We start from the raw sequence: 72089 nt of genomic DNA, 5'->3' as shown, positions 1-72089 counted from the left end.
ACATCTATGATAACATAGTTATCAAGAAAATAAGTGGGCACTGGAGAGATCACACTAGATGTCGCCCAAACAGTAGAGAGGAAACATGACAAACAAACAGGATGGTAGGAGAGGAGTCCACTGCTGATTGTTGAGTCTATATGTAGACTTCCTAGCGGACAAAGAGTTTCCTGTGGGACAAGACAGTCAGAGAAGGGCATATCACTCTCCATTACAGAGACAGAGACCACGTGTCAAACTATTTCAAAGGTCTTAACTTCAAAGTAAACTAATAAATAGGATTGTAAGTTCATAGATCAAATGGAATTGTAAAAATAATGATTGTTTCAAAGAGTCTGCCCTGTTGTCCACCAGTCAAACAAACCTATTTTTTTGAACATTTTTAAAACTCATTCCACAGAATTATGTGGATTGGACAATTTCAAGGCTGCTCATAACTTTACATACAAAAAGTACAGTTTCTGCAAGAAAATAAAAAAAAGATAGCCTAACTGAGATATTTATATGTTTAAAATAAGTAGTCATACTTAAAAAAATAAAGTTGCATTTACATAATATAAAGCCACAATAGTCAAAATTATGAGAAAATGTGACTCTGGACCACAAAACCAGTTGTGAGTCACACAGGTATTGGTCAAAATTATCGATTTTTTTTATGCCAAAAATCATTAGGATATTAAGCAAAGATTATGTTCCATGAAGATATTTGGTAAACTTCCTACCACAAATATATCAAAACTTAATTTTTGATTAGTAATATGCATTGATAAGAACAACTTTAAAAAGCGATTTTCTCAATATTTAATTTTTTTGCACCCTCAGATTCCAGATTCTAAAATATTCTACAAATACTGTCCTGTTCTACGATTAATGGAAAGCTTATTTATTCAGCTTTCAAATTATGTATAAATCTCAATTTCAAAAAATGAAGCCTTATGACTTTTGTGGTCCAGGGTCACAAATAAAGTCTCAATTGCAAGATTTAAAGTGACGTCACGTTATGAGACAAAATGCTCCAGTTATGAAGTCAAAATGATGAGAAATACTTGTAACTGCAAGTCCCAATTGTGAGATATAAAGTCAAAATTACAATAAAATCTCTTTTTCTCTATCAATTCTACATCACTCTAAAATGTCAAAGGATAGTTCACCCAAAAATGAAAATTCTGTCATTAATTACTCACCCTCATGTGGTTCCAAACCCATAAGATCTTTGTTCATCTTTAGCAGACAAATTAAGATATTTTTGAAAAATCCGAGAGCTTTCTGACCCTGCATAGACAGCAACTGACACGTTCAAAGCCCAGAAAGGTAGTAAGAACATCGTTAAAATAGTCCATGTGACAGTAGTGGTTCAACCTTAATTTTATGAACCTACAAGAATTTTTTTTGTACGCAAAGAAAACAATTCCTTCTCTTGCGCTCACAAGAGTCTATTTTAATGATGTTCCAACTACCTTTCTGGGCCTTGAATGTCTATGAAGGGTCAGAAGGCTCTCGGATTTCATCAAAAATATCTAATTTGTGTTCTAAAGATGAACGAATGTCTTACAGGTTTGGAACGACATGAGGGTGAGTAACTAATGACAGAACTGTTATTTTTGGGTGAACTATCCCTTTAAGATATACATATAACGCAGCAATTCTAAAACGTGATGGCATAATTATTTTAGGCTTCCATAGGTTGAAATGTGTGTTTTTGTCAGCACGCTGACGTTCATCTGCAAATAACGCATCATCAGACTAATAATTTCCTGGCTTGAAGGCTACTATTGAGAGTGAGTCACTCTTTCTCTGGTGCTCCACAGTGAGGGGGCTGCACAGGGCAGGGGCTCAAGTGAACACAATATTCCAACAGGCACTTGCTCAAATGTTCCGTTGACTTTGGCTGTTTGTTTCCTAAAGACACTGAGCTCAACAGGCATTCCAGCGCGGCCGGCACAAAGAGCTCTTTTCACCGTGTTTAATCCCTGAAGAGGAGTGGCGAAGGGGCCTGGCTCTCCTCCACTGAAGACCACAGGACCCAAACTACAAATTTATAGACACAAGCACCCACACAGACCAAAACGCATGCAGAAAAAGCCCTGTTTAACATGTGTCGAGGTGTAGGGTCAGAGTTCAAGACTCACTTCTATATTTTCATACTCAAAGAATTGCTTTACCTTTGCACAGATGTTGGTTTTGATCTCGAGCGATGAAAACAGTACCTCATGGGGTCGTTACACACGCTTATATCCTCTTAACAGAAGCTCCAAAGCCATAACCAGTTCTTCCAAATCTCCAATGCTTGGTCCAAAGCTTGATGTCACCAAATCATGGATGAGAAAGAGATTCACATGAGGTCAGGCTTCGCTCAGGTGCACCAGGCATTGGCAATGCCCTCAGCGCCAGTATGTGACCCTCAGCGCCTTGGCAAAACTCCTCAGATCATCTCTTTAATCTCCATCCAAAAAAGTGAGCAGCTCAAAGCCAAGAATTTCACCTCAGCTGGAAAGTGGCAGAAAGTGGCTCACACGCAGGGTCTCGAAGCCTCAAGGCAGAAGGAGAACGACGTCAACACCTCCTTTCGCTGTGCTATTAAAAGCTGTTCTGATACAATGGGTTGCTGCCAGAACAAGCGTCCCAGACTCACCCCTCTCCTTCTGATTCTGGTTCCTGACTCCACACTCCTCCAGACATCAGATGAGCGGCATAAGAAGTATGCTTAGAAACCTTAATGACTACCAAATCTGGTCCATGGTGAGTATTCCCAGAGTTTTTTTTCCCAGAAAGTAACTGAAGAAGGGCAGGGAGTTTGTAAACGGGAGGAGGTGGATGCGAAGCAAAGGAAACAGCTTTGGAAAACTCTTGGTCTAATGGAAATATTGTCAACAGCCTCCTTCCTCCAACCGTTCTTTTGTCTCAGACTGACTCACTATATTTCAGTAAAGGCTGGAATACGCTACATGTCTTTTGCTCAGATTTCAACACCAATTTGCAGTCTTGACAAATTAACACTAGTCTTCAGATTTTGGGCAGTGGAATTGGACAGATTTCACAGAAATCATGTATTTTAGCTTCAGACTATGAATCTGTCAAGTCTATGGAAACCCATTTCCGCCACTGAATGCAGAATAAAAAAGGTAATTGCGACCTTTTTGTCTTGCAACTGCGAGTTTACATCTCACATTTTTTCTCAGAATTGTAAGATATAAACTCGCAGGTGCGAGTTACAAACTTAGAATTGTGTGATACAAACTCGCAATTCAGATTTTTTTTCTTAGAACTGCATGATATAAACTTGCAATTGTGAGAAAAAACTCAGAATTGCAAGTTATAATGTCTGATTCTGATGCGGAAAAAAGAGATTGATATTTTCACAGAGACAGATATTTCACAATTCTGACTGAATAACGCAATTCTGAGCCAAAAAAAGTCAGAATTGCGAGTTTGTATCACAATTCTGAGCAAAAAAGTCAGAATTGCGAGTTTGTATCACAATTCTGAGAAAAAAGTAGAATTGCGAGTTTGTATCACAATTCTGAGAAAAAAGTAGAATTGTGAGTTTATATCACACAGTTCTGAGTAAAAATGTCAGAATGTGAGTTTGTATCACAATTCTGAGGAAAAAAGTCAGAATTGCGAGTTTGTATCACAATTCTGAGAAAAAAGTAGAATTGTGAGTTTATATCACACAGTTCTGAGTAAAAATGTCAGAATGTGAGTTTGTATCACAATTCTGAGGAAAAAAGTCAGAATTGCGAGTTTGTATCACAATTCTGAGAAAAAAGTAGAATTGTGAGTTTATATCACACAGTTCTGAGTAAAAATGTCAGAATGTGAGTTTGTATCACAATTCTGAGGAAAAAAGTCAGAATTGCAAGTTTGTATTATGCAATTCTGAGGAAAAAAAAGTCAGAATTGCGAGTTTGTATCACAATTCTGAGAAAAAAGTAGAATTGTGAGTTTATATTATGCAACTCTGAGGAAAAAGTATTGTGAGTTTATATCATGCAACTCTGAGAAAAAAGACCGAAGTGCGAGTTTGTATCACACAATTCTGAGAAAAAAGTAGAATTGTGACTTTATATCATGCAACTCTGAGGAAAAAGACTGAAGTGCGAGTTTGTATCACACAATTCTGAGGAAAAAAGTCAGAATTGCAAGTTTGTATTATGCAATTCTGAGAAAAAAAGTCTAGTTTATATCACAATCTTATTTATGAATGACAACATTTCTGATTTTTCACTCACAACTGCGAGTTTATATCACGCAATTCTGAGAAAAAAAAAGTCAGAATTGTGAGTTTGTATCACAATCTTATTTATAAATAACAACATTTCTGGTTTTTAACTCGCAATTGCGAGTTTGTATCATGCAATTTTGAGGGAAAAAGTCAGATTTGTGAGTTTATATCATGCAGTTCTGAGAAATAAAGTCAGATTTGCGAGTTTCTAACACACCATTTTTAACTCGCAATTGTAAGTTTGTTTCACATAATTTTAAGAAAAAAGTCAGAATTGCGAGTTTGTATCACAATTCTTCACAATTCAAATTCTTAAAAAAAAATTTGAATTGCGAGTTTGTATCACGGAATTGAGTGTATATCATTGTGAGAAAAAGTCGCAATTATCTTTTTATTGTTTATTTAAGGGCAGAAATGGGTTTGATGTAACTAATGTAACAATGTCTAATGTAACATTTTAAGCCATTTTTATGTAAACATTTTGTATGTGATGCCAAGTGTTTAGTTTAGTGTGAAGTATTATTCCAGCTGAAAGACTTTCTTTTGCCCTTTTGGTGTAAAAGCATGACGCAGACAGTGTGAAAACAGGATGACATCATCACTTACACAAATTACACAGCATTTCCTGCCACCACCTTTCGACCACAGCTGGAGCCATTCTCACTCCGAGTCTGACCTGACATTAAGCTAGTCCAATAACAAATCCATTTCCATGAGAGCTCTTTCAAATCCCAAATGAAATTCGGCACAGTGCTGCCGAGCACTGGAGTGTTAGCGGTGAATAATGATGCTCAGGAAAATGTGTTTTAGTGTCTGGAGGATATCGCAGACAGAGAGAGGAAGAGCCAGCGCAGAAGGTGGGAGAGATCAGCTTGGAAAAATGTTCTCGTGAAGTGCAGATGTTGCCATAAGGCCACACACACACATCCTTGTTACGTTTTCAGAAGAAAAAAAAAACATTCGAAGTTACTTCCATGATGCCAGGAAGTTGTTGCTACATTGTAGCTAGGGAGTTCCATGAGATTTGGAGATTGTTATGTAGTTGTTAGGTTTCTCTAAGAGCTTTTAGAACATTGCTATGTAGTGTTTGCATACTTTGCAAGAATGTTGGTAACCAAACAGTTGTCGGTAGCCATTCTGCCCTCCAAAGGCAAAGTGCAGTAACTACGCCAACACTGAAACTGAGAAAAATGCCTTTAAAGTTTTTACGCCAGCTAGTCAAACATGTTGACGCAATTGAACCAGGAGACTTTGCCACAAGACAAAACGGTTGTCACAAAGTCCATTTTAAGCCTTAACTCAATTTTGACCAAATGTGTAGTTACTGCGCTTTGCCTTTGGAGGGCAGCATTGACTTCAATAGTATGAGAAAAAAAATGCAAACATTCTTCAAAATACCTTCTTTCATGTTCATCAGAAGATGAAACCAATACAGGTTTGGAACAACATGAGGGTGAGTAAATCATGACAGAATATTTCATATCTGAACTATCCTAAACACTAACGAATGTGTCTGTATTCCAGCAATCACCTCGTTCTGAAAGGTCCCAACGAAACACATGGTCATTAGAAGGGCCTGTGATTTCAGCCCATTCTCATGTCTTTTGGAAGCACAGATGATCTGGACAACAGAGGCTTGATTATCAAAACCAAAACCAGTGGAGCATTTTTCACTCACCACTGACCCTCTAAAGTTCTCCAAAGTGATCATGGAAAGGCCCCACACTTCCCCTCGGCCTGTTTCTCTGTACTCGCTCAATGGACTGCTCTGTTCTGGGTGGGAGATCAGGAGGAGAGAGACCTAACGTGGCACTTACAGTATAGTGCCTCTGGTCTTTTTCTATCCATCCTCTGCTAAGTAAACGAAAGGTGAGGCATAGACCTTGTCACCTTGTTTTCTCACTATTTCTATCATTTCCCTGAGGCCAGTGGCTGTAGTCTGAGACTCACACAATGCTGCTTAATGTTGTGTCTTGAGCGCTGGTAAAAACAAGGACAAACTTCATTCATGTTGCCTGTATTTGGCAGCGAGAAACTTTCAGGACCTTGTACCATGTCTGCCAAGCAAAACATCATTCCACAGAAAGTGATAGTGTAACAGTCTATGTTTGGATGATCACAGCTGATATGACTGGATCAGATTTTTGGAACTGAATCTCACAAATCTTGCCAAGACAATTTCCAGGTCATTTCACCTCAGAATGAGTAATTAAATATTGAATTCATAGAACAAAGCCTATTTTAAGTTTTTGTTTGTATTATAACATTACTTTCATGACAATTATACTAGTTGCCCTTGAAATTCTAGTCACAAAATTGCAAAACAAACTATGTGTATGTGTATATATATATATATATATATATATATATATAGTATACTCATTACTATAAAGCAAATATGTGCATATACAATTACATATACAATATATATGTAATTTAAATTGAGAATATTTATATTTATGGTAGCATTTGTTGTATAGAATTCAGTATTTCTTATTGCAATACATGTAAAAACAAACAAACAAACAAACAAACAAACAAAAATTAAAAAACGACAACATAAAACAATATCATAAATGCATAAATGAGAATTACTTTAAAACCTCCACTAAAATAACGTATACAACAAAAAAGTTGAAAAGTAAAACATCTGGATGCAAAAACTAAAATTAAAAATGTAATACATTTTAAAATTTGCATAATTGCCAAAAAAATATATATATTTAGGTTTCTTTTTTCCATAATAATATATATTGGAGAATTTGTATAATTGCCACAATGCAAAAAATTAAAAAAATAAATAAACACTTTTTAATATTTAGATATCTTTTTTTTCCCATAATAATATATTTTTGTAATAAAAAGTAAAACATCCTGATGCATAACAATAATAAAACAATTTGATAAATTTAAGAATTTGCATAATTGCCACAATGCCAAAAATAAATAAATAAATATTTAGGTTTCTTTTTTCCCATCATAATATATTTTTTATAATGAAAAAAATTTAACATCCGGATGCATAAAAATAATTAAAGAAACTGAAAAAAAAAAAAAAAACTAAATATTTAGGTTTCTTTTTTCCATTTTGTAATGAAAAAGTAAAATATTCAGATGCACAGCAATAATAAAAATGTGATACATTTGAGAATTTGCATAATTGCCACAATGCAAAAAACAAAATAAAAAATTAAAAATATTAAGGTTTCTTTTTTTCATAATAATATATTTTTTATAATAAAAAAACATCCAGATCCATAACAATAATAAAAATTTGAGAATTCCATTATTGCCATAATGCAAAAAAACTCACTAAATATTAGATTTTTTTCCATAATAAAATTTTTGTATAATAAAAAGTACAACATCTGCATATATAAACATAATAATTAAAAAAGAGAGAATTTTCCACAATGCAAAAAAAGTAATATATAAATAATAAATAAATATGTAGGTTTCTTTTTTCCATAAAAATATATTTGTATTATAAAAAAGTAAAACATCCGCATGTATAACAATAATAAAAAAAATTGAGAATTTGCATAATTGCCACAATGCAAAAAATAAAATAAATAAAATCAACACTTTTTAATAATTAGATATCTTTTTTCCACAATAATATATTTTTATAATACAAAGTAAAACATCCTGATGCATAACAATACTAAACAATCTGATAAATTTGAGAATTTGCATAATTGCCACAATGCAAAAAACAAACAAATATTTAGGTTTCTTTTTTTCCATGATAATATATTTTCTTTGCAATGAAAAAGTAAAACATTTAGATGCATAGCAATAATAAAAATGTGATATATTTGAGAATTTGCATAATTTGCACAATGCAAAAAAAAAAAAAATAAAATAAAAAATTAAGGTTTCTTTTTTCCATAATAATATATTTTTTATAATAAAAAAAGTAAAACATCCAGATCCATAACAATAATAAAAACTTGAGAGTTTGCATAACTGCCACAATGCAAATAAATAAATAAAATAAATAAATAAATAATTAAAAACATAAATAGTTTTTTTTCCATAATAATATATTTTTATATAATAAAAAAGTAAAACATCTGGATGCATAACAATAACATTTTTTTTTTTATAAATTTGAGATATTGCATAATTGCCACAATGCAAAAAAGAAAACCTATAATTCTATATATTTTATAATGTATTATTTCAATTTTTAAGCTTCTTTATGAAAGTATTTACATATGTATATAATTTATTTTTCCTTTCATTGTGATGACATTGTGATGAATCTCATGTTTCATGAGATTCAAACATTTTTAGTATCTTAAAAAAAGTAGATAAGATAAGATTTGAATTTAAAAAAGTTTTAACCAATATAACCAGTCAAAATAACTATATAGCTATCGTCCACCAGGTAAAACTTTTTAAAACAGCCAAAAAAGCGAAGTTTCCGACAAACCATACCTGTACAAACTTTCTGGCAGCCTATGAAACAAGACCCTCTGTAGGCAAACACATGGCTCATCATGAAGAAGACATTATGAAGAGGAATAGAGTCTTGAGGATGGTAGCGAGATGCTGTGAGTTTCTTCCTGGCACACGTTGGAATCCAACCATCACAGACAGAAAGCAGATTCTCCTGCCCAGCACAGGACACAAGTCGTCTCCCTCTGTGACTGTCTCTCTCCCCCTCTCACTCGTTCTGCCTTCCTGTTCTGTCAACCACTCCTAGCCTGACACAAGGCTCTCATTCTTTCAGTCAAAGAACTCCTCACTTGTTCACTAACCTTGCAGAGAGACCCCTGCTGCAGAAATAAGTCCATTTCAGGAAAGGCTGAAACTCACTTTTCTGAAGGTGCACAAAACACACTGGCATCCACAGTGCTGTTCCTCTCTTTGAGGCTTTCTTGGGAAGCTGTCAGAGAATTGGAGACCTGAGGTCAGTCGGCTTTGTCACTGTTTGTATAGTCCTGTGTCAGTCCTGACTCTTACTGGCACCACACCAAAGAAAAGCTGCTGTTGTGGGATCAGGTGCTTCTCTCCAATGAGACACACTAGTCATCTTCCAGCTGATGTCTTTAACTGAGTGTGCTGTGTTTCTCACTAGTTTGACTCGTTTTCCTTCTCTGTTTTGATTCTCAGCATAATTCATCTTCTTACCAACAGGAGGGGCACGTCGAGTGTTTTGGAGTGGTCTGCTGGCTCTAAGCCAGCTAAAAAGAGCTTGATGTTTCATGATTATGAGGAATTCTTTTAGAAGAGGGTTTTTTTTTCATCTCACTTGTTTATTTGTCACTTTAGATGAAGATTATGGAATAATAATTTATGGGTTTTCAGATCTCATGTGAATTTACACAGAACTTCTGAAGAGATCATCAAAATTACTTGATTGGTCTTGTGCTTTTCTGCATCCTAATAAGCTCATTTCTGCCACATAAAAAAATAATGAAAAATAATTGTCTATCAGCTTTGGTAAATCATAATTATGAATTTGAGATAAAAAAAAAAAAAAAACTTTATGAGATACTAAGTCATAAGCTGAAAGTATGACAAAAACTATTGGCATAAAAAGTCGAAATTATTAACATTAAATGAATTTATGTGATTCTGTGACACAATTATAAGACAAAAAGGAGAAAGTATGACACATGTCAAAAAAGTTGATTAAATGATTAAAGGTCAATTATATAGAAAATGAGACAAAGTCATAATATGGCCTTTTACGTCATACTTCTATATCTATTCATCTCTGCTTTGGTAAATCATAATTATGACTTTGAGATAAAAAAAAATGTGACATTATGAGATATAAGTCATAATCATGAGCTGAAAAGTATGACTAAAACTATTGTCATAAAAAGTCAAAATTATTAACATAAGACGAATTTATGAGATTCTGTGACATAATTATGAGACAATAAATAAAAATTATGACATATGAGATAAAAAACAAACAAAATGATGATTAAAGGACAATTATATAGAAAGTAAGACAAAAAGTCATAATATAGCCTTTTATGTCATAAATTATAAATAAACTATATTTTTTCATTTATGACAATTATTTGTTTTGGTAAATCATAATTATGACATGACATTATGTCTTGGCATTATGAGATTCTAAGTGATAAATATAAGATAAGCTGATATAACAAAAACAATTTTCATTAAAAGTCAAATGTAAGTTGACAAAATGAGATGAGATTCTGTCATTATAATGAGACAAAATGTACAAAATTATGACAGATTTAGTCACGATTATGAGATGAAAATCAGAAATCATAATCTACTTTGGTACAGTATGAGATACTACGTCATAATTATGAGATAAGCTTTAAAGTATGACAAAAACATACAAACATAACAAATAGTCATATAAAGTCAAAATTATTAACATGAAGTGACAAGATTATTTTTTTTAGATTTTGTGTCATAATTATTACACAAGAAGTAACAATTACAATTTACTAAGTCATGATTATGAGATATATCTGCTTTGGTAAATTATAATTATGACTTTGTGATAAAAAAAACTTTACATTTACATTATGAGACAGTCATAATTATGAGATAATTATGCTAAAAGTAGCCTATGATAAAAACAATTGTTAAAAAAGTTTAGCATAAACATTTCAGTAAAAAATGTAATAAAAGCTAAGCTATTAACATGAGTTGACAAAATTAAATGATAAGATTCTGTGCCATAATTATTAGACAAAAAGTAATTATGACATACTAAGTCATGATTATAAGATGAAAATCAGAAAATACAACATTAACAGTCAATTATGATATGATATAGTCAATATGGCCCTTATGCAACGATATGATTTTTTTTTAAATATACTTATGACTGAATATATGATCTTTTTTCTACTTTTTTATCTCATAATTAATCTTTTTTTCTTCTTTTTCTTTTTATGTGGCAGAAATGGCTTTTGTAGGCTACACAACAGCATCGTTCACAAGTGAAGAAGTACTGTATCTCTGGGTCCCTGGGAAAACATGTTTCTATCAAAATTATTCGCAAAGAAAGCCTGTTTGCATATCCACCTTCGCCTATGGGTGAGATTTCCGGTTCATTATCCACTATAGGGTAATAAGATCTAACAACGTGCAGTAAATGGTAAAACTGTCTTCACTACAAACCAATGTGTTTATAAAGATAATACATTAAATAATATGGTAAGACACACCAATTTGCAATATCAAGCTACAAAACGGTTTGTTTTGTTCAGCTAAAAATAGCTGGACAGATAAGACCAGAAGCCAGACCTATGAAATTTACAAATCGTCGCACCCGCTTGAAAAACAATGTTTGGACATTAAATTAACGTTACAGATCAGTCTGTGAGGAGGAAGATTCATCGACGCTCTTCAGAAATGGAAAGTCTTTTTTCTTAAAGTGTATAGCTATTTTAAAAGCATTTTTTTTTTTTCAAGTCTTTCAACAACCACTAAAGTAAGACTATAAAAAGACTTGTGAAGATGTGTTTGCCTGCGGAGATTACTATGGTAAACAGTTCGTGTCAGTATCGGACAGACCGTACATAACCCGTTGTTACTGTAGAAACAGAAAACCTGAACAAGAGATCAACTGCAACGCAGGAAAGTATATTCCAGTGTTTATGGCGTTCAGTTATATTTTCCCCTGAGTCTAAAATTTGTTTTTAATTAGTGGAGACGAAGTGGAATAATATGGAACAGCTGCTGATGATCAATTCAAAATACACATTTTCACAATCGAAAGCGATACAAACCGTGCCAGCTTATATAGTCGTGAATGGTGTGGCAACAGTGCCCTCTAGTGACTGAACAACACTTTATTAAACAATATCATGAGATGGACCCCAGGTAAGCAACCTTTTCTCAAATCTCAGTGTTGTCTTAATGTAAATAATCTAGAAAGATACAATTATACTAAACCTTAAAATAAAGCTGAGACCTGGCCAACTGTTTACTCTTCCCCCTTTCCTAACATAACATATAAGTGTGAATTAAACTTGTGCTAGAAGCGCTTAACCTTTAGGCCAGTAAGACTGCTGTTTGTTCTGTTTCTCCATAAGGAAATTCCTCATGCTCACTCAGAATGCATCTCATTTCCTCCTGTGTGTCTCACATGTTAAAGGTCCACCTCAAAGGCTTGTCACTATAGTGGGGGGAAAGCAGGGCAGCTGGAGGGTCAGCGACAGGTGTGGAAGAATTTAACTCTCACTTTTACTGCGGGAAAATGCCCCTGCGATGGCCTCTGGAAGAAGGTGATTATTTAGTCTGCACCTAAAGCCCTAAAATCTGGAAACCAGTGTATGACTTTTATGTTCAGCATGCAGAAAAAAACACATACATTGACTTCACTATTGTGAATAGATAGATAGATAGATAGATAGATAGATAGATAGATAGATAGATAGATAGATAGATAGATAGATAGATAGATAGATAGATAGATAGATAGATAGATAGATAGATAGATAGATAGATAGATAGATAGATGTTCCTATTACATATAAGTTATGCGTATGACAAAAAGTTACAGTTATGACAATAACATAAAAACATAAATTGAGATATTAAATCATTGAGATAAAAAGCTGAAATTATAAAAAAAGTAAATTTGGTGAAGTTCAAATTTTGACAAACTGATTGTGAAAATATGAAAGACAATTTTTAATTGTCATAATTGTGTCAGTACTTTGTGATTTGCATTTTTTTTTATTTGCCTGTTCTGAAAAATAAATAAATAAAGCCAAAAAGTAAGGTATAACATTGAGATGAAAAGCTAAAATTATAACATAGAAAGTCAATTACATAAAATAACAAATTCTGAGATTAAAATTAAATTATGATACAAAGTTAAATTTTTGGCGAACAAATTGTGAACTTTTCTTGGGAATGTTTTAGTCATAATTGTGTCAGTATTTGTGATTTGCACATTTTATTTTATTTGTCTGTTCTGCAAAATAATAAAATACATTTAAAAAAAAGTGTAACACTGAGATAAAAAGCTGAAATTATAACAAAAAGTGAATTATATTAAACAGAAATTCTGAGATAAAAAGTAAATAAATTATATATAATGAAATATATGTACGGAGAAATTATGAAAAACAATTTTAGTCATAATTGTGTCAGTACTTGTGACTTGCAAGTTTTAAATAAATAAAAAATAATAATGCAAAAAAAGTATAACACTGAGATAAAAAGCTGAAATTATAACAAAAAGTAATAAGACAAAAATTCTGAGTTAAAAAGGTAAATTATGATAAAAAAAAAAGTTAAATGGCAAATTGTACAATTATAGATTTGTAATTTGTGTCAGTGCTTTGCAAGGTTTTTCTTTTTTTTTTTTTTGCCTGTTCTACAAATAAATAAATAAATCCAGCAAAAAAGTAAAATATAACATTGAGATAAAAGCTGAAATTATAACATTAAAAGTCATCTATAAAACACAAATTGTGAGATAAAAAAGTAAATTATGATACAAAGTTAAAATTATGACAAATTGTGAAATTATGAGAAACTATTTTGTCATAATTGTGTCAGTACTTGTTACTTGCCAGTTTTAAATAAATAAATAAAAATAATGCAAAAAAGTATAACACTGAGATAAAAAGCTGAAATTATAACAAAAAGTTAATTATATAAAACAAAGATTCTAAAATAAAAAGGTAAATTATGATAAAAAGTTAAATGGCAAATTGCACATATATTAAAAAAACTTTTTTTGTGATTTGTGTCAGTACTTGTGATTTGCAAGTTTTTTCTCTCTTTTTTTGCCTGTTCTACAAATAAATAAATAAATAAATAAATAAATAAATCCAGCAAAAAAGTAAAATATAACATTGAGATAAAAGCTGAAATTATAACATTAAAAGACATCTATAAAGCACAGATTGTGAGATAAAAAAGTAAATTATGATAAATTGTGAAATTATGAAAAACAATTTTAGTCATAATTGTGTCAGTACTTGCCAGTTTTAAATAAATAAATAAAAAATAATGCAAAGAAGTATAACACCGAGATAAAAAGCTGAAATTATAACAAAAGGCCAATCATATAAAAAATGTGAGATAAAAAATAAATTATGATAAAAAGCTAAAAGTATGAAACGTTGTAAAATTATGAAAAACTATTTTCTGTCATAATTGTGATTTGCCAGTTTTATTTGCCTGTTCTGCAAAAATAATTGTAAAAAAACCAATCAATTAAAAAGTAAAGTAAAACATTGAACTAAAAAGCTGAAATTCTAAGATAAAAAGTAAATTAGGATAAAAAAGTTGCAATTATGACAAAAAAAAAATGAAATTATGAACAATTCTGCAAAATAACTAACTAAATAAATGAATAAAGTGTGAAAAAAATTTAATTTGAAATATGTGAATTTAAATCATTTTTATATATTTTTTTATACATCAGAACCGGAAAATCACTCTGAAATTCCAGATACTTATCTATAAATGGCTGAAATCTAAAAAGGAAGTACAGAGAAAAGCATCAAATCATACAAACCCCCATGTGTCCAGTTATTGTCATCACTGTTAGGGTTTGTGGCTTGATTGCAGAACTAAAAGGCAACTAACCTGAAATCGGACCTTCTTGAGCATCATAGTAGAATCCAGGATGGTGGTCGCTTTCCTGTTGTATGCTGGGATCCTGAACGTTCAGCACATGTCGTATTCCTCATTAGCCAACCTGGACGAACGGCCTATTTCATACTGACAAACAGATCTGACCTCCTGCAAACTCGCAAATCATTAACTCCCAAAACTTAATCCGTCGTAAATAATTAAAAAGTTTTTAATGAATCTCAGACTGATCCTAAAAATCCCATGTGACCATGTAAGTTCCTAGTCCCTCTGCCCCCTCTCACTCTTTCATGTGACCCTTTAACAAAGCCTGGCTCAGTACTTATCTGTTTGTTCATTCATCCGAAAGAAAGACCCGCCCTCTTTTATGACCGGGATAGTGGTCATTAACACCCCTCCTCTTTTTCCTCAACCCCAAACAGGGATACACCCCCTCTCCTGCTCTCAAGGGAACCATATGGTCACCTACTGATTTGTCTGTTTATATCAGACGCTCTTGTGGTGTGTTATGAGCAACCTTACTTCCTTTCTATCACAATCACCGGCCACGCTTCACTCCCTCCAGACTTCACCTCATTATTCCTCCATTGCCGGCGATCAGATAGGAAATTAGGTCAGGACAGATACGGTCCCTATTCGTGCGGCCTACACCCTTCAGTCCCTTCATCAAACCCACAAATCGGATGCTAAATCTGCTTTCTCAGCCCCGCCCTAAAACTTTCCTCGTGGATTAGAGGCAACATCAAACAGCAAGGCAGATTCAAGCAGATAGGCTGTGTTTCACATACAGATCATCCCTGTAGATGTGGGTCACACACTTCACAGCCTTCACCTCTGCTCAGTCACCATGACGTTGAGATTTGGTCAAATATACAGCAACACAAATTCAAAAGAAGTCAAAAAGGAAAGACTGTATCAGGTTTTAACCATTTAAAGACACAATCATTATGAAAAGTAAATAGGGATTCACCAAAATTTAAACTGTTGTTGTAATGTTGACCAATAACCAATATATAGGCGATTTTAAAATTCTGTACTATTTTGTCTACTAAAACTAAAATCAAACTAATGATTTAAATGCATCACAGACAGTGCTATTTTAGTGTTACATATATACTGTTATTTATTGAATTATTTATTGAACATTTGAATTAACTTTTATTTTTAGTTTTCATTTGTGTTTTAGAAAAATTCTGCATTATATACAACAAATATGGTCAAACTCAACTGGGTTGTTTTGATGCAACCTTCTGGATAGTTTTAACTCAACTGTTATTTTTAAATGACTATATGGCTGACTTAAAATGAACCATAAAAAGGTGATTTTTTATTTATTAATAAGCGATTTAAAACGTGTTTATTACTTAATTATTTATTCAACTTATTCATAATATTAATTTATTGAACATATTCATAAACACTAATTTCCAACCTATTTTGGGTTCATTTTAAGCAAGAAATATAGTCATTGTAAGTAGTTGAGTTAAATAAAACAACCCAAACGTTGGGTCAAAACAAACTGATTGCTGGGCTTGTCCATATTACCCACAGCACTGGGTTATTTTTAACCTATATTTTAAAGTATAATTAGAAACTTTTGTCATTTTTAGTTTTTTTTAAAAATTCTATTTGTCTTTCATGTAAATTAATTTTAGTTTTAGTAATTTTAGTACTTAAATGTGGAAGAAAACATTTAAAATTTTCAAAAATTTCAGCTAAATTTCAATTAATAGGATGATTTTTAATTATTTATGAATAACAACACTGATTGCAACATTGTAAGATAATAATAATAATAATAAAAACAATGCTGTGCACAACAAACGCAAAGGGAATATTCGAAATCGTGTTATCGCTTTGGATTTCATGTGAATTTTCTGCTTGAGTTAAAATGTTTTCAACTTGCAGGGAAGATGCGACTGAGGCGTTCATGGCAATCGTGTCACCTGGCTCTTTCTCATCTGTCTGAAAGATGTGATTGAGGCATATACAGTGGGGAAAATATTTATTTTCCCTTGCTGATATTGGACGTATGCCCACTGACAAAGAAATGATCAGTCTATAATTTTAACGGTAGGTTTTGGTCTTGGCCATGGTAATAATTTTAATTCAATACATTTAAATTAATAAAATTAATTTTAAAAAGAACATGCTGAATGTCACCCTAAACATAACTGTTGCTTATCAGACTACTGCTTTAATTAAGACATTTATTCAAGAATTTCATTATAAACTGGAAAAAAAACATTTAGGCCTACCGGAGAAATTATGTCAGAGCGTGATCTGAGCGGGATTTGGTTTACTGGTAAGCATGAGCAGCAGAACAGTAGTAGAGCGTGAGCGACTGAGTGGAGCACATGCCCACAAAGAGGAATATTGAGCTGAGCGTCACACCGCTTCGCTTCGCTCACATGCTCTGGTTGGAACATTGGCTAAAGTCAAGGTCTGGCTAAGCGATTCTAGTAGTCCCCTTAGCAGAAAAACACTCCCAAAGCATAATGTTTCCACCTCCATGTTTGAAGTTGGGATGGTGTTCTTGGGGTCGTAGGCAGCATTCCTCCTCCACCAAACACGGCGAGTTGAGTTGATGCCAAAGAGCTTGATTTTGGTCTCATCTGACCACAACACTTTCACCCAGTTCTCCTCTGAATCGTTCAGATGTTCATTGGCAAACATCAGATGGGCCTGTACATGTGCTTTCTTGAGCTGGGGAACCTTGCAGACGCCTTCATGGCGTAGTGTGTAACCAATTGTTTTCTTGGTGACTAAGGTCCCAGCTGCCTTGAGATCACTGACAAGATCCTCCTGTGTAGTTCTGAGCTGATTCCACACGTTCTCATGATCACTGAAACACCACGAGGTGAGATCTCGCATGGAGCCCCAGACCAAGGGAGATTGACAGTTGACAGTTATTTTGTGTTTCTTTTATTTGTGAATAATCACACCAACTGTTATTACCTTCTCAGCAAGCTGCTTGGTGATGGTCTTGTAGTCCATTCCAGCCTTGTGTAGGTCTACAACATAGACTGTAAAAAATATGGACGTAGTGTCCGTGACGTCACCCGTAGGATTCTGAAGCGCTCTTTTGAAGCCTATAGTGGGCGCGTTTCGGCCGACTCCATCTTGGAATTGCGTCACCGCGCGTCACTCCCGGATAATCAAAAATGGGCAAAAAGGCGGGACGTGGGTGGAGCTGGTTGTTGAAACCACACCCGCCTAGCGCGACAGTGGTGACAGCAGCGGCAATCCCCCTGTCACTCAAGTGGCCACGCCCTTAATTATGCTGAACTTTAAGGCTTAATATAACTTAAACGGATGAGTCATAAAAAAATTCACCCCCCTCACAGTTGACATGAAGGGCAAAACTAGCTATATAGACCCGAACCATTTTTTGAACCAGGCTGTAAACATACTTTTTTCTGCTGTAAAGTTGGGCATTTTAACATGGGGAGTCAATGGGACTGACTCCCTTTTGCAGCCAGTCTCTAGCGGCCAGTCGATGAATTGCAGTTTAAGCCACTTCCGTGTTGGTTTCAATAGAGAGAGCGGGAGGTTGCCGCTTGGTCTACAATCTTGTCCCTGACACACATGGACAGCTCTTTGGTCTTGGCCATGGTGGAGATTTTGGAATTTGATTGATTACTTCTGTGGACAGGTGTCTTTTATACAGGCAACAAGCTGAGATTAGGAGCACTCCCTTCAAGAGAGTGCTCCTAATCTCAGCTTCTTACCTCTATAAAAGACACCTGGGAGCCAGAAATCTTGCTCTTATAGTGCGTTCCCAGCTAATTACTAGTTCATAACTACTTAGCTGAAAAATTACCAAATGGACATAAAATTAGTTGAAACTATTTTACCATTTGAAAGAAACAGACCAAATTGCAGTGAGAGGCATAAACTAACATTAACATAGTTTTGCACCATAACAAATCAGAATCAAGTATTCTAAAGAGCTATGTCATAGCAGATATAAATGATCTCACTCATAGTAATTGTATGAGACAAGGTGACCATATTATTGTGGAAGTGATTCATTGGCAGGAATCCCCTCTACTCAACCATACCTAATGCATTATCAACTCTGAATGCCATCGCCTTGTCTCTGAGATTCCTCACATTCCTGTATGAATCCAGAACAATCTCCCAGTGCACTAAGGCCATGACCCAAACCAGGCCTGGGCATGTATTTATCATTACAGATAATACTCACCATTATTATTACAGCAAAACAATGACTACAATGAACCACCTGAGAGGTCTTTAACATCGCTGTGGTGTTCTAGGTGCCTAAACAATGCCACATGATTTGATTTTTTATGCTGCTTTCTTTAATACATAGAATTAAGAATTTAAAACAATCCCTTAACTCTAGCCTGCACTACTAATACAAATATCATGCAGCTACAGTATTCAAAAGGCAATAGGCAAACCACATATTGAGGCAAAAAGAGCCCAGAAAATACTTTAATTAAATCTGACTTTATTACTGATTAAAGGTATTCATAAGTATTTTACAGCAGAATGGAATGTCGTAACCCTCCCCATGGCGCTCTGTAATCATCTTTGAGTGTGCGCTGATAAATGTATTTAACGTTATGGAAATACAAAAAAATAAAAAATAAATCCATTCTTAATAACATCTGGGAAGCCAGAGAGCATACATTTTCCTGTTTAGCCAAATAAATGCAGCAATGAATAAAAAGAAAAAACATTTAAACAGATTATGTGAAACATTACTTACATAACAACAGAGAATGAAAAATCGCCCCGTTTAGATTATTCTTCACACAAATGATTACATAAATATAACTAAACCAAAAGGGGGAAAAACTAAAAGGCAAAAAGCGTTTGTGCTCTTTTTGATGTACACAATGATATTCAAATGTACTAACAGCTAACAGCAGAGGTGTCATTTAAAGAAATGAAAAATATGAGTCTAAATTTGGACTGCGCATTTAATGCAGTGTCAGTTCTTATTGCACCCACACATTAATTTGGTACTACAATATTAGGTCTGTTTCCATATTAGAAAAACAGAATTTATTCTTTGATGATCAGAAATGAAATCAAATTCCTAATGAGCTGATGCGGATCATGTACTTTGAAAAAAAAAGTCAATTGGGTCGCAATTCTAAACAAAATCCATGCAACAACTATTTTAAGTTTTCAATCTGAAGTGTCAGGAGGGTTCATATGGGCTGATGTAGAATGACACTGATCTTCCCTTGATGTCTATGGGTACAGTGCTTTATTTTACTCTCTTTTGTCTTTCCTGGCAGGTGTAGCTGACTGCACTTAGTACTCGAGCAGCTGAAGGTCCAGTTTATATAAAGGTAGATTATTTTCCTTTAAGACAAACAGAAACACAGAAGTACTGCAGCCCATGTCAGAGAATGTTTTGAGCGCTCTGTTAACGTACAGCACGCTCTCTGATCCATTAAGCTGGCAGGCAGGTTAAAACGATCTTCCACCGGGAAACTTTTACAGGATCTCATACTTATCCACAACAAATGACGTCTCTGAAGAGAATTTGGCAGGACTGCCTTCTTCTACGTGTGTCACCTTGGCCACCTGTGGAAACAATGGATATGAAGTAATTTCCTTTCTCATTTAGGAATCATTTTTTGTGGTCGGTTTATTTATGAAAAGCTGCGTAACTTGCCTGGATGTCACAAAAGTTTCGTTTGGAGACAAAAGAAACATGGATTGGGAAGAAGTCGTTGGGTTTGCCATCTATACTGAACTCCAGGCTTCCACTTTTGTTTTTCTCATCGATGACAGGAAGTGACCATTCCAGGAGGCTTTTCCTGCTGTCATGGTTATACTGGCCATCCAAATCACCGACCACAGGAGCACCGACACCTGACCTGCATGATCACAAGAGACAGAGGTTGGTATAATGACCTGTTCAAAAGTTTACATACACTTGATTCTTAATACTGCGTTGTTACCTAGTGATAATTGTTCATGAGACCCTTGTTTGTCCTGCTGTTCTTCAGAAAAATGCTTCAGGTCCCACAAATTCTTCGGTTCTTCAGCATTTTTGTGTAGTGGAACCCTTTCCAACCATGACTGTATGATTTTGAGATCCATCTTTTCACACTGAGGACAACTGAGGGAGTCATATGCAACTATTACAGAAGGTTCAAACGCTCACCGATGCTCCAGAAGAAAACCCAGGGGTGTAAACTTTTGAACAGAATGAAGATGTGTATATTTTTCTTATTTTGCCTAAATAGATTTTTTTTTTTTTCATTTAGCACTGCCCTTCAAAAGCTACCAGACATACTTACATGTTTTCCAGAAGACAAAATAAGTTAAATTTAGACTGATCTTCAATTTCAAAAAGTTTTCACCTCCGGCTCTTAATGCGTCATTTTTCCTTCTAAAGCATCAGTGAATGTTTGAACCTTCTGTAATAGTTGCATATGAGTCCCTGAGTTGTCCTCAGTGTGAAAAGATGGATCTCAAAATCATACAGTCATTGTTGGAAAGGGTTCAAATACACAAAAATGCTAATAAAAAAAAAAAAAAACAGAATTTGTGGAATTTTTTTTTTCCTTAAGAACAGCAGGCAGTTTGACTGTTCAGGACAAACAAGGGACTCATGAACAACTACCACTAGCCAAAAAAAAAAAAAAACACGGCTGTGGATCATTCAGGTAACAACACAGTATTAAGTGCATGTAAACTTTTGAACAGGGTAATTTTTTCAAATTCAACTATTATTTTCTGTTGTGGACTATATATAAATGTCTTATGTAAAATATCTTATTCAGCTCAGTGCTAAATAAAAAATAACTTTTGTATAGTACCTTTTATTTCTGGTAAAATAATTAACGTTTTGCAGATCCTGCAAGGTGTATGTAAACTTTTGACTTTGACTGTATATATTTAATTTACACAGTGAACATTATGCAGTATTTTATACAATGTATGTAGCATTTCTTATTTATTTGTTTCACTGTCATTTTTTGTCCTATCAGAAACTATTTGTGATTAGTTTCTTATCCTTATTTAATCAAGTGTTTACTTGTCTTCTGTGAACTTGAGTTTTTTATTTTTTTTTATTTAGGTTTTTTTGGTGATTTTGACACTGGTGACAAGAATTATGAAATTATGGTATCAATGCTTTTTTATTATAAAGATGTTATTTAAAGCAAAAATAACTATATTGTGATATATATTGTTACTATGAAATAAAATGATACTAAAATGTTGGTCATATAATTTACCACTAACATATATGTGACCCTGGACCACAAAACCTTAAGTAGCACGGGTATATTTTTAGCAATAGCCAAAAATACATTGTATGGGTCAAAATGATCAATTTTTCGTTTATGCCAAAAATCATTAGGATATTAAGATCCTGCTCCATGAAGATATTTTGTACATTTCCTACCGCAAATATGTAATATGCATTGCTAAGAACTTCATTTGGACAACCTTTAAAGCAATTTTCTTAATATTTAGATTTTTTTGCACAATCAGATTCCAGATTCTCAAATAATTGTATCTTGGCCAAATACTATCAAATCCTATCAAACCATACATTAATGGAAAGCTTATTTTATTCAGCTTTTGGTTGATGTATAAATCTCAATTTCGAAAAATGTACCCTTATGACTGGTTTTGTGGTCCAGGGTCACATATATACATTTTAAATAATGTAAATAAGCACTTACGGCACAGGAATAGTAATCACAACATCATTGAGCTCAAGTGCCTCGTCCTGAAGTTCATACTCAATGTTGACATCACAGCCACTTCCACTTTCTGACGGCCAACAGTTAACTGAGAGTACAGAAGGTACATGCATGATTAAAACGTTTGTGAAATCATTGTAACACTAAATCATTAAGTTCAGTAACTTTATTTATTAACACTTCTATGAAGTAGAATGAGAAGACTCACTGGTAAAAGGAATGAGGGACTCGTCTGTGGTCTGTAACCTCCATTTCAGGACCCCCAAATCAGTGTTGAGAGGGAAGGACTTATCCTGGTTTTTCAGACCGATCACAGACTCATTGGTGAACAGCTTTTTATCAACATGAGGGTGAGTCTGAAGAATACATGGACAACAATATCAGAATCAGAGTTTTTTTTTTTTTTTTTCTCAGATTTTTGAAGATCTGAAGGTCAATGAGAGCGCAGCGTTCTTTTCTAAAAATACGAGACTGCCTCTAACTTCCCATTCGAAATAAATGCTGAGACCTTGACATACTATGTTGTGTCTCACAGACCTGTAGTTGGGCTCCTTTCTTGTCATTGTTGTTGATGAGTATGGAAATACGTCCACTTTTTTCATCTGTGACTTTCAGAGTGATCATGCCCAGAACCTCCATGTTCTGCAGTCCACCATCCCGACCACAGGTCAGAGAGATCTTCTCCTCCACCCTCAGATGTACACTGGGAAACAGAGTTTATAAATTATTGAAAACTGGAATAACTGGAAAATAACATCATTATAATAAGAAAATAAGATTTTACTCTTTTAGGCTCACCAAGGACGCAGTTTTAGTTATACACTACCGGTCAAAAGTTTGGGGTCAGTAAATTTTCCTTCTCTTTTTTTTTATTTTGTATTTTTTTTGAAAGAAATTAATACTTTTATTCACCAAGGGTGTGTTAAATTGATAAAAAGTATGCAAATACTTACATTGTTAGAAAATATTTATATTTTGAATAAATGCTGTTCTTTTGAGCTTTTTATTCATCAAAGAATCCTAAAAAAAAAATATCACAATTTCTAAATAAATACTTTGCAGGGCAACTGTTGCGATATATAATCCAGTATAGATCATTCTAATAACAAATCAGTATATTAGAATGATTTCTGAAGGATCATGTGACACTTAAGACTGAAGTAATGGCTGATGAAAATTCAGCTTTGCATCACAGGAATAAATTTAATTTTAAAGTATATTACAATAGAAACTATTATTTTATATTGTAATAACATTTAGCAATATTACAGTTTTTTTATATATATATATATTTTTGATTAAATAAATGCAGCACTAATGAGCATAAGAGAGTTTCTTTAAAAACATCACAACTCTTACTGTCCCCAAACTTTTGACCGGTAGTATATATATATTTGTTTTCTATTTAAATATATTTTAAAATATAATTTATTCTTGTAATGCAATGCTGCATTTTCAGCATTATAACTCCAGTCCTTAGTGTCACATGATCCTACAGAAATCATTCAAATATGATTTTTTGGTGCTGAAAAAGTTTTTTTTCTTTTCTTTTTTTAGTTGTAGTTACAATTTGTTGGAGAAAAGTTTTTTTTTTTTTTTTGGAAACAGTGATATATTGTTTTATTTTTTGAAGAGATTTTTAGAATGAATATGCATTTTTCACATGATCCTTCAGAAATCATTCAAATAAGATTATTTGGTGCTCAAAAAGTTTTTTATAGTTATAATTTGTTTGAGAAAAGTTCGTTTTTTGGAAACAGTGATACATTTTTTTAAAGAGATTTTTGATTAATATTAGTTTTTTTTTGTAATACTATACATATCTTTACTGCAACTTTTGATCAAATAAATTTATCCTTAAGGAATAATATTTAACCACTTACAGACCACAGACTCTTGAATAGTAGTGTACATAACAGGAATTTGAATGTGCCAGGTACTAAAATAAAATAAGTAAGTAATACCTCTCTATATTCACTGGAGGCTGAAGGACTTTAGAGGCCTCTGATGCCTTCCTTCCTGCACCTGATGTGATGATATTTTCTCCTTCTGACTTCAGTTTGTCCACAAAGTTATCTACCTCTTTTCCTTTGACCCCCAGCTTCAGTGCTTTACTGGACCCACTCGGCCTACAAGAAGAACAGGACAGATTAACTTCCAAATGCTTATGCATTTAGATGTGTCACAGCCCACGGTTACAGCACTTACCTGATTGGAGCAGGAGCAACTTTGGGCTTCTCTGGCTCTATTGTATCTGTGATGATGGTGGCTGATGTGATGCTGCTCATTCCTGAACTTCCAAATCCTCCAAAACCTGGCGATTTCTTTCCGGAACGTTCTGCATCTTGTCTTGCTCGCTGCAGCTCTTTAGCCTTGCGTTTCATCTCAGCCTTTGCTTCTCTTTCTTGAGTCTGTTAAAGAGAAACCATGAAAATTAGAGTTGGTTCAATTCAAATTTAAAGCACAGAGGGTTTCACTGCATTTAAGGGAATATCGGACCTCTCTGACAGCCCTGAAGACTTTTTCTTCATGTGAGTCCATCTCAGTAAAAGTGCGAATTTGTGCCAGGTTAACATTCTCCCGGTAGCCCAGAGCTACGATCTCGTCAAATGCAAATATGAGATCAAAACAGTGCTCTGAGATCTCGCTTTCCTCCAGCACTCTGCAGTATTCAGGGATCTGGGGAGGACACAGAAATCAATCACTTATTCAAGACATATCCAAGAAGTGCAAGAATAGGGAAAATAGAAAAGAAGGTTTTACCACTCGGGAGAAAAGCCTTAGTGTCTCCAAGTCCTCCAGAATGTTGCTGTTTTTTGTAGTGATCAGAACCATGTAGAGTTTCTCCAGGGGCTGGTAGACGTAGCGCACACTGTCCGTTTCCACAAAGGTGTGCTGCTTTCCTATATTCATCAGTTTGGGAAAGGCAGCCAGCAGACCCTCGACGCGGGTTCGCGTCATCTCTACGAACTGTCGTGACACTATGGCTTTTCCTGCCTTAGTGCACACCGCCGCTGCCAAGAGCACCTGCAAAGATTTCATTGATGTTAAAAACCTAATCAGATGAAGCACAATTTTTGATTAGGATGTTGACTGCTTTTAGAAATGAAACAGCAGCATAAACTTTATTTTACGAAAATGTCTATCAACTTTTACCAATGCAAATAATACAAATGGAAAATGAAATGGTCATTTAAGATAGATTAGTGTGCAAACTTCTGACTGGTAGGTTAAGCATAATATAAATACAAACTAAAGTACAATTTAGTCGCTATTGTTAACTAAAACTATTTAAAAAAAGTTTTTTTTGTTAATTTAAATAAAGCTAAAATAAAATCAAATATAAATATTAAAAGCTTAATATATATATATATATATATATATATATATATATATATATATATATAATAACTTAAGCTTAAAAACTTGATGTAGAAATGTTGTTTTGACAAATAAAAGAAATTAAACTTTAAGGTACTAAAGTTATTAGAACTGAAATTAAAATAAATTTAAGCTAAATAGAAATATCAAATATTTTTTTACAAATGACAAAAGCACATAACTGAATTACTCAAACTTATACTAAACTAAAACTATTAAAATAAAAATGCTACTTATAATACTTATATAACACTTGTTTTGAGAATAATGTAAAGTTTTATACTTAACAGTAAAACATGGGCTAAAACAAAAATGTTGTTTTGGCAATTATAAGAAAAAACAAGTTAAAGTAGTAAAATTACTAAAACTGAAAGATTTAAGCTAAACAGAAATATTAAAGAAAGTATTAAAAATGACAAAAGCATAAAACTAGATAAACTTTTTATATTAACTGAAAATATAAAAAAATATATATATATAAAAAAAATTAAGCAAAACAGCAATATTAAAGAAAATAAAATTAGATAAAAACTTATATTAAAACAGAAAATAATCAAATGAAAACTAACTCAAAATATAAAATCTATAATAGTATAAAAATAATACTCATGTAACACTTGTTTTGAGAATGATGTAAAGTTTTACACTGAACAGTAAAACATGGGTTAAAACAAAAATGATGTAGAAATGCTGTTTTAGCAATTAAAAGAAATAAAACAAGTTAAAGTAGTAAAATTACTAAACAGGACAAAAGCACAAAACGAAATTACTAAAATTGAAAATATTAATATAAAAACTAATATAAATGCTATAATAGTATAAAATTAATAACTTAGACTGAACAGTAAAACATGGGCTAAAACAAACATGTAGAAATGTTGTTTTGGCAATTAAAAGAAATAAAACAATTTAAAGTAACTAAAGTAACTAAAACTGAATTACAATAAATTTAAGCTAAACAAAAATATAAAAGCATAAAACTAAACTTAAACATATTAAAACTGAAAATATTAAAATAAAAGCAAACTCAAAATATAAACATTATAACAGTATAAAAATAATACTTATGTAAGACTTGTTTTGAGAATGATGTAAAGTTTTACACTGAACAGTAAAACATATGCTAAAACAAAAATAAAAACAAGTACTACAAATTACTAAACTGAAATTAAAATAAGTTTAGGCTAAACAGAAATATTAAAGAAAAAATAACAAATTACAAAAGCACAGAACTATATTACTAAAACTGAAAATATTAAAATAAAAGGTAATTCAAAATATAAATGCTATAATAGTATAAAAATAATACTTGTTATAAATAATACTTTTATGATATAAAGTTTTATATTTAACAGTAAAATATGGGCTAAACAAAGACAAAAAATGTCTATATATAAATGTAAATTAATAATATCATACATATATATATATATATATATATATATATATATGTATGTATGTATGTATGTATGTGTGTGTTGTTTTTACAATTGAAATAAATAAAATAAGTGCTATAATTAATACTGAAACTGAAAAAAATATTTTTTTGTTTTAGAAGTTTACACTTAACAGTAAAACATAAATTTGCATAAATAATAAAACATTATACTTAAATTCATGTTATATTGTAGTGTCTAATGTGTTTTTTTTCTAAAGCCAGAAAAATAAATAAATATGTATATGTATGTATATATATTTCTGCATATCAGATTACAATAACATGAATTGCTCGACATTACACATTAAAAATAAGTAACATTTTTTTTTTCTTAATTTTAATAAAGGTCTGCCATAGGAAATTATAAAAGTGTGTAATTAATTTGTGATTGTCTGATAAATTAATAAAAAAATATTATTTAAAAAAAGTCAATATATCTCTATAAAATACTTAACTGGCAAGTCATTTTAGATATATGTTTCATGACAGGTAAATACTGAAGTCAGTATTTGAACTGTCAAAGTCAGTTAGCTACAACCTGTTATCTCTATATACACTCAATATCTAAATTATTTAAAGAAAAATACTAAATAAAAGGTAATTTATTATATCAACGTTTTGTCATACAGGCACTAATAACTATTTACTTCCTTTAATTACTTTAACCGTAAGTACTCCTGATGACAATCTAATTGGCTAGCTAACCTTTAGCTCGCTAGCTGTATCAGATATCAACGCCTATCTAGCAACGTTTCCTTCCTTCTATGATGTTATTTTATAACAAAAACAGATTAGATAAACACTTTACAGTAACTGACACTAGAAACGAAAGGAGTTTTAGACTGTAGGAGTGATTAGCAATAGCGCTAGCTGTTAGCTCCATCCTGCTAAATACACAAAACAAACAATCATACCATTTCTGTTCCCTTTCAGACGAGGATCCGTCAGTGGACTCAGTCACGGACACCGTCTGTCCAGCTGTTTCAGCAACACAAAATGTCAAAAGTGGCGACTTCTGCTCTGTTTTAACAGCAGCATATAGCTTGACTTGTAATATTGAAGAAACAGAGCCACGTCTCCAGAGTCCAACCGGAAAAAGTTGCGCCGTGTCAGAAGCTGATGAGAGTTGATGGCGACATCTAACGGTGGAGAACAGCTACTGCGAACGATAAACTTGACAGAGGTAGACTTGTTAAAGGAGTAGTTCAGTTTCAGTACAAAAATTTACAGATAATGTACTCACTCCCTTGTCATACAAAATGTTCATGTCTTTCTTTCTTCAGTCGTTAGGAAATTATGTTTTTGAGTAAATATTTCAGGATTTCTCTCGATATAATGGACTTCTATGGTGCCCCCGAGTTTGAACTTCCAAAATGCAGCTTCAAAGGGCTCTAAATGATCACAGCCGAAGAAGAATTATTATTTCGCAAAACAATGTGTTATTATTATTATTATTTTTTTAAATTACAATTTATATACTTTTTATCCTCGAATGCTCGTCTTGTAGCTCGGCAAAACAAGCATTTGAGACTAAAAAGTATATAAGTTGTAAATGCTTTAGAAAATAACCAATTGTTTCGCTGGATAAGACCCTTCTTCCTCTGCTGGGATCATTTAGAGCCCTTTAAGCTGCATTTAAACTGCATTTTTGGAAGTTCAAACTGGGGGGCACCATAGAAGTCCATTCTACGGAGAGAAATCCTGAAATGTTTTCCTCAAAAAACATAATTTCTTTACAACTGAAGAAAGAAAGACATGAACATCTGAAAGTGAACTACTCCTTTAACTTTAGCTAAATTCATGTTATGAATGAAGAGAATACACTATTTATTTATTTATGTACGTACATTGCCGTTTGAAAGTTTGGGATCAGTAAGATTTTTAATGTTTTTTAAAGAAGCTTTTTATTAAGACTGTATCTATTTGATCAAAATATACAGAAAAAGTTGTGTAAAATATTATTGCAATTTAAATGAACAGTTTTCTATTTTAATATGCTTTAAAATGTAATTTATTCCTGTGAAGCAAAGCTGAATTTTCAGCATAATTACATCATTAATTAAATCATTCTAATAAGCTAATTTATTATCAATGTTGGAAACAGTGCTGCTTAATATATCTGTAACCTGTATTACTTTTTTCATGATTCTGTAATAAATAAATAGTTAAAATGGTGTTTATTACAAATATAAATGTTGTGTTACAATATACACTACTACTCAAAAGTTTGGGGTCTGTCCATTTTTTTCTTTTTCTTTTTTTTTTAAAGAAATTAATAGTAGTAATAAAGACTTATGTTGTTAGAAAAGATTTCTATTTTGAATAAATGCTGTTCTTTTGAACTTTTTGTTCATCAAAGATTCAAAGTAAAAAGTATCACAGGTTCCAAAAAAATTATAAACGGCACAACAGTTTCAACACTGATATTAAATTAGCATTACAATTATTTCTGAAGGTTCATGTGACACTGAAGCATTGAGTGATGGAAATTCAGTGCTACGGCACAGAAATAACATGATATTTAAAAGTATATTAAAATAGGTAACCAATATTAGAAACTGCAATAATATTTGACAATATTACAGTTTTTTTTTTCTGTATTTGAATCAAATAAATACAACTTTGATGAGCATAAGAGACTCTATTAAAAAAATGTATATTAAAAATCTTACTGATTCCAAACTTTTGAATGACAGTGTATGGATGTATATGTTTATTTAGCAAGGATGCATTAAATTGCTCAAAAGTAACAATAAAACATGTTTGATTTTGCAATACATTTGTATTTCAAATAAATGCTGTTATTTTGAACTTTCTATTAATCAAAATAAATAAATGAATAATAATAAAATAAATAGAATAATATATAATAATAAATAAAATAATATATAATAATAAAATAAATAAATTATTCAATTAATTACATTTTAAAATACAGTTTTTACTTTACTGTAGAAAAAAAGTTCTTGAGGCAATCAATTTAGTTGTTTTAGTTTATTTTTAAAGCTTATTTTATCATACTTTTAATCATTTTCAGTCATTTTGTGGCCCTTTGGACTTTTCCGAGTGCCCCGACCTCATGATTGAGAACCAGCTTCTTTGCTAGAGAAAGTAGAATTAATTAATTAATTAATTAATTAATTTATTTATTTTAATTTATTTTTTAACTTAAATCGTCATAGTTACTAAGAAAATAAGAGTACGAGAGATTTTGATACAGTTTTAGATTTTTTAAAAATAATTTTCGACCATTTTATACTTAAGACTTTAAAAGTAAGAGTTTAAAATGTTAAAATAAAATATTTATCTTTTGATTTTAACATGCTATTAGATAAAAAGGCTTATCATGATTTATCATCCCGTAAATATATTGTTGTTTACAGCTAATCACTGAGTAAAAAATGAGTGCATGACGAAGTACAGTCAAACCAAAAATTATTCAGACACCAGATATAATTTTTGACATTTTTTACTAGTAGGTGCAGGAACATATAGTTCATTTATGTAAGTAAGCATAGCAAAATAAAGTAAACTGTGACATGTTATACCCAAAAATTATTCATACAGTGGACTGCCAGTAAAAAACATTTATAGGACCAAAAAATTAATTTGACACTTTGACCTGACCATGTTTTGTCACATACCTTTCTATCAAAGTAATTTGACATTATCAAGACGAATTCGTCCTGACACAGTTTAACTCTTAAGTTCTTGTCATATTTTATCACCATTTTCTAAACTAGCAAATGAACTGTGATAATGTGAGAAATTATGAAGTTGTCTGAATACATTTTAGTTTGACTGAAATTCATTTGTGATTATCAAGATGAATTTATTCTGACACACTTTAACTCTTGAGTTCTTGTCATATTTTATTCACATTTTCTAAGCTATAAACTGCGACAATGTACGAGGTGTCTGAATAAATTTTGTTTTGACTTTATATAATAAGGCAAACTGTGTATAGTTTGATGTGGTTTATATAACTTAAGAGAAAAATCTGATGGCCACAGAAGACCAGACTCTTCCCTGAGAGTGTATGAAGAAGTGGGAACAGCCATATATTTTGATATTTTAATGCTGAAAGTAGCTACTGCAACAGTCCCCCTTACTTGTTAGTTATAACACATCACTCTAAGAAGTATGGAAAATAAAATATGAAGCACATGACAGTGGGAATGACAGTGGACTAAACAAGAGGAATGAATTCAGTAACTACACCCCTGCCATCAGAAATCCAAACTCAGTTTTTTTTTACTTTCCATACTGTATGCGACAACCACAAATTTGATGATCCACGGCATCTTGTCACACCGTTGACTGAGGCACATTTGTCTTACCGTGTCACAGAATCGATGTCCACAAGCAACACGTTTTCAAGGTCATCTTTATTACTGTCCATTAAGTGCAACAACATCAGCAAAACACATTTAACTTGGTCTGTTGGTTTAGACCCCAGTATCAAACAAGTGCAGCTGTAAAATCATTCATTTATCAGTATTTTGACTTGGGGATTTATTAAATTCAATAAAGCCGGCCAGTACTGCACAACATCCCACTTCAATACTGCTTGCTCTCAAAGCCAAAATCCAAGTCAACCACATAATTACATGCAAGGTCCAACTGTAGGCCATAAATATAACAAACCAAACCCAACTCCAATAACAACCTGCGTTTACTGACCTCACTGCGCGTTTTGCATGATATTGTATCATTCAAAATAGACCTCACTGCGCGTTTTGCATGATATTGTATCATTCAAAATAGACCTCACTGCGCGTTTTGCATGATATTGTATCATTCAAAATAGACAGGTGTATATCTGGTAACACCTTATTTGTCAAGTAAGAGCGAATGCGGCCATTTGTAAACTTTATGAGTCTGCCTTCCGGTCTCATCGCGTCCAGATGTTTTTAACTTAATTGGTGTGTTTTACCATATTATTTAAGTTAAGGTGACCATACGTCCTCTTTTTCCAGGATATGTCCTCTATAAAAAAAATAAAAAAAAATGCGTCAGGTCGGGATTCCTAAATCGCCCAAAATGTCTGGGATTCGGCTTTTGCTTTCTACAGTCGCATTCATTGTGTGCGTTTTTGTATTAAAGCCTTGTTTTAAGGACTGTTTTCTTAATCCCTCTCCCGCAAGCATTCTAATATTGAATGTAACTTTCGCGCTATCAATATGCGGAGCATTTAAAACGGTTAGTTCCATTCCTCAATTCTGATTGGTCAGCAGCTGTGTTTTATTCACGATACAGCACGGCTACGACCGCTTCACTCAACGTTCTGTGTATCATTGAACCTCCTTAGCAACCACCCTTAGCAACTCAAACAAAGCTTTAGCAGTTAGGAACTACTTTTTACAGCGGAAGGCAATTAATGATTTTACTTTATGAAAACGTACAACCTAATATATATAAATTAATATATATTTTTGATAGTAATATTTTTATTGTGTGGTAACCATTTTATAAAAGCAATAAGGTACTTGAGGCCGTGCTGTATCGTGAATAAATCACGGCTGAAGGGCGTTGTTAGGCACGACGCGAAGCGGCCTCTCGTACCTTATTGCTTAATTAAATCGCTTTGGATGCAGCTCGTGTTGAATGTAGGGTTGCCAAATCCGCATTTTTCCCCTGTATTGGGCTGATTTAAAACTGTTGCGGCGGGTTGATTTTCTCCCGTGGGTTAAAAGTTTGAAATATTACATAAATTTCATTTGACTGAAATGCTGGTATTGAAACATTTTGCATTCTACCTGTGGTAAAACTGTAGTAGATATTAGTTTTGTGAAGGATGGCAACTGTTGTAGGAAGCTTTTCAGCTGTGTTTATGATCAATCTCAATAACGGTGACTTGTAAATTATGTAGTTTTGATATGAAAATATTTTGATACCAAATCTAGGACACCAAACCTCCCACCCCTGTCCTGTCCACTTTTTTAAAAACTAATATATGGTTGTTGTGCGTGTCATGATCTTAGCGGTGAACGTGATTTCACCGAGTACAACATGTTCCTGGATCAACATCCTTGTTGATCCTGGAACAACATCTTAATCAACCAATTAGAATTGAGGGATAACATTTTAGGAAATGTTAGTTTTAGGCTTATGATCACAGTTAGATGCTTCTACACCCTTGTTAACAGGTATTATTTCCCTTTGATTTTAGGAATAAATTATGGTTAGGGTTAGGTTTAGGGGTAGGGATTGGGTTAAGTCTATATTTTTGGACACTAATGTTTATCCAGGATCAACATAAATGTTAATCCAGGAACATGTCTTACTAAAATCACTGCGACCGGTTATATGAGATCCTGGCATTATGATATGATCTTAAAGTGATAGTTCACCCAAAAATGAAAATAGGCCTACTGTCATTGTTTAACTTGTTACTCAGCCTCAAGTTGTTCTAAACAACCTGTATGAATTTCTTTGTTCACCTAAACAAAAAAGAAGATATTTTGAAGAATGTTCATATCCAGGTTTCTAGTTCCTATTGGCTCCAAAAGTGTGTTTTTTCTTTTTTTTTTTTTCATTTTGTGGTGAGCTATTCCTCGGAAGCATTTGTGCCAATTATGTAAATCAAAATCAGAAAGAAAAACACTCCCTATCCTTGACTGAATCACTTTTGTAAAATAAGTAAGAATTCATGTATATCCAATTTATACAGTGAAGTCTATTTGTACATTTACTTCATACATAATGTTTTTTTATTCAGTGCTCAGGCTAGTATTATTTTTTGTGATATTGAAATTGGTAACAAGAATGATGAAATGTCAGTGCATCAAACATTTTGATAGGACAAAAATCCTATTTAAAGCTATTTATCATTATGGATGGGCCTGCAGTGAATCAGTGGCCGCCTAATGCGGCCGTGTATACAGGTGTGCTCAGGTTGTGGCAGCACCACCAGGTGGCGTGGTGTGGAGACGGTCAGCACACCATCAGCAGATAGAAAAGCGTTGATGGCACCTGTATTTACATCGTCGGGGATCTTGTACTTCCTGTAAAACTCCCTTGCTACAGAGCCATGCTCATCCTGTAACAGAGACAGATACTGTTTATTTGAACTAAGGTAACTGAGGAACTGAGCTGTGTTTTTTTGATTAGTGATAGTTGTTCGTGATTCCCTTGTTTGTCCTGAACAGTTAAACTACCTGCTGTTCTTCAGAAAAATCGTTAAGGTCCCAAAAATTATTTGGTTTTCCAGCATTTTGGAATCTCAAAATCATACAGTCATTGTTGGAAAGGGTTCAAACACACAAAAATGCTGGAAAACCAAATAATTTGTGAGGGTTTTGAAGGATTTTAGAATTTGAAGGATTTTTCTGAAGAACAGTGGGCAGTTTAGGACAAATAAGGGACTCATGAACAACTATCACTAAACCAAAAATACAACTGTGGTTAACAAACACAGTATTAAGAATCAAGGGGATGTAAACTTAATGGGGATGTAAAAAAAAAATGTTTTGCTGAATTTGAATTAAATTTGAAATGGGGTAGAAAGGAACTAGAACTTAAAAATTCGAGTGTGTGTAAAATAAACCTTTACCAAGAAAAATGAAGGATGTCAAGTTCAAACATGGAATGTTGTTAGAAAGTTCGAGAGTCTTCATATTTAAAACGTTTTTAAAAGCTTTTACAGACTTTCACTTCTTCTCATTCCAACTCGATTTCCTGCAGGTTTGGCCAATTCTTTTAAACTAAAACCCATGAATTGAAAGCCATCTGCATTCTATTTTAATTGGTATCTTTATCCACAAAATCTTGAATATTTGATTTCCAGCCTTGTTCCAACACAATATTAAAATTCGACTATTTAAGTTCAAAATGGTGAATAAAGTAAAGGTGACTTTGAAAATGGGTTTTGTTACCTGCCGTTCATCATGTTTCCCATAAATCTCAATAAAAGCATCATTGATCTTGACCATCAGCTCCTCTGGAGAGAAGTGCTTCACATCCAGGTTGATTAAAAAGCGATCTTTATCCATTTTCATCTGTATTGGAGAATATGGCAAACTAAATAGTGCAAAATCTCTGAAAACACAGTTTCTAATATTGTCATTGGCATTTTGTGGTTAAACTTATGCTCATCAAAGCTGTAATTATCAAAAATACAGTAAAATAGTATATTTTTATTATTTGAAATATCTGTTTTCTATTTTAATACATTGGAAAATGTCATGTAGTGGTGCAAAGCCAAATTTTCACCAGCCATTTCTTCAGTTTTTATTGTCATGTTGTCTAAAATCATTGTAATATGCTGATTTGCTGCTCAAGAAACATTTATTATGCTTAATGCTAAAAAAAAACTTAAGCTTAATATTTTTGTGGAAACTGTGATCATTATTTTCAGGTTTGTTTAACCTCTTAATGAATATAAAGTTTAAAAGAACAGCATTTATTTAAAAAAAAGAAATAGTTTGTAACATTACAAATATCTTTACTGTCACTTTTGATTCAGTTCTTTTTTTTTTTAAGAATTGTATATATTCTATTAATATTAATAATATTGTATTCTATTGATGTTGATTTTGATAGTAATATTCTAATCTAGATTCTACCTCAATTGATCATTGTTTGGAAAAAATGTCTTGTTCTGACAATAAACCATAAATAATAATTAACTATCTGGTTTTTCTTTCATTAAGGAGAAAAAAATCTGCCTTTAATATTGATAGATATAAAGATTTGACATTTATCGTAATAATTATCGATATCGACTGATATGAAAAAAATTATAGTGATACATTTTTTTTGCCATATCGCCCAGCCCTAATAGGCTACAGAGTTTCATTTTTTTACAGTTTCGATTGTTGGTGTGCCTTGTGATTTTTTTTCAATTAAAAATGTACCTTGGCTCAAAAAAGGTTGAAAAACACTGTGCTAGTGTATACTGATACATTTTTTAACATTAGTTCAACAATCATTTTATGAACTACCATGAATTAACAACGATAAAAAAATTAAAACAATATACTTATTACCCGAAGCACTACCTTATATTAATAAAACTGCATTTTATACAGTTGCATTCTCGGTAATGCCTAGATCGTTGAACTCACCTCTGACTTGCCACTGTCCTCCCAGTTTGGAAAACGCCAGAAATAAGGTCGATAGTAAAACATGTAGAAAGGTGAAAAAAAGTCACTGTCGGGTAGGTGCTCTCCGAAATTCTGGTCATAAATTCGATAAGGGAAGTAGTCTGGGAACCAGCCCCGAACGTACCAGGGATGCTGGACAGAAATTTCCATTGTATCTCAGCGAAGCGTTTGAAGTTGACAGCGGATCTGCTGCATGTTCTGCTGTGGGCCTGTATTTATGGCCCATCTGTAAACCTCATGTCAGCTACCCGCTTGATCCGTCTCCAGTTATGAGCTCAAGTGTTTTTTGCTGCCCTCTTCCCATCTGGCTCATTCAAACAAAAAGCTATTTAATCACCCTTCACTCTCTCTTAGATCATTCATTCTCGAAAAACCGGGCTCTGAATAGTGTTAATGCCCCTCTGCTCACAAGCCTGGAAAAATATTTGCCTGCCTAAGTTAGAATGGTTCTGAGTGAAGCCTTTATGTCAACTGGCCACATCCCCAGCAAACTCCTGTGCCAGGAGGGATTCTGCCCCCGGTGTGCTGAACGGGACATGGCCAGATACTATCTGCTCCCTCCTGGCTACTATCAGTGAAGAACTCAGGCAGAAAGATAATATTATGCCCTAAAATGGTTGGGACTGCAGGAATCAGCAAGACTGGTGAGCCGCTGTAAAAAATAAGCCCTCTAGGATAGTGGGCGTCCTTAGGGTTGAAGGCTCCTTTTTTTCTCCAAATGAAGGCTACATCATTGTGGCCAAACAATTACATTTTTGTTTCATCTGACCATAAAACAGAAGACCAGAGGTCTTCTTCTTTGTCCAGATGAGCATTTGCAAAGGCCAAGATTTGTGTGCCTTATCTGGAGAAGTGGTGTCCTCCTTGGTCTGCGTCCGTGGAACCCAACAGTGTTCAGTGTCCGTTAGACTGTCTGCCTTGAGATGTTGGCACCAGCACAGCCCAGATTCATGGCTTCTGACCACGTCCTCTGAGATTTTTCACAGTGCGGAACGTCTTGTATTTTTTAATAATACTTTGCACTGTAGCCACTGGAACTTCAAAACATTTAGATATGGCCTTATAGCCCTTTCCTGACTTGTGAGCAGCTACAATGCGCAGCCGCAGGTCCTCAGTGACCTCCTTTGTCTTAGCCATGACTGTCCACAAACCAATAGCAGAGAGCTTCTGTTTTTCACCTGTTGAGTTGATTAAAACAGCTGTTCCCAATGAATCAGGGTAATTAGGATGCTTTAGAACAGCTTGGACTATTTGGAATGGTATAGAACTTTGCATTTCCCCATAGACTGTGACAGTTTGCAAAGGGTATGAATAATTTTGGACATGCCACTTTTTGTTCAAATGTAAATAAAAGCTGAGGAAGATTTTTTTCCACAATGATGCCTCTTGCACATCGTCTTATTATCTTTTGGGAGAAGCCTGTGTCATTTCCGGTCAAAAAAAAAAAAAAAAACTTGCTGGATGAATAAAAGTAACTTTAAGTCAGAATTTGCCAGGGGTGAGTAATTAATGACAGAATTTTAATTTTTGGGTAAACTATTTCTTTACCAGCTGATTATAATATGTAGTACAGTGCACAGTCATGTATTTCTACAATATAACACAAACTATATCATGCATAGATGACTTCTATGTATTTTTTGTTCATCATAGTTACATTCACATATTATATCCATGTACAGATCCATGTAGTCCAAATGTAAACGGAAAGACAATGAACAAAACTGAGCCACAATTTGCAGTCTGATTGTGGTTTAACTTCTTTGAGTTATAGGTAGCTTGTAGCTTTACCAAGCTACATTTACATACATAGTATCTTTCCCAATACTGGCCTTGAGTATCTGAGTAATCTCTGCCAGTAATAGGTTTTTCTAATTCCACTACAAATCCACTGCCAATATGATCATCCTGTTCTGCACAAACTGGGAATGTAGCCATTTAGGGATAACATGTCCACAGATCTTTTTTTTTCTTTCAATCATCATCATAATTTGTGGTTAAAACATAGATATAATGTATAAAGTAAAATGTATATATCTGTATATATAAAATATATATACCATTTTAAATCACCTTTTTGTCTTCACCAGATCACTCTCTAATGTGATTTGAACCCTTTCCAACCATGACTGTATGATTTTGAGGTCCATCTTTTCACACTGAGGACAACTGAGGGACTCAAATGCAACTATTACAGAACGTTCAAACACTCACTGATGCTTCAGAAGAAAACCCAATGCTTTATGATCCGGGGAGTGAAAACTTTTGAACCGAATGAAGATGTGTACATTTTTTCTTATTTTACCTAAATACCATATATTTTTTTTATTTAGTACTGCCCTTTAGAAGCTACAGAAGATGCTTACATGTTTCCCAGAAGAAAAAAATAAGTTAAATCTACCCTAGTCTCAGCCTCAGGCGTCACGCCCACGGAACGTTGGCTAAACGTCTGATGCATATGGTTCACTTAACTGGAAACACTTCAGGAATGTCGAAGTCGTGATCTGATTAGTTGAATTTGATCGGATATCCGGAACACGCGAGTGTCGCGTTTATTTTCGGTCCGCCGGGAAACAAAGCGCAGACTGATTTACTCGCGTTTTGCTAAAAGGTGCTTATGCAGACACCGTTGTTGTTATACACATTTGCGACGTTCGCAAACAAATTACTGACTTACTGCTTGTTCTCCCTCTTCTTCGTTAACTTTCAATGCTGGTTATTTCAATGACTGACTTGTTGCATGCCAGTCTGTTGTTGTGGGGGCATTTCTACACCCCGAAACGTGACGCTGAACGAAACGAACTGTGATTGGTTGTTTGACATGTCGGTCAAACAGCCTTATGGGCGGGACTTGGCCAATTAAAGCTGCCATGAATTCCAGACCTTCAGCCGTCAGTCTGAAGGTCTGGCTACGCGAGACTAAATCTACCCTGATCTTCAAATTGAAAATCAAAAAGTTATCACCCCAAGCATCAGTGAGCATTTGAACCTTCTGTAATAGTTGCATATGCATCCCTCAGTTGTCCTCAGTGTGAAAAAATGGATCTCAAAATCATTTAGTCATTGTTGGAAAGGGTTCAAAATACACAAAAATGCTGAAAAAACAAAGAATTTATGGGACCTGAAGGATTTTTTTGAAGTACAGCGGGCAGTTTAACTGTTCAGGACAAACAAGGGACTATAAACAACTATCACTAAACAAAATAATAATAATAAAAAATAATAATTAAAAAAACAGCTGTGGATCTTTCAGATAACACAGTATTAAGAATCGAGTGTATGTAAACTTTTGAACTAGGTCATTTTTACAATTCAACTACTGTTTTCTCTTGTGGACTATATGTAAATGTCTTTTATGTAAAATATATTATTCAGGTCAGTACTAAATAAAAAATAACATGCATTTTGTATGATCCCTCTTATTTTGGTAAAATAATTAACATTTTGCAGATTCTGCAAGGTGTATGTAAACTTTTGACTTCAACTGTATATAAAAGAAAAAATACTGGAGTACATTTTACAAGATAATACTATTTCAGTTTTTAATTATTTTTGTAAAACAGTTCTAACACATTTCCTACTTATCACTGGAAATACAAAATCATAATGCAAATAAAAAACAAAGACAGCATTATTTATCTGACTACCATCAGCCCAATCTGCAGTATTATTTTTTGCTAAATTATGGACATCTAAGCAATTTCCCTTTCAGAATGTCAGAAAAACAAAATAGTTTTATTATTTTTAATAGTCTGAAGTGATTTTAATAATCATCACAGTAGACAGTGGTGGAACAGTATGTTTTTCTCTGATTTTAAGCTGACGTGGTCCTACCCAATATTCTCTTTCTCTCTCACTTTCACATACACACATACTCACTCCCTCATTTCGTCATTATACAACAGTATAAGATGCAATTCACAGAGTGAATCAAGCACTAATCATAACCTACATGTTCTGGTTTTATGAAGCTGGTTATTTAAAGTGTGTCATATTCACACAGACGCATGGTTTACAGGAGACACCCATTTTTTCACCCTGCCCACACCCACCTACCCCCCTCCGTCCCGGAGCCCACCGCTCTGTGCGAAAGGGAGGGGTGAAGATGGAGGAGGGGAGGGTAAACAGAGCCGGGCTGAACCATGTCTGACTCCTGAAAAAAAAGGAACAAGGGAGGGGGAAGACGTGGAGCGAAGAGAAACAGAAGGGCAGAGGAAAAAATACCTTAAAACTGCCTCGAGAGAGGCACAAAAAGAAGGAGAATGAGCAATAGAAGTCACAGAAGACACTGTGGAGATTCAAAAAGGGGGACGGGAGACCATTCAAAAGCTCTTTTCTCCCCTGTTATGGCTCAGAACTGAAAACAGGATTACCTCATGCTTCTTATGATAGAAACACATGCTGCCTCTGATCGGGATTTTCAACGTTGAGTCTGTGGGAATACCCAGTTAATCTGGGTTTACAGCACTGTGCAAAGGAAAACCAAGATTCGAATGGACTGAGATCTGTTCTCCATCATCTTCTCCATCAGACTGGACTGGCAGCTACGTGGACGCTAGGATTAGGATTTGTGTGCGGGTCTCTGATGTGCACACCCTTTGGACCGGTGCTGTGCCGTCTGCTATGTTGATGACACACTGCTTCCTCAAACCCTACGGGTTGGGCTGGATCAGAATGGGAGGTTAAAAGGGCAAATAGCATCATGGGAGCCAAACAAATGAAATGGTATGAATGAAATTCCACAGCTCCCTCTCTTCCTTTTTCTTTCCTGTGTTCATCTTCAATTCCATTCCATTCCATTTCGGATGTCCCAGGATAATCAGATTCGTGCTATCGTCTATCATTTTCTTCATTCGACTGCAATATTGTGTTATTGTAATGTGTAATGAGTGAGAGGATAGGACAACACTGTTTTCTCCTTCTAAATGTATGTCTCAATTGTGCCCATAAGACTGATGTGTGGGTGTTGCCTGCTATTGTGAAATCACCTAGCAACTGGGAATCACTGGGTTCAATATGGTCAGTGCCATCTGCATGCTCTGTAGATATATGTATGCACTATTTAGTTCATTGAAGTGTTGACAGTTATATAGGGTTTCGATACACAGTACATCCTAATGAGGTCATACAAGTGGAGTGAATGTCTAGGGAGAATCTTTGTTCTCCCATATAAATGTTTTATTTTGTTAGACTTGTTGATGTATTATAAAACAGGCTACTTGGTCTGTTATATATGTTATGGCAGTGGATATTTAATGGGATAGTTCGCACAAAAATGAAATGACGATATGTACTCACTCTTAAGCCATAGGTTTATATGACTTTCTTCTTTGAGATGAACACAATCAGAGTTATATTAAGAACTTTTCTGGCTCTTCCAAGCTTTATAATGGCAGTGAATGGCTGGTGAGATCTTAATGTCAAACAAAGTGCATCCATCCGTCATAAAAAGTACTCCACATGTCTACAGGGGGTTAATAAAGGTCTTCTGAAGTGAAGCGATGATAAACCTTAATCTCTAGCTTCCACAACTGACGTATATGCATTAACAAGAGTGAATGACGTAGGATGTAGGCGAACGTGGTAACAAATTAGAAATACACTGAAAAAAAAACCAAGTAAATTTACTTAATTAAAATTAAAAGTTTTTGAGCATATTTTTAAGTCAAATTTAAGTACGGAATTAAGTAAAATCCACTTAACTAAGTTAAGTAAAATTACATTTAATATGTATGGTTAGAGTTTGCTGAGTAATTTCTACTTTATTATTTTAAGTTTACCCTGCAGTCCTCAAGTACAATTCACTCAGCCACGGTTTGTAAACTTGCCGTGGCACGGTTTGAAAAAAATGCCATTAAAGCATGTGGTTGACTTACAAACATGTACATAAGCAAGTAGACGGCTCCTTATTGTTTTTTAGGTTTATATGTTGATTCAATGTAGTTAATAACCAAATGAACACAGAGACCTCAATACTTGGCACAGGATACACAATGATGGTAACAATCAGGGAATAGTTTTGAACTATGAATGGGTCATTTTGAGTAGAAAATGAACTCTTGATGTTACAAAACAGCAAGCTACTTAACCTAACAACAAAATCAACCATAAAACAGTCTGAAGACATCTCAAAAACAGCAAAAAGTTTAACCTTATGAATTATTTATGCCCATGTGCATGATCGGAACAATGGGATCATGACTTTGATATTTATTTAAACAATCTTTGTAAAAATAACAAACAGTTCCAAGTAAAATATACTTATAAGTTCAAATTTTAAAATTATAAAAATTTAATTGAGTACTAATATTGAAAGTAGGGCTGGGCGATTCTTTTGATTTTTTTTTTCGATTAATTCGAATTTACGTTTTAAGACGATTAAATTTTTTATTAAATCGAGGTATCGCAATTTTTTTTATAAAATATATATATATATGTGTATTCAGAACGGAAAACAAATAACGCGTTCTGGCAAAATAACGAGTCACTAAGGGAACATGATTAGCTGCTTGCTAGCAAGTTAGCCTGTTACATTACAGTGCATACAATTTCACTTACCATATAAACAGAGTAGAGAGATGATTGAAGACAATGGCGAATTATTTGCATATCAGGGCTCTAGAGTGCAACCTAATTTCTCAATGGTGCGACTGGTGCGACCAGCAGTTCAAGGGCAAAAAAAACACTCAAACACAGCGAGCACTTGTAATCATTTACATACACAGTTATGATATCAGCTCCATATGTTTCACTTTGCAGACGTAAAAAGCTTGCTCGGTAGCTCAGCTGGCATGGAATTGGACTTAAAATGTGAAATCCTTGGGTTCGGATAGAAAATCTATAGCTAAAACGGCATGCTGGTGATTGCGTTTTTATGTCACATTCACTTTTGTTCATACTACCGGGTCGGTTTAGGTGTAGTGCAGATGGTACATTATTTTAAAACGTCAGAATTAAAGTTATAGAGCCACTCAACAAAGTCAGAACTGCGGTGGCACGTACAAAACCAACGTCACATAAAACATACCATATGTACATTCATCTGTTCCGGGGAAAAAAACAAACACTCTTTTAGTGGATATTTAACATTGAATATGCCACAAAATGTACATGGTGGTACGTATTTCACATCTTGTGAAAAAGTTCCCACAGGTTTGTTTTCGTAATTTTCATTTTTGGGTGAACTATCCATTTAAGCAATATCACACGAGCAAGAATGAAGTTATTCATAACAGCATGGCTAAGAGGTTATTTGCACAAAACATGTTTTTGCATTGTAAAACGCGAGACATAAGGTAGATGAATAAAAAAAGTGCAACGAGACACCGCAAAACACACAAGAAGGCAGTCAAACGCATCCATCTAGTGTAGAAAAACAATAAAAATAAATAAAAAACTCATTCTGTGCATGACCTCTAAAGGTATGAACACCATTTACCGTTTCACGAGTTCGCCCTTACATCTAATCTGCTTGAGCATGTAGAAAGCATATTTTGGCGTGCTGTCCTGGGGGAGGGCTCCGGGCCCGGAATACAGGCCGAACCCAGAGAACTCCCCCTATCCCTAGTATGGGATAAAAACAGATTAGAAGTGGGGAATTGGGGAGGAGGAGGGATGCCAAGAAACTATCACGGGACGGAGGTAAGAAGGCGGTCTGTTTATATAGACCATTTCAAGCGCTATTCGGCGGCTTAAGGAAGTGACGTCGTTGGTCCCAGGACGTTTCCGGTTAGTGGTCCAGCGCATTCAAAACAATGGCGAGAAGCACTTTATGAACAGTGGGATTGCGGTCATATATATACAAACATCCTGCTTAAATGTCTAAATTAAAATTAGATCCTTGTCGTTCGGTGGTTGTGTGCTCCCTCTGGGGCGGTACTAACATTCTGAGACGTGTTTAACGGTAGATTTCCGCGAAACGTACCCGTGTTGCGGCAGTGAAGGAGAAGGCTGGATAACAACAAGCAACTCTAGGATATACAGCGCACATTTCGATTCAGGCAAGTAAATATCGTTTTTAATTAATCAGTTTATTTGTATATCTTTAAATTATACGGCATCATACTTGAAGAGTTAACGTAAAGTAGCATTTTGTCATTGTTTACATATGCATCTAGCTTTTGTGTGTAACGTTAATGAAAAAAGGCAAGTTTTTTTATTTCTGTTTTATTGCTAAGTGTTATGTGGGTTAAATTCATATTAGTCGTCTAGTTATTTTGTCAGTTGACAAATGCAGTGAGTAACATGAAAGTACGTGAATGTCGTATTGTGTAACAGTTAACGGCAGTAGTTTACAAAACGTAATGTTTATGGTAAATATTATTTTCCATCACATAAGCTTTGGTAATGTTAATTCCAAGATGTACTGACGTATTAAGCAATAATAGCATTATTTTTTTTTATATTGTGCATTATATTAAATAATTTTTTTTCTACTTTTATCCTTATATAATGTAAACAAAATTCATACAGGTGATTTCTAATATCATTTGTTTCTTAGTCAAGGAAGCATTTTGATGTAAGCAGTTGTAAATATGCAGCAGGGTCACTAAATCTGACAATACAGTGTAATACTGAAATTTGTTAGCTCCCTGTAATTCCCATAGAATTGGTTAAATGTTATATACATTTTCATAATGATGGCTAATACCCTTTGTTTTGTTTTCTAGAAAGTATTCTAAACTGATGTAAACAGTTGCAGAAATACAGAAGGGTCACCAAATCTGAGAAGGCAGTGTAAGGAGAGCCACCATCTGTAGACACCCAAGGACAGCTGATCATCCTGCAGTGACAAACCACATCTGACCATATCAACACCCAGATGTGATTGAGAACTTGAGTGTAGTATTCAGTAATTTAGTGTAGTACTTAAAGCGACTGATGACCAGGCCGGATACAGACTGCTGCTTTTGACATTTGTTCCCCCTTTGTACTCCATTTCAGTTCAAATGTTGTTTCAGTTGTTGTTGTTTCATTTGTTGAAGCATTTTATGTTCATACAAATATTTACATATCAATACATGTGCTGGAAATAAAAACAGTTGAAAGTGAGAGAATGCTTTTTGTTTATATACAGTACTGGTCAAAAGTTTGGACAAAGTATTTTTTTTTATGTTTTTGAAATAAGTATTTTATGTTTATTAACATGATTAATTATTTAAATGATTTCTATTATAAAAAATGTTGTGCAAAGCTGAATTAGCATCAGCCTTTACATTACACCAGTATTCATTTTCACATGAATATATATATATATAAAATTTGTGTGGGTGTGAACAGTAAATACGTGCATAAAAACATATATGAATGCTTTATGTGTGTTTGTGTGTGCATTTATTAATCTGCAGATATACAGGTTTATGTAAAACACGTTAGCCAGCATTGAATTGCGACGATCTTGTTTATTTGTGATCACATGATGACTCGGAGCATTCATACCCTCCACTTGCACTGTTCCACAGCAACAAACTTGACCAAACTAACGTTGAACACATGTTGAAATGAATTCAACACGTAATAATAGCATCGAGCGCTTAGTTTTAATAGCATACATTTAGCGTTGTTTGGAACGATATGTATTGTGAAAAGTAATGTACTAATGAAAACAAATATTTAAACAGAAATACAGACTGACCACGCAATGCAAGTAAATTAATCACGAACAACCTCCGGATATCTTGGGAACAAAACATGAAGTAAGTTGCACTGCTTGCTTCAGACTGATGACATCCATTGTACGAATAAATGTTCACAATATTTCCGTTCATGTGATATGCTTTTAGCAATCTCCCGTGTACACGCACGCAGCATCGATTAGTTAATGAGCAGCTTTTTTACCTTAACTAGCTTTTTCGCTAGATTTTAAAAGAATGTGTTCGTATTGACAGATCGGAGAAATAGCGCTACCGGAAATGTTTCAGGACCGGACATGCGCAGTAACGTTCCAACGCGCTTGTTATTGTTTACATCCTTGAAATGGTCTATACGTGTTGTGCTGGTTAGGATGATTGGGTAAACGAATTACACCTGTGCCGAATTGGTTGATTATCTGATCGTGCTCCTCCCGAACCTTGTTAATAAAACATCATTTAGCGAATTTTCAGGAACAAATACACTAATTTTAATAGAAAATTTCATGCAAGGCCGAAAAAAATGTTCGCCATGTTTGCAATAGTAAGCTACTTGTTTTGTTAAGTTGATTTAGAATAACTTACATTTTAGATACAATATATTGGCAGTTACTTTGTCTATGTTTGCTTCACCAATGAAATTAGATCCAACAATGACTACGTTTACATGGACACCAGTAATCTAATTAATGACCTTATTCTGAATAAGACAATAATATGATTAAGCTGTATACATGAGTTGCTTTTAGAATATTCCTTTCATGTTCCCGTTTTACATGTTATAGTACATAGATCGATTAATGACACATCATTAGATCAGTTCATCTTCGTTATAGACTTTTGGATGTTTCGGTTTTAATTTTACAAAAGCTTGAAGTGGCTCTGGACATATGCAACAATTTTTTTAGAATGTGAGAGTTAAAATTTGCCGTGGTCGCATTGGTGCAAGTGCATGCTGTGCTGCTCCAAAGCGTCTGCTCCATACAGCGAGCGTTTCTTTTTTGTTTGTTTGTTTTCATTTTGAAAACCCTGTTATCTTTGCCGTTTACCTCACATTATGCTTTAGAGGCTTTCTTTTATTTATTTTTTATTAATTGATTTGATTGCTCAGTGTTTGCGTGCCCTGTAATAAATTGTTTAGTCGGCATAACACAGCATGTGATGGAGTCCATGCCTCGTCTTATTAGTTTTTGTTAATAAATGATATAAGCTGGTTTTATTTGATTGTTGTTATGCTGTTTAATTAAAAATAACAAATCCATCTTTTAAAAAATTGTTTCAATCTTAAAATTGATAGGTGTAGCCTATATATGTAAGCAAAACCAAGATCATGAATTCGATAGTAAAAGTGAAAAGCATCCTAAGACATTCCAATAGCGTAAATCCCGTTCACAAAATTAAAATCACAAACAATACTAATGAAAAAGAACAGGTTGAATGTTAACTACGTTTCCATAAAACTATAAATTATGATAACAGACAAACCATTTATCAGCAATGAGCATTTATTAATCCCATGTTGTAGCAAAAAAAAAATAAAATAAAAATGAAACCAAAGCATAAGCCTGTGCGACCAGCTGAGAGCGTTATGCCGCGTTCCAGGCAACCCGTTACCCGTGTTTTTCCAAACTTCTACCCGTGAAAGTGCACTGGAAAGGCACTCAAACCCGTGAATTCCCACCCGTGAACTGGTACTAGATCAACGTACTCCCAGTTCCGAGTTCTGAGGTGACATAGCCCGCGAAACAACAATAAAGCCTCTGGGGTGCGGTGTTTAGCCTATGCAAGTGGCACGCGGTGGAAAAATAGAGTAAGACAATATAACGTTGCAATCAAATTATTAATAATATAGCTAAAATTAATAAATGCTTGGCGTGACTTGCCTGGAACGCTACAAAGTCCTGAGTCGTGGTTTGAACACGTGATTTACGAGCTCAAAAACCTGCCTGGAACGCAGCATTAGTGTGTGTCCTGTCACAAAATGTGGTGAAAAGTCCTACACAAGGGGAATAGTGTGATTAAGGTGTGTACATGTCTTCCATAATGCGACTAAAATAGGAATACACCACCTGTCTTAATTCGATTTGTGTTTACTCCGATTATGACTTTAGTCGGATTAAATTAATCAAAAATCTCAGTTTACATGGTTGCTTCTTAATCAGAGTATTGTCTTAATCGCGTTAAAATCGGAATATTGTTGTCCATGTAAACGTACTCAATGTTACATGTCTCTGAGCAAAATCCCACACTACTAGCCATACTGAATAACTTGGTGTTCAACAAAGCTCTTGAGAGAATGATTCAGTGATTCACTCATGAAGACATGAACAAATTGGTTAAGTATATGATTCAATGGCTCATTCACAAACACATTCAGCTGTTTTGTTCCTAAATGAATCAGTGTTTTGAATGAAACGGTTGAGTGAATGATTCAACAGTTCACTTACAGTACATAGACAATAATGTAACACACAAACTGGCGTAAACATCCAAGCTGTAGAAAGAGTACCTAAAACTGTTATTTTATTTATTTATTTATTTATTTTTTATCCCCACAGCTTAGGACAAAATAAAACGGGTTATGAAACAAATCCAGTGAATCCACCTTTTTCTTCAACACGGAAGTAAGCCTATGGGCGAGACTTCCAGTTCATTATCTGCTGTAGGGAAATAAGGAAAAGAATAACAATGTTTGCACTACAAACCAGTGTGTTCATAATTAAGATAATACATCAAAATAATATAGTAACTAAGATGCACCAAAATGCAATTATCAAGCAGCAAAACACACTGTTTTGTAAAGCTACAAATACACTCTTAAAAATAAAAGTGCTTTAAAAGGTTCTTCACAGCGATGCCATAGAAGAAACATTTTTGGTTCAACAAAGTTTGGTTCTTTAAAGTACCATCTCTTTCTTGCCTTTTTATAATCTGAAAAATCTTATTTCGCCACAAAGAACCTTTTGTGAAACAGAAAGGTTCTTCAGCTGTTAAAGGTTCTTTATGGAACCGTTTAAACTAAAAAAGGTTCTTCTATGGCATCGTGAAGCGCCTTTATTTTTAAGAGTGTAGCTAGATATGGATGAGACCGAAAGCCAGACGCATAAAATAAAAAATGGCTCTCTTAATGACTCTTACGGGAAGAAAAAGGTGGATAGATTTCGGTTGCAAATTAACAAAACAAACCAGCTCCATACTATATAGTGAATATAAAGTACAGTGTGATATGAATGGTTTGAAATGAGCCGTTCAGATTAAGTTTTGTATTATAAACCAACAAGCTCCTCCTTGTACTGTATAAATAATCAACATTCAGTAAGATGACACCCCTCAGAGCAGCATTCTGCTGTAATTTCATGCCTGCATACACATCCCTTTATGTAGTCATTTTCAGAAGCTTAATCAAGAAGATGTAATCCTGGTTAATAGTCCTTATCAAAATGCCATTATCAGTTTATGCAAACAAGACTGAACTGAGAGAGCTGCTGTGTCTTATTCTGTTCGACAGGCTTCATTCTGTCTTCATTTCTTTGTTAGAATTATCTCAATTTCAATATCACATTCCTGTGCCAGAGGAACAGCTTGGGGTGTTGCAGACAGAGTCTCTCGTTTCATCTGCACTGAAAACAGATGAATGACATGTGGCTCAGGAATGCTATGGAACTGTTTTAGTGCGGTTTGAAACTGAAAACCCAGATAAGAATGGTGACATGACTATTGCAACTGGAATTTCCCTATTTTTTAGTTCAGACTTTCATTGTCATCAAATTACAACTTCAGGTGGTTACATATGACTGATAATAAGGAGCATACAAATTCATGGTTGTTCTTCAACATCTCTCCAGTCTCAGTTCATCCAGTCCAGCACACACACCCAAGGAGGAGTACATTATTGCCAGATCTGAAGATTCAGGAGAGTTAGTGGGAAACCACACGGAGCAACCACAAAGCCTAGGTAGATGTTTTCCCAACTTGACCCTACTTTCTATACTGTTTCTACTTGTTTCTTATATTTTGTTTCCTTTGAAGAGGATGTAGTGAAATCCTCGGCCACAGAGCCGTCTCCTGGCCCAGAACATGCTGGGAAAGAGGAAAGCAGCACATGGGAGGAACAGCTATGTGCCCAGCAGGAACAGCTGGAGAAGGAGATGCAGGAGACCAGGAAAATGGTGACAAGGCTTCAGGTGAGTTATTCATACACATTTATACTTATAAAGATACAGATACTAAAAATACAGATAAAGAGACTGATTAGAGAGAAGCTGGTTAGTCTAATCATCAAGCAACACCCGAGGCTGATCACGTGACGTCTGTTGTTTGGACGACTGTTGGTTCAACAGCATATGTTCACAGCGAGCAGTCTAGTTTTACTCACAGTACCTCAGGGCTTTAGAAACCTCATGCTCACTGTACACGTCTTCATTCAGGCCTTACTGCTGCATGGGTCTCTGCCTGAGGATGAGCAGACATCTACTCTGAGCTTTGGAGACAGTTCCAGCTCAGAGCAACAGCTGGTAATCTATCATTCTGCTTTTCTAGGAATAATGTGAGAAATTGTACATGTCTCATTTATAGTCTGTTATGGTAATGACATATTTGTTTTATCCTGCAAATGAAGATATTAACCCGCAGTCGTTTGGATCAGAGTATGGAGGAGTCTTTAGATCTGAAGGTAAATTATTATTATTTAAAAAATATATATATATATATAAATATGAACACAGTCGAAGTCAAAAGTTTACATGCACCTTGCAAAATCTGCAAAATGTTTATACAAAGGGATCATGCAAAATGCATTTTTTTTATTTAGTACTGACCTGAATAAGATATGTTTACATATAGAGAACATAATAGTTTAATTTATAAAAATGACTCTGTTCAAAAGTTTACATACACTTGATTCTTAATACTGTGTTGTTACCTGAATGATCTACATCTGTGTTGTTTTGTTGTTTAGTGATAGTTATTCATGTTTGTCCTAGACAGTTAAACTGCCCACTGTTTATCAGAAAATTTTTTTTTTTTTTTTCAAATGCTCACTGATGCATAAAGAGCCAGGGGTGAAAACTTTTGAACAAATTAAGGATATGTACATTTTTCTTATTTTGCCTAAATATCTTTTTTTTTTTTTTTTCATTTAGTACTGACCTTCAGACACTACAGAAAATACTTACATGTTCCCCAGAAGACAAAATAAGTCAAATTTACCCTGAACTTCAAATTCAAAAAGTTTTCACCCCCTGGCTCTTAATGCATCATTTTTCTTCTGAAGCATCAGTGAGGATTTGAACCTTGTGTAATAGTTGCATATGAGTCCCTCAGTTGTCCTCAGTGTGAAAAAATGGATCTCAAAATCATGCAGTCATTGTTGGAAAGGGATCAAATACACAGAAATGCTGAAAAACCAAAGAGTTTATGGAACCTTAAGGATTTTTCTTAACAACTATCACTAAAAAACATTACCATTCAGAATCAAGTGTATGTAAACTTTTGAACAGTCATTTTTATACATTGACCTATTACTTTCTCTTGTGGACTATGTAAACATTTTTTTATGTGAAATATCTTATTCAGGTCAATACTAAATAAAAAAATAACATGCATTTTGTATGATCCCTCTTATTTTGGTAAAATAATTAACATTTAGCAGATTCTGCAAGGTGTATGTAAACTTTTGACTTCAACTGTATATTGCAGTTTGCGTACTGATTAAGGGTTGTAATGTGTGATTTCTGCAGAGAGAACTTTTGAGATACAAGCAGGAGGCACGTAATCTGCAGGCTATTAAGGTAAGACATGAAAATGTGTGTAGTATGTGTTTATATATAAAATGCATGTATGTGTTTGTATATAATATACCAAATATAATATAACTTTATATTAATTTGTATTATTACATTAATTATAGAAGTGTGGATAATTATTCAAGTCTTTAATTTCAACGTTAGCTTTTGCAGTGTACACCAGATTTGTTGCCATTTGGGATAATTAAGTTTGTTCCTGTGTCCATCTGTCTACCCAGGATGCCTTGCAGCAGAGAATGTCTGTGCAGGAAGACTCAGTGCTGCAGCTCAAACAGGAGCTGCTCAGATCTAGCATGACCAGAGAGGAGCTGGAGGGACAGAATGTGAGTTTCACATCAACTCTAATAAAAAAAAGAAAGAAAAATGAATAAAATTTGGCATATGAAGGTTTATTCCATTTTTTTTTTTTTTTTTTTTTAGGTGGAACTAGAAAGGAAGCTGAGCGAACGAAACAGATTGCTTGGTGAATACAAAGTAAGCAAATTCATCCTAATCATGCTTAGTATGCTGGAAACCATTTGTGTTCTTTAATCATCTTTAGTGCTTTCATCACGTAGATATGTCATTTCTCTTCTGGTTTTGCTGTAATTTTTTGGCAACCCACTGGTCTGTAAAGTACATTAATGAAAATACTATTTCTGTCACATGCACTTGTCTTCGTAGAAAGAACTTGGGCAGAAGGACAGGCTTCTTCAGCAGCAGCAAGCAAAACTGGATGATGCATTGCGTAGGATCAGTGAAAGCTATCATAGGGTAACTGAATGAACTACTAGGGCAAAATGAGGTCTATTTATGCTTTATTTGTACATATCAACATTTTTATATTATGTATTGTACATAAATGCTCTGTAACTGTAATTTATTCCACTAAAGGGAGCCATAGCACACTAATGTATTTAGCTTAGACGTTCCCAAAAAATGTGAATTACTGTAAAGTATAACCAAGTATAAGTGACTTAGTACATTTGTAGTGTTCTACATTAATAATACAAAATTGTTTGCTCCAGTTGTCAGGCTGTGAGAATAACGGCTACAGTCATATGATGGACACATCCTCCGCTGTTTTCCAACACAGAATAGTGAGTCATGGCATTCTTCATTTTAAAAAGAATTTGCTTAGTTATCTAATAAATGTGTGCATTGTTTGTTATTTGTTTCTGGGTGGATGTGTGCGTCAGGGGGATGAGCTACAGCTGGTGCGAGATGCTCTGCGCAGTTTGAGGGACAGTTTTAGTGGTCATGACCCACAGCACCACACGCTGGACACGCTGGAGCAGGGTGTAGCCAGTCTGGTGGACCGCCTCCACACCACAGAGAACAAGAAAAGGCAGGAGAGAAAGGCAAGGCCAACCTTTACCGATATCCAATTCTGGATTACAGAAAATATGCATTAAAGTTGCTATAACATGGAAGTAATTACATATATTTTCCTTTGTATTGTGAAGTCCATCCAAGTAAAAAAAAAAACTATGATTGAAAAAGAAAAGATGTAAGACAGGACTTGGTTCTATGCATCGGTTGTTGATTGGATTTTGACATGATCATTCAAAAGTGGAGATGAACATATGCCTGCAATGGAGGGCTTAGTGGACTAAATATTGCAACAACTATTTCAGCCATCTATTACAAAGTCCTAACTACACTCTTAAAAATAAAGGTGCTTCACGATGCCATAGAAGAACCTTTTTTGTCTAAATGGTTCCATAAAGAACCTTTAACATCTAAAGAACCTTTCTGTTTCACAATGAAGTGAATGAAGGTGAATGAAGGTTCTTCAGATTATAGAAAGGTAAGAAAGAGATGGTTCTTTAAAGAACCTTTGACTGAATGGTTCTTTGTGGAACCAAGAATGGTTCTTCTATGGCATCACTGTAAAGAACCTTTGGAAGCACCTTTATTTTTAAGAGTGTACTTGAATGGGGAAAATCAGAAATTCTCAAAAAAACTTTCACATATTCGCATTTGATTGCATATATATCAAAACAAGAACAAAATCTTGCCATTTACTGTAACATAAATGCTGTTATGCTCAAATAGCATTAACAAAAGCTTATACTTCAGGATGGACTATAGACAGGGCGCATATCCTAAGCAGTGTTGGGAAAAGTTACTTTTAAAAGTAATGCATTACAATGTTGCGTTACTCCCTAAAAAAAAAGTAACTAATTACGTTACTTAGTTACTTTTTATGGAAAGTAATGTGTTACATTACTTTTGCGTTACTTTTTAAATCTGGGCAGGGCTTGCTCGTTTGTTTTTAATATAAAAAGTTCGATGTTTAGCGAATGTAAAAGCCCTTTCACAGCAAAAAGTGAAATAAGCCTAAGGCTAAAGGAAAAGTAAATTCATGTCTATGTCTGTACAGTAGAACTGTAGGAGAAGGACTTTCAACATTCTTCAGCAATGAGAAAAATGAAGTATAAAATGTAAGTTAATCTAAAGTAAGTTTTGCTTATCAGCATGGTTAAGTTGGATCAACAAAGGTCAGCGGCAAAGACATTTGTTAATAAAATGGGATTAAAAACAAAGGAATCAAAACGTAACTGGTGAAAAAGTAACTCCCGATATTTTCTTGTAAATTAAAAAGTAATGCGTTACTTTACTAACTACTAGAAAAAAGTAATCCGATAACGTGACTCACATTACTTGTAATGCGTTACCAACACTGGTCCTAAGTGTGCATCTCAGAACACTGACTGCCGCAGCTTTCCAGTCAGGATAAATCTGCCTCCTATAATGGTACTTTAGAGTGAGAACAATCATGGCTGACATATTGAAGGGTCCAAACTGAAGTACTAGTCACTTCAAAGGGTCATTTGGAATGAAGAATTTCGAAGGGTACATCTGACGGACATTTCACTCCCATGATTCTTTGCACAGGTTAAATTATTTAAGTTCTAATTGGCTTGGCAAGAGGTTGCCTATACCTTACTCCCTTCAAAGCTCTTACTCTATGGAAAACCCTTTGAAGGGCTTTTTAGAATGGAACACAGACTGTTTCTACGGCAAACAGAGACCCTAGTGAAAAAACTTCACTAATTTGCCACTGGCATCTTTTATTTAGAAAGCAGGATTTATTCAGCCATATTGCACATTGGATTTTCTCCCATTTATAATGTGAGTGCACAGTCTTTGTATATCTAAAGTCTTTGGAGAAGTCCTGCATACGTCACCAGAAAGAAGTCTGTCATTTTCACTGGAAGGTCCAGTTATTTTTGTTTAAACTTTACAAGGTTAAAACATTGTCAAACATATGGACAGATAAATTGCTTATAATAAGATCTATACCATCCACTTGAATTTTCATTTAATATCAACTTCTACATGTACAACCTTTTGTATCACCACAGGGTTCAACCAGGTCTCCTGGACGAAAAGCCAATCACACAGACAGAGAATCGTGGCCATCAAGCTCAAGTAGGTCACTTCAATATTATTCCGCTAGTAATTCATGCAGGTTCCCACTTTTTAGACCCATGAATTGCTTTCGATAACCTTCCTAGACATTTGTGATTACTGGATGTGAAGGGCTATTCAGCCAAAAATGAAAATTAGCCCATGGTTTACTCATCACTTTCTCTCTTAGACGAACCCAATCGGAGTTATATTAAAAAATGAGGTCTTGGCTCTTCCAAGCTTTATAATGGCAGTGGTTGAGTGTTTCTGTTTAACAGTCCAAAACAAGTCCAATAACTCATCCATCCATAATAAAAAGTGCCTCACACGCCTTCTGTAGCAAACCGATGCATTTTTGTAAGAAAAATATCCATATTTAAAACATCATAAACACTTTTCTCTAGCATGCGCTGTCGTGCAAGCAAGCCGTTCTGGGCGGATGACATAAGATGTAGAAGGGACAAACACGGAAGCGCAGAGGAGACCGATGATTTGTAAAGAAAAATTGCGGATTTTGATATAAGCCAAAAGACTGTTTTTTCCTTTGCTAAAGTAAGTAACGCATCGCATATGTCCTCATCCGCCTGGAACAGCTTGCGTGCACGACAGGTAACGGAAGTTAGAGAAAAGTGTTTATAACGTTCTAAATATTAATATCTTTCTTAAACGCATTTATTCCCTACAGGAGACCTTTATTCACCCCCCACACTCTTAAAAATAAAGGTGCTTCACGATGCCATAGAAGAACCTTTTTTATCTAAATGGTTCCATAAAGAACCTTTCTGTTTCACAAAAGGGTCTTTGTGGCGAAAGAAGGTTCTTCAGATTATAAAAAGATAAGAAAGAGATGGTTCTTAAAAGAACCTTTGACTGAATGGTTCTTTGTGAAACCAAAAATGGTTCTTCTATGGCAGGGGTCCCCAAACTAAGGCCCGCGGGCCGAATGTGGCCCGCCTCCATATTTGGACCGGCCCTCTGAACAATGCCAGAGCTATTTGATAATAAAGGTTGACTTTCAAACTAAAATTTCCCTTAGTTATTAACTAATTATTCAAGGCTGCGGTTCTCTCGGTTGGTTGTGCATCTTTTTCTTCTACACTTTTTCCTTCCACTCAACGTTCTGTTAACATGCTTGGATACAGCACTCTGTGAACAGCCAGCTTCTTTGGCAATGAATGATTGTGGCTTACCCTACTTGTGAAAGGTGTCAATGCTTGTCTTCTTGTCTTTGTCCTCTCCATGATTGTGTAGCCTAGTGAACCAAACTGAGAGACTATTTTTAAGTCTCAGGAAACCTTTGCAGGTGTTTTGGGTTGATTAGCTGATTGGCATGTCACCATATCTAATTTGTTGAGAGTTAATTGGTGGGTTTTTGTTAAATGTGAGCCAAATCATCACAATTAAAAGAGACTTAAGAGACTTAAACTACTTCAGTCTGTGTACATTTAATTTATTTAATACACAAGTTCCACAATTTGAGTTGAATTACTTGAATGAACTTTTTCATGACATTCTAATTTATTGAGATGCACCTGTATATCTTTTGAAAAGAAATTATCATTTGTATGTGTGGTGCATAACAAAATAATAAACTACTCTAGCATTAAAAGGTATAATAAATACAGGTAAAATCATTATAAAATAATAATAATACTAGTAGTCAGTCCGGCCCATGGAATTTCCTTTAATAAACCGACCCGACCCCCCATTAAAGAAAAGAAAATGATCTGCCCCTCTCAGAAAAAAGTTTGGGGACCCCTGTTCTATGGCATCGCTGTAAAGTTAGAGAAAAGTGTTTATATAGTTCTAAATATTGATATTTTTCTTTTAAAAAAAAACTACAGGAGACCTTTATTCACCCCCCACACTCTGAAAAATAAAGGTACTTCACGATGCCATAGAAGAACCTTTTTTTTATCTAAATGGTTCCATAAAGAACCTTTAACATCTGAAGAACCTTTCTGTTTCACAAAAGGTTCTTTGTGGCGAAAGAATGTTCTTCAGATTATAAAAAGGTAAGAGATGGTTCTTAAAAGAACCTTTGACTGAATGGTTCTTTGTGAAACCAAAAATGGTTCTTCTATGGCATCGCTGTGAAGTTAGAGAAAAGTGTTTATAACGTTCTAAATATTTATATTTTTCTTTAAAAAAATGCATCGTTTCCCTAAAGGAGACCTTTATTCACCCCCTACACTCCCAAAAATAAAGGTGCTTCACGATGCCATAGAAGAACCTTTTTTATTTAAATGGTTCCATAAAGAACCTTTAACATCTTAAGAACCTTTCTATTTCACAAAAGGTTCTTTGTGGCGAAAGAAGGGGTTTTAGATTAAAGATGGTTCCAAAAATGGTTCTTCTATGGCATCGCTTTGAAGAACCTTTTAAAGCACCTTTATTTTTAAGAGTGCAGAGTCATCTGAAGAACTTTTTATTATGAATGGATGCGCTTTATTGGACTTCTTTTGAACTGTTGAACAAAAAAAACCACCCACTGCCATTATAAAGCTTGGATTTTTAATATAACTCCAACTGGATTCATCTGAAAGAAGAAAGTTATATACGCCTAGGATGCCTTGAGGGTGAGTAAATCATGGGCTAATTTTCATTTTTGGGTGAACTAACCCTGTAATAATCATTTAAATTCAAACCAAATCATTCAGCTATATCTATAAACAATTTGTCGACTCAAAAGAACGATTTGCTGACAAATGTAACATGGATGTTTTCTGTACACAAGAGCAATACACTCTTAAAAATAAAGGTGCTTTAAAAGGTTCTTCACACCTTTTTAAAATCTGAAAAACCGTCTTTCGCCACAAAGAACCTTTTGTGAAACAGAAAGGTTCTTCAGATGTTAAAGGTTCTTTATGGAACCATTTAAACAAAAAAGGTTCTTCTATGGCATCGTGAAGCACCTTTATTTTCAAGAGTGTATATAACAAGGCTTAACTAGAAAAACATTAAATATTCACTTAAGCAATTTCCATGACTTTTCTATTATTATTATTATTATTTTTTTTTTTTTTCAGAGATGGCTCATTCTCACAGTAGCCCTGTTCTCAGTGCGGCAGCCTCAACCAAAGTACTCTACTACACAGATCGCTCTCTCACACCCTTCCTAGTCAACATCCCTAAGAGGTGACCACAATAATAACATCATAGCATTATCAGATAGAAACTGTATTCACAAGTCTTATGATCTAAATATGAACTATTTATTAATAGGCTGGGGGAGGTCACACTACACGACTTCAAGGCGGCTGTGGACAGACACGGCAGTTTCAGATATCACTTCAAATCTTTGGATCCAGAGTTTGGAACGGTAAAGGAAGAGGTGAGCATCATAAACAACCAGGAATAATTTATCAGTAGTGATTGCTCAGTGTCTTTCTCTAAATCTCTGGTGTCTTTCAGGTGTTTCAGGATGATGCTGTTATTCCTGGATGGGAAGGGAAGATTGTCGCATGGGTGGAGGAGGATCATGGGGAGGGGAGATAGAGCATGAGGGTTTAATCCATTCAGAATGTATGTTTACCTTACATATACCTCATCCCTGCAACTCTGAAGCCTTTGTCCTGTCCTAACTGTGAATCTCACTGAACCAGTTCACTACATCATTACAGCAGGCAAGTGTTTGTAAAATAGAGTATATGCATTTTGAAGAAAGAAAGACTGAATTTTTAATATTATTTAAAAAATGGTTTACAGCTAAATACTGATTAAAATGTATGAGTATGTTGAGGTTACATTCTGTTTTCCAAAAGCTAGTGTTTCAGCAATGCCATTGTGATAAGTGACCAAGAAAAGAAGATTATTAAAAAAAAAAAAAAACAGTATGTGCTTTGTGCAGTGACAAATAATAAACATGTTGCATTAGTTGCCAAACTGTGACAAGCATATCACACATTGTGTGCATGTATTGTCCTGCCAGAAAAGAAAATTTCATTTTAAGAGAACATATCATCAAAAATGTCAGCACATTGACATGTAATATATTTTTCACTAAAATGTATGTTAACCTTTCTTGACTATCCTTTGAAAATAAGGGGTGGTAAAAGCAGGGACCACTTTGTTTGTACAAATTTGTAACATTTGAACATATTGAAATATTCCTTTTAAAAATGATTGTACTTTTCCTAGCAAGTTTGCATGTCTGTTCGTAGTGTTTGGTATCTGTGTTGTACATGCAAATGCACTTGACACTTGTCCACCTTTTATTAAAGGCTTTCTGTGCACAGATGGAGACTTTGTGTATTCAGTTGGTTTTGTGTGTCATATTGGTTATCTGCTGCTGATAGTAGAGACGTTTTGGAAAAAAAAAATCTGTATTGGTTCTCAATTTACACTACCAGTCAAAAGTTTTTGAACAGTAAGATTTTAAATGTTTTTAAGTCTCTTCTGCTCACCAAGCCTGCATATATTTGGTCCAAATACAGCAAAAGCGGTAACATTGTGTAATATTTTTACCATTTAGAATAACTGCTTTCTATTTGAGTGTTTTTAAAAACGTAATTTATTCCTGTGATCAAAGCTAAATTTTCAGTGTCACATGATTCTTCATAAATCATTCTAACATGCTGATTTGCTGTTGAAGATTATTATTATATCAATATTTAAAACAGCTGAGTAATTTTTTTCAGGATTCTTTGATGAATAGAAAGATCCAAAGATCAGAAAAAATTATTGAAATTAATACTTTGGTTTAGCAAGGATGCTTTAAATTGATCAAAAGTGATGATAAAGACATTTATAATGTTACAAATGATTTTTATTTCAGAGAAATGCTGTTCTTATGAGCATTCTATTCATCAAAGAAACCAGAAAAAGTATATATTTAACTGTTTTCAACATAAATGTTTTCTTAATAATGCAATTCATGAAAACATGAAAAATCATACTGTTCTTAAACTTTTGACTAGTAGTGTATATGGATATTTTATTTTTAAATTTAGTTTTAATTTTCCATACAAACATTTACTTCAGCAACTCTAAAAAATATTTTTTTTTTATACTGTACTTCACAATGTTGTGATGTCTAAACCTATTTAAAAATTAGATATTTTAGTTGATAGTGTTCTATTCTTAAATTACTTAAACAAAATAATACAGAATTTTAACATCAAATAATTATTTTATTTTTGCAGCAATAACATAAAATAATTGTTCGGTCATAACAGAATTTATTTTGGTGCATCCCTACTTATTTTCTATAATAGATGACTGTCTGTGAATAAAATACAGCTGTTGAGGCCAAAAATGATTCATGCAATTATTGATGTCGCCATGAATTTCATTGCATGGTTAATGATCTTTAAAACAACAGTCAGTTATGCAACGATAGTATTTATATTCTCAGTTTCTGGATAAATAAGTGTTACGTGTTTTTCATAATCACTTTAACATTTAGAATTTGTTTCTTCTTATTAAATGCTGCAGTGCATGTTTCCTCCTTGACCAACTCAGGAAACTGAAGGTGAAGATAATAAAGGTCTTCTACTTCCAGGAGAATATCATCCTAAATAATAAAAACCCTTTATTGAGAGCACAGCACAAACAAAAACCATTTACTGTAGTTCCAACAAGATAACAGAGAAAAAAAAAAAAAAAAAAAAACAGATAACGAAAAAAATAAAATGGTTTTGTAATTAAAACACAGTTGACACACTGGGAACACTGACCTGAGAGATGCTGAGCTGGCACTGTGACACAGATCTCACCCCAGGAAGCTCAACTCTCAGCTGCAGAATCCGAGAGGAGCTGCTGTCATCGGGACAGACTGTGAGATGATGCTTGGGCTGTTGTGTCTGAGATTGGTCTGCTTCTGAGCTGGAAATCACCTCAATGAGACCTGGTCGGGCTGGTTTATTCTCCTGCTCCATGCTTAGTTGGATGGTTGAGTCCTCATTATTTTCAGCCAGCCGCAGTGAGGAGATCTGCTGCAGGAGTGATGGGGCTACACAAAGAGGTACAATCACACAACATTGCACTATGATGCTAATAATCGCTTCATTTGCATTCCAGAAGGTTCATTATGAGGGTCTTTACATTTAGCTAATCTCTGTAGTTCTGTAGTTTCAAAAGTATGTGCATCTTACCTGGTTCAGATTGTGGGTTTTTGGCAGAAGATTTGCACATCTGTGGTGACATGAGACGCTGCTTCATATCCTCAATTCTGCCTTTGATTTTGTCCTTGGTGAGTTTGTAGTGCTGGGACAGACTGAGATTGTACTGCTGCTGGATGAAGTTCAGAGCAAGTAGATGAAGCTTCTCTTTCTCATGTTTGTCTTTCTCTGTTGTCTGCAGAACCTCAGGGTTGAAGGCTACATCAACAACACTGTATTGCTCTGTAAAACAAGCAGGAGATCAGGTTTTCTCAAGATAAGATGTTTAAGAATCAAGTCTAAGAAGATAGGAAGTTAATCAAGGAGAAAATCAAGTAGGTTAGTTGGTGAGTTATTTGCACTGGAATAGAAGACCATGAACCAATGCAAAATGAAACAAATGCCACCTGAAAAGTGAGTGTTTTAGTTCCAAAAAAAAATGTTTTGAAAGCACTGAGAAGTCGCAAAGAATGTTTTTTTTTTTTTTTTTTTGAGAAACACGTTCCAGGAGTTTTCTCCATATAGTGGACTTCAATGGTGGCCAATGGGTTGAATGTCCAAACTGAAGATTCAGTGCAGCTTCAAAGGGCTCTATACCATCCCAGCCAAGGAATATGTGCGTCTTCATGCATTTGTGTAATCACACTGGAAAACTTAAAACTTAAGTCTGTGTAATTTGGTTAAAAAAGGTAGGTTAGGATGAAAAACTCCATCTAATTTTTTCCTCCACCTTCAAAATCATCTGGCATTGTTGTTTTACCTTTTTAGTAAAAAGTGTTTACTTTGTAAACATTGAGTCAGTAGTTCCACCTATGTCACACGTGCCTGATTGTGTAACGCCTGAGGTCGAGCTAGTGCAAGACAAGCATTTGTAGTTAAAAAGTATTTAAATTTGTATTTTTCTTAGAAAATGACAGATCGTTTTGATAAGACTATCTTCCTTGGCTAGGATTGTGTAGAGCCATTTGAAGCTGCTTTGAAACTGCAATTTGGACCTTAAACCCACTGGCCACCATTGAAGTCTACTATATGGAGAAAAATCCTGGAATGTTTTCCTCAAAAACCTTAATTTCTTTTTCGACTGAAGAAAGAAACACATGAATATCTTAGATGACATGAAGGTGAGTAAGAAGAATCAGAGTTTTTGTACCTTTCTCCTCAGTCACAGTCTCCATTCGTCCTCCACAAACAGGAACAGGATCACTGTAAGAAGTGGGCGCTGGTACACGTTTCCAGCCGCACATGTTAATGTACAATATTCCTTCCTTTGGTCCCTGAAAAAGTAATCAGAGAGAAAGTCTTTTTAAAATTTCTATGATTTCAAACTACATGCAAGCCATTTTCTGATTATCAGATGCTAATACCATGGTACTAAATGATTTCGACATTCATGAGGTTTATTATGGAACTTAAATGCACCTCCTTCAAAGTATTTCATACAGTTATCTTAAGGAACATGATATTAATATGGTGCCATGTCAAAAAAGCCAAGGAGGCTAAATACATGTTTACGCAATCAAATCAAATAATAGGGCCTCGAAGCTGTTCTCAAACAGCTGTATTGATCTTTATGTTTGTTTGGCTCAATAAAATGAGTCATAACAGAGGTTAAAGGTGTACTTTACCAGTAGAGCAGTGCGGATACATGAGTGCGGCTGCGGCGGTGAGTGAAACTCTGCTCCTTCCCGTAACTGGCGTTCAATGAAGGTCTTGTACTCCTCCGGATTATTCTGAGACATGTCATCTAACATCGACCAAAACTGATTCACCTGCTGCAGAGCTGCCTTGTTATCATAACCAGGGATTTCCATGCTCAGAATGTACCGAACTACTGCAACAACTAAACGAAATGCTAGTTAAATAAGTTATCCTTCCCAGAGTACTTCACGTTGTCTGAAGGCTAAAACTAATAAGAAAACTGTTTATAACAATATTAAGTAACAAATGCGTGGTATATTAGTGCAAAAAATCAGTTTTTGTAAAAATCTGAGTTTGTAAAGGAACTAGATAAATGATCACTGAGTAACATGGCAAGCTTTTCCTCCTTCCTAAATTCAAAGGTTACCATAGAAACTAATCTAACACAAGCACTGTTCGTGGACTTTCGATAGATGGCGTTGTTTACTCAAAATAACTGTTTCCATTCAGTGTTGCAAGGGATCCTCCGAATTAAATAACGTTTTCTTACTGAAGACGTTTATAAACTCTAAAGACGTACAGTTGGTTGGTGATTCGTCTAATGATTCCTAGCTACAAATTAATAAAAAGTGATTAAAATCGCATCGCGTAATCACAAGCGACTATGATTAGACCAGTCTTACCAGCGCTGAGAAAAGTAACAGATTAAACGTGATTGCAGCAGACGCTGCCGTTCCAGATGGTGAAATGTGGTCTTGACTCCTGGACCACAAAACCATTTTTGTTTGTTAGGGAAGGACAATATTTGGCCGAGATACAACTATTTGAAAATATGGAATCTGAGGGTCGAGAGAGAGAGAGAGAGAGAGAGAGAGAATCGCCTTTAAACTTGTCCAAATTAAGTTTTTAGCAATTCATATTACTAATCAAAAATTAAGTTTTAACATATTTATGGTAGGAAATTTACAAAATATCTAAATGGAACATGATCTTTACTTAATATTGTAATGATTTTTGGCATAAAACAAAAATCAATCATTTTGATGCATGGCTACCATTGTTGGCCATTGCTACAAATATAGCATACCTTTGCTACTTATGACTGTTTTGAATTCCAGGGTTACAAATAGGTATCAAACTTTCTTGATGAAATCGGTGTTAGAACTAAATTAACGTTTCTGAAATACACTTGAATAGGCTTTCCAGACAGTCACAAAAACAAACAACAATATCGAACTGTGCAAAAGTACAATAACAATAAAAACAACACATGATTTAACACAGCTAAAGCTTGTTTTCATTATTAGGATTGAGTGTCAGAGCAAATTTGAATAAAAATAAACATAACAGCTAATTTTCCTCTGTTGTAAATGTTAAACATTTATTTTAAACCCACAATTTTCTTATACAGTACACATGTAATGTACAAACATCAAAACGTAATCATTACGGTTCTGTGTAAATGCTGAGGCTTTATATAATAACATATAATAAATAAAAAAGGCCACAATTTAAAAAAAAATGGATAAAAGGATGTTCTTCTCTTCTACTTTCAAATATGAGTCTTTAGTAGCTCTAGGACAGAAAACAAGATGTAAAGCACAGAATGAGAGCACACAGTATATCAATTAACAGCTTAAGTTTATATTTCAAGGGTTATGGTCTGTCTCTTCATTTACTTACCTCTATAATCTCATATATCCACCCTAAAAACTCAGCCACTTTGGTATAAACTCCTGGATGGTTTGGTTCAGCACAGCCTGTTCCCCAGCTAACAACACCAACAAGCCTCCAGACGCTTTCATCCTGGCAAACCAAAGGACCCCCACTGTCCCCCTAAGAAAATGTAGAGTCATCACTACATCTTCTCACAAATGTATTATATGAATCTCATATATTTTTGAAAAACATTTTGAGTAGCATGGAGCTCACTTGACATGCATCTACTTTTCCTTCCGTATATCCTGCACAGAGCATTCGAGGGGTGATCTCTCCATTGTACATGCAAGAACTATTGCATTTCTTCGTGCTTATTAAAGGTACAGGTGCCTCTTTGAGAACCTCTGGTATATGAACTTAAAAAAAGAAATGGATAATTTACATTTACATAAAGTACAATGTCTTATAACAGCTTTTAATATTCTTAAATCATAAAATAACTGTAACATACATGCATTTAAACATGTATTTATGGAAAATCAGTACCATCATCTGGCTGTGTATATCCCCAACCAGAGATCCAGCATTGGGTTCCTCCTGGTAGATCATGGTCATACTGAGGTAGACACACAGGTCTGATGGTTTCTGGATGAGCAAAGAATCATTAAAGCTTAAAGAACTAGATATTTGCAAGTCAAGGCATGCCATGACACATTTACTGAATATTAGTCACCTGAGAAATTCAAAGAAGCTCTTAATTTCACCAAAGCAATATCATTGTCGTGAGTCCTGTGGTTGTAATTCTTGTTGTAGATGATCCTCTCCACAGCTAAGCCTTGGTATTGAGCCAGTTTAGCTGAGTTGCTGGTTACAATACCAGCGTATACCACCCAACTGGACACTTGAGGTAGCCTGTAGCTTCAATATAGAGAAAATCAAATGATATACACACTTATAATACATTTGTTTACAAAGCCCAGTGTGTAACTGTTGGAAACTCTAGTGGCATTATGTATTATGTTGCAGTGCCTGTCATCTATTCAATGCTGAACCCTTTGTTTTCATCACCCCACATTCCAACACTATTGTTAACAACTACACAGTTGCAGTGGGTCTAACAAAAACATGACCTTTTAGGGTTAAAGAAATAGTTCACCCAAAAATATAAACATTTGTTGAAAATATACTCACCCTCAGGCCATCCACAATGTAGATGTAGCTTATTCTTAAGTGGAACCATTTTGGGGAAATTTAGCATTAGCTTCCTCACCAATGGATCCAAACAGCAGATAAAAACATCACAATAATCCACAAGTAATCCACACAACTCCATTCCATCCATTAATGCCTTGTAAAGTGAAAAGCATGATTTTTAGCTCCTTGAATGCAAATTTTACCAGGGAAACCCTGCCAAAAACCATGTATTTTACCCCCTGGAGCACAACTTTTACTCAGGGACCCCCTCTAATACACAATTGGGCTAATTTTGAGTAGCAATTAGGCGGTTTTGTTGTGAAAACCTGGCAACCCTGCTATTTTGATTCCTAGCCTCAGAGGAAACAAGAGAGCAGTGGATTTATTGATTTATTTACTGTATATTACACTGCTGCCACAAAGATCAAATTTAATAAACATGCAAATTATTTCCCAGCTGTTTACCTTCACAGACATAACCAACTGTTTTTGTAACTCGTGTGTTTTTAACATAAACTTGTGTATATTTGACAGTTTAAGCACAATAAGACATGAAAGAGAACTTATTTTAGTACTCAAATACCATGTGACATGTGTGCACGCTTTGTATGTGTGTGCTCAGAAAACCATATATGATAACCAAAAAGATGTTTTTGAGAGTATCTGAGACACCAGCTGTAAAGGCACAGCCCTATTCTGGAAAAGGTGGTGGGGAGCAGCAGCATGCACAAAAACAGTGTATTTTCAGCTTTCACTCAAAATAGGCAATTTCAAAATGATATAATAAATGATCTAAGGGGTATTTTCAGCTAAAACTTCATGAACACGTTCTGAGACTTCTGCATCTTGTATAAAGGGGCATAATAATAATAATGGAGCTCTTTACTTCACAAGACATTAATTGATGGATTATTGTGATGTTTTTTATCAGCTGTTTGGATTATCATTGTGATGGCACCCATTCACTGAAAATTCATTGGTGAGCAAGTGACGTAATGCTAAATTTCTCCGAATCTGTTCTGATAAGGAATTCATTTAGATCTTGGATTACCTAAGGGTGAGTACATTTTCAGCAAATTTTCCACTTTTCCTCTTAGGTTTTTGGCATGTTTTGTGAGATTCATTCAACTAATTAAGTCATAGTTTTTGTAGAAGTAGAATCTTACTTGTGGACACAGTGAGCAGCTGTAACTATCCATTGGTTGGTGATGATGGATCCTCCACAGATGTGGCGGTTACTGTAATAAAGACTCACTTGCCAGGGCCATCTGCCAAGAGTGGCTTCCACTCCTCCAACAATCCTAGGTAGCTTTGCTCTGGTCCCGCACTCTACAATAAAGCAAACAACGTGTGTTTAGTCTCAAACAGACAGCGTAAGTGGATAACATGTATTATTTTAGGCTTACGTATTAAGTTCAGACTCACCAAAACATTTCAGTGCTATAACCTTTCCTGTACTACAGCTTACCCTGTGAAATAAAACACGTGAAACATGTAGTTCTGGTAGCTTATGGCAACTAAAATGATTTGTATTTTCTTGAATACCTGAAACGCCATAAACTCTCCAAATTGCTTTGGTGTTCTGAGGTGATTTGGACGAATCCATCTGTGTAGTTCGGCCCAATGTCAGTCAGATTTACGCCTTTGTGCTTTGATAATCTGAAACGAGATATTATTTGAAAAAACGTTCTACTCTCAAAACTTAATTATTAAAATAGTTCATCTAAAAATGACAGTTTCAACATCATTCTCATTCTCATATCCTTCAAAAATGAGTAGTTTCAACTTAAAAAGTGTTTGTGCTGCCTTAAATTTTTAAGTTTACTCAACTCAAATTTCCACTTTTTCATGTAGTACAACTTAACATTTCATGCTGACTAAACTTACATTTTTAAAACACTAACAGCATGAACAATTACCCTCATGCACTACTTTACAACACTTTCACTGTTTTTGTCATCATTTTTGGAGACTGACTGCACTTTTTACTTTAATTTTATGGAAAAAGTGTTATTATTCTTCAAAATATCTCCACAGTAGAAACCATACAGGAGAGTTGGGTGAACTATCCCTTTAATTTTCCTTGAAGTGTCTGTATGCTGCACACGTCAGCGTTTTGAATTAGAAGTGAACGTGACTTCAAAGTACATTTCAACACTGCTGTCACACTATGAATGGTTGACCTATAGAAAACAGCCACAGCTGGTAGTCAAGTGAAAGGTGCTGAGAGCTGCAAGTGTGTGTGTGTGATTCAGCTGTCAGCATGCTCACCTCAGATAGCCTAGCTGTCGACATACAAGCGTTCCCAGAGAAGAGTTCCACCTCTCGTAACATACGGGCAGCCACGTCTGCAGCTTCTCCAGCTGGATCTCCAGAAGAGAGTTCTCAGCACTGATCCTGTAAAACACTGAGCCCCTTTCAGTCAAAATCTCTCCTAAAACAACATGCTGTAGCACAGTGGACTGGACTGTGGTTATTTGATATTTTAACTGAATTTGTTTCGAGGATATATTTCAAATATATTCTGTTGTTAATGTGTTTGTTACAACTTCCGCCGGTCAGTGTTTATGTCACTTTGTTTAATGTCAGTGAGTTTGGATGAATGTCCACTGTGCTGTTTATCTGCTCGGTCTCTGTTGTTTTCACAGATAAAGGGACAAATACCTTTTCTAGAGTCTTTCACAGAGATGTCCTCGGTTACATTACAGAAGGATGTGTCTTTGGTGTCTCCTAGACTCGCAGGGCTATGAGATGAGTTTGGCTTTAAAAGAAGTTTTACTGGACAGAGATAGAGACAGAGAAAAAACAACAACATTTGGGCACTCTAAGTGCAAAAATTTAAAGGGAAACCTGGGTATTAAGACTTGTATGTAATGTAAATAATGCTTCTTACTGAAATGTGTAGTACAAAACCCATGAAAGATTTACGGTATATAAAAATCCACATCGTTATACATACATATTTTAGACTATGGGGCACCTTTATTTTGATTATGTACAACGGCTGTACTCAGTGAGCTACTGGTACTTAGCTACGCTATTTTTACCACAACACAACTCTGAAAATAAAACACTGATACGATGACCACAGCTGAAAGAGCTTACAGGTAGCAATGGATGTAAGTGTAGGCTTAAACCAGAGTTTTTTCCCTCAAAGAGTTTCAACGCACCCAGATATCGAGTCAAATCCACACTAAGAAACTCCTAAAGCGGCTGCGGCGTTCTGACAAGAGTCGGCATGTTTACATCGTTTGTAAGCTCTTTCAGTAGCTGTAGTCTAAAAGCCTCAAAGGCATCAGGGCTAAAATGGAGAGAACACAGATGCAGGTCTTTAGGAAGTTTTATTTGCCCACAGGCATCTTCCCATTCTTTTCGCTTCTCTTGTTTCCCTTTGACTACAAAATTACAACCAAAAGCCACAAAAGTGGCATTCTATCTGTATTTTTTTTAAAGTGGCGTAAATCGAATTGTGTTGCAGTAAAATTAGCAACAGATAACAACAATAAAAGAAGCAATGCAGGCTTTAACTGCTTTCCTTGTTATAAGAAAGGGATTCAAGAATGGGAAGATGAACTTTGAGGCTTTTAGTAGACCACAGCTACTGAAAGAATTTATAAATGATGTAAACATGCCGACTCTTGTCATAAGGCCTCATACAAGTCAACACCCAGGTTGCTTATTAACCAAAGCTTTTCAATGATTTAACTTATTACCTATGAACCAAACTCCAATGACAACACCTCCCAGCAGACACAGTACACACAGAGCTGCAAACACTCTCACCAGTTTATGGGCCGACACTTTGCTAGGCACTGTATGAAATAATAACAGTTCAACAAACTTCCAAAAAGCATAACAACACTGACTGACAACCATTCAGTTGTTTAGGTAAGACTTATAAAGAAGAAGAATACTGAAATATAATCCACAGTGTGTTTATTTATTTATAATGACTTTTGCAAATGGAACAGATGTCAGGTGTGTGTTAATAACAGACTTGCCTGGATGGAGAAACTGTAGCTCTCTGATCCAGGTGGGATCATTCTGGCCCGTCTCAATCCTGTCCACCTGCAGATGCTCTGGATGGAAAGACTGTCTGACCACCACTGGATTCTCAATCACTGCCACAGCATCCCTACTGAGACTCTGTAATGTAACCACTGATATGATCAATCCCAGTGTCATATCCATGACAAAAAGCATGATAAAAGAGATGGTGTACTGTTCTGATGTCAGTAAATTGACCAATATTGACTTCAGAACTTGTGTTCAAAATAGTGTTCCTGTCAACATTTAGCAAACACAATACAATTAAAATGCAATGCAAATTATGGACAGGCAATTTGTGTCAAATTGTAGGAGGTTGTAGGTTGAAATTATCCTGCCATCAATAGAATGTATGTGACCCTGTACCACAAAACCAGTCTTAAGTCGCTGGGGTATATTTGTAGCAATAGCCAAAAATACATTGTTTGGGTCAAAATTTTTGATTTTTCTTTTATGCCAAAAATCATTAGGAAATTAAGTAAAGATCATGTCTATGAAGATTTTTTGTAAAATTTCTACTGTAAACATATCAAAATGTAATTTTTGATTAGTAATATGCATTGTTAAGAACCTAATTTGGACAACTTTAAAGGTGATTTTCTCAGTGTTTAGATTTTTTTTGCACCCTCAGATTCCTAATTTTCAAATAAATGTATCTTGGCCAAATATTGTCCTATCCTAACAAACCATACATCAACAGAAAGCTTATTTATTGAGCTTTCAAATGATGTATACATCTCAGTTTTGTAAAATTTAACCTTATGACTGGTTTTGTGGTCCAGGGTCACATATGTTTCATAACGATAAAGCAATACTCATTTCAATGTAAATGAAGAATTCTTAAAGCACAAAAGGTTATTGTTAAAAAAAAGTCTCACCTGCAAATAGAATAATTCTAGCATCAAATACTCATATATACTGAAATGCATACATTGTCTTGATCTAACCAAATATAGCACATACTGCTAAAAAAGAAGCATATTATTAGATATGATATTTGAGCATGATGGGAAAAACTCACCATGTTTTGTTTGTTTAGATCCAGGGGTTTCCTGGCGGCAGCTGCTCGGACTCTCTCTCATCCACTCACCTCCATCCCAGCAGAGATGTTACACACCAGCAGCTGTTTGGCCACTGAGTAGAATGCAACTCTGGATTTTCACTCCACAAAGAGACAATGAGGTCAGCAGCGGAGCAAAGAATGAACCCGTTGTTTTACCAAGGGGGTCATGGGGCCTATCTGGACTGCCTGAACCAGCCCTTTGTAGGGCCAAACATCTCCAAAGATATCCACCTGTCACTGATAGGATGCAGACTGTGTGCCAGCTGAGTGTCCAGTGTGCTGCAGAACTTATTACCTGACAGTTCACAGCTTCTGAGGTAAGAAAGGTTCTAATGACAGTGCGCTGAAAAGTCTAAGGAATTTCAGAGTAATAGACGGGAAACAAAAGCTGTATCAAAAAAGAGTAAAATTTGGTGCCTCTGCATTGGAGGTCTGTCTCAGTTAATTAGAACATTAATAGGCTATAAATGTTCAGTAAGAACAGTCTTTGTGAAAAATATTACCAAAGAATAAGCCCTCATGCTATGAAGATGAAAAGTCACGAGAAAAAGCAATGTGAGATAAAAACCCACACAACTTGCTTACTTGCTATTTCTTTGCAATTGTTTGTGAAATTTATTAGCAATTTCTAAAATAAAGAGAAACCATTTCAGTTACAACATGACCTTTTTCAATTCATTGTTATTTTGTCTAACACTAGTTCAGTTGTGAAAGAACTCCACTTATGTCTTTGACAATACATTCAATAAACTTGTGTTCTTTATAAAATGTAATTTCAGTATGTGGTGGTTGCTGCAAAAATTAGGCTGAGATGGGATAAAATTTGCAACAGTCCAGTTTTTATTAACAGAACTCAGAAAACTAGAAATACCACAACTGAACAAAAGAAACTGAGAACTGAAATAGTCAGGGGTGAATGAGTAAACTAAATGAGCAACATAGGTACATAATTAGACTAACTAGCACAAAGAAGGAAACAGGTTCAACATAAGCGTGCAGGAACCAGAACCGGAACCAGAACCAAAAAAAAAAAAAATAATAATAATAATAAATAAAAAAAGACAATGAAACCAAAAAGAACATAACATAATCCTGTAATGAAGACTCTGCTTTGAATTTCAGTTACAGAAAT

At 34.6% G+C, this 72089-nt stretch overlaps 5 protein-coding genes across 5 annotated transcripts; 1 reads left to right on the top strand and 4 right to left on the bottom strand.

Moving 5' to 3' along the window:
* Positions 1 to 19254: 19254 nt before the first annotated feature.
* Positions 19255 to 28415, bottom strand: arcn1b (archain 1b). The gene is made up of 10 exons (XM_073817812.1): positions 28234 to 28415; positions 25264 to 25527; positions 25000 to 25179; positions 24709 to 24911; positions 24465 to 24629; positions 23038 to 23203; positions 22709 to 22856; positions 22480 to 22588; positions 20454 to 20658; positions 19255 to 20362 (listed from the first exon to the last, which is right to left on the bottom strand). Exons 1-10 carry the CDS (start codon positions 28234 to 28236, stop codon positions 20273 to 20275), a joined length of 1533 nt encoding a protein of 510 aa, XP_073673913.1. The 5' UTR covers positions 28237 to 28415; the 3' UTR covers positions 19255 to 20272.
* A 3274-nt stretch (positions 28416 to 31689) lies between these two features.
* Positions 31690 to 36693, bottom strand: LOC141285440 (alpha-crystallin B chain-like). The gene is made up of 3 exons (XM_073818454.1): positions 36388 to 36693; positions 35197 to 35319; positions 31690 to 34361 (listed from the first exon to the last, which is right to left on the bottom strand). The coding sequence occupies exons 1-3, from the start codon at positions 36574 to 36576 to the stop codon at positions 34143 to 34145; spliced, it is 531 nt and encodes a 176-aa protein (XP_073674555.1). The 5' UTR covers positions 36577 to 36693; the 3' UTR covers positions 31690 to 34142.
* Positions 36694 to 40535: 3842 nt separating this feature from the next.
* On the top strand, positions 40536 to 59494 carry dixdc1a (DIX domain containing 1a). The gene is made up of 15 exons (XM_073817922.1): positions 40536 to 41151; positions 49901 to 50010; positions 50085 to 50239; positions 50483 to 50569; positions 50674 to 50727; positions 51794 to 51844; positions 52078 to 52182; positions 52280 to 52333; positions 52523 to 52612; positions 52867 to 52938; positions 53038 to 53199; positions 55210 to 55276; positions 58285 to 58393; positions 58481 to 58589; positions 58670 to 59494. Exons 1-15 carry the CDS (start codon positions 41129 to 41131, stop codon positions 58751 to 58753), a joined length of 1332 nt encoding a protein of 443 aa, XP_073674023.1. The 5' UTR covers positions 40536 to 41128; the 3' UTR covers positions 58754 to 59494.
* Positions 59495 to 60629: 1135 nt separating this feature from the next.
* pih1d2 (PIH1 domain containing 2) lies at positions 60630 to 63485 on the bottom strand. Its single transcript, XM_073817349.1, has 5 exons — positions 62982 to 63485; positions 62507 to 62630; positions 61351 to 61599; positions 60934 to 61208; positions 60630 to 60770 (listed from the first exon to the last, which is right to left on the bottom strand). The coding sequence occupies exons 1-5, from the start codon at positions 63165 to 63167 to the stop codon at positions 60630 to 60632; spliced, it is 975 nt and encodes a 324-aa protein (XP_073673450.1). The 5' UTR covers positions 63168 to 63485.
* Positions 63486 to 64294: 809 nt separating this feature from the next.
* Positions 64295 to 69808, bottom strand: tmprss5 (transmembrane serine protease 5). The gene is made up of 11 exons (XM_073818224.1): positions 69561 to 69808; positions 68512 to 68625; positions 68119 to 68254; positions 67393 to 67506; positions 67273 to 67316; positions 67014 to 67176; positions 65387 to 65571; positions 65200 to 65298; positions 64927 to 65069; positions 64678 to 64830; positions 64295 to 64569 (listed from the first exon to the last, which is right to left on the bottom strand). The coding sequence occupies exons 1-11, from the start codon at positions 69721 to 69723 to the stop codon at positions 64561 to 64563; spliced, it is 1323 nt and encodes a 440-aa protein (XP_073674325.1). The 5' UTR covers positions 69724 to 69808; the 3' UTR covers positions 64295 to 64560.
* Positions 69809 to 72089: the final 2281 nt, after the last annotated feature.

The sequence above is a fragment of the Garra rufa genome, chromosome 14, assembly GCF_049309525.1.
Source record: "Garra rufa chromosome 14, GarRuf1.0, whole genome shotgun sequence".
Lineage (NCBI taxonomy): Eukaryota > Metazoa > Chordata > Actinopteri > Cypriniformes > Cyprinidae > Garra > Garra rufa.
Note: the sequence above shows the minus strand (reverse complement) of the source record. Positions and strands in the feature narration are given on the sequence as shown.

Coding starts and splice junctions, on each gene's coding strand:
- arcn1b (XM_073817812.1), bottom strand. Junction 25,180..25,263: donor TAAGGCTTTTCTCCCGAGTG/GTAAAACCTTCT, acceptor TGTCCTCCCCAG/ATCCCTGAATACTGCAGAGT. Junction 22,857..23,037: donor AGAAAGGAGCCCAACTACAG/GTCTGTGAGACA, acceptor TGTATTCTTCAG/ACTCACCCTCATGTTGATAA.
- LOC141285440 (XM_073818454.1), bottom strand. CDS start 36,576: ATGGAAATTTCTGTCCAGCATCCCTGGTACGTTCGGGGCTGGTTCCCA. Junction 35,320..36,387: donor AGGACAGTGGCAAGTCAGAG/GTGAGTTCAACG, acceptor TCTCCAATACAG/ATGAAAATGGATAAAGATCG. Junction 34,362..35,196: donor GGAAACATGATGAACGGCAG/GTAACAAAACCC, acceptor TCTCTGTTACAG/GATGAGCATGGCTCTGTAGC.
- dixdc1a (XM_073817922.1), top strand. CDS start 41,129: ATGGGAGCCAAACAAATGAAATG. Junction 50,011..50,084: donor GGAGCAACCACAAAGCCTAG/GTAGATGTTTTC, acceptor TTTCCTTTGAAG/AGGATGTAGTGAAATCCTCG. Junction 58,590..58,669: donor TTGGAACGGTAAAGGAAGAG/GTGAGCATCATA, acceptor GGTGTCTTTCAG/GTGTTTCAGGATGATGCTGT.
- pih1d2 (XM_073817349.1), bottom strand. CDS start 63,167: ATGGAAATCCCTGGTTATGATAACAAGGCAGCTCTGCAGCAGGTGAAT. Junction 61,600..62,506: donor GACTGTGACTGAGGAGAAAG/GTACAAAAACTC, acceptor CTTGTTTTACAG/AGCAATACAGTGTTGTTGAT. Junction 61,209..61,350: donor AAACCCACAATCTGAACCAG/GTAAGATGCACA, acceptor CTCTTTGTGTAG/CCCCATCACTCCTGCAGCAG.
- tmprss5 (XM_073818224.1), bottom strand. CDS start 69,723: ATGGTTGTCAGTCAGTGTTGTTATGCTTTTTGGAAGTTTGTTGAACTG. Junction 67,507..68,118: donor CGACAGCTAGGCTATCTGAG/GTGAGCATGCTG, acceptor ATCTCGTTTCAG/ATTATCAAAGCACAAAGGCG. Junction 64,831..64,926: donor GAAAAGTAGATGCATGTCAA/GTGAGCTCCATG, acceptor ACATTTTCTTAG/GGGGACAGTGGGGGTCCTTT.